The sequence below is a fragment of the Enhydra lutris genome, unplaced genomic scaffold (assembly GCF_002288905.1).
Source record: "Enhydra lutris kenyoni isolate GAN:26980312 unplaced genomic scaffold, ASM228890v2 scaffoldscaffold20, whole genome shotgun sequence".
NCBI classification, from domain to species: domain Eukaryota; kingdom Metazoa; phylum Chordata; class Mammalia; order Carnivora; family Mustelidae; genus Enhydra; species Enhydra lutris.
This window is the reverse complement of record NW_019154104.1, coordinates 14,594,775-14,666,863: the sequence shown is the minus strand read 5'-3', so window position 1 is coordinate 14,666,863 and position 72,089 is coordinate 14,594,775. Positions and strand designations below refer to the sequence as shown.

The window sequence follows — 72,089 nt, the reverse complement described above, 5'->3', positions numbered from 1 at the left end:
TTTGTTGCCAGAGTAGAGTCAGTGAAACTTCCTGGTACACTGGATATGTGGAGGTGAGCTGGGGTAGGGGCCCAAGTAGAGGACTAGTTAGGGGTTTGTACATCTGAGTCAGACCAAAGAGATGGGAAATCCTAGGGGAGATAAAAGTTTAGGAGGCAAAAGAAATCCGAAGCTCTGTTCCAACCTTTGGATTTGAGAAGCCTCTTAGGTATCGAAGTGGAAATGTTGAGTGGGCAATTGGAGATGGGGAACTGGAATTCTGAGTGGGTGGTGAACTGGAAATCATCGTCCTATAGATGGTAAGATGTGTAGCCAAGAGGCTAGATGGGATCACTCAAAATATTAAGGCAGGGGCCAGCCTGGAGTGAGAGGCAGAGAGAGAAAGGAGGAAGGAAGGAGGGATCTCAGGCTATTCCAACTACTGGAACAAAATATATCAGACAGGGCTTCCATTTTTCTGACTGGCACACAGTTGACTTTTTATGTTGATATAAAATAAGTATTTTATATTACCATTTTGGATTTTAATAGTATTACAAGGGCATAATCATTTGCAAATAATGAGCTATTGCTGATGTTACCTCTGAAAGTCTACCTGGAGGCAAGGCGAAGAGCCAGGGAGCAGTTGCTAAGTTCATGGCTTTGAGCCCTCTTTATACTGCTCTTTCTCATTGTTTCATTTCATGAATATATTCCCTCCTGATTAAAGAAACTAGCACCAGCAAGGAGAGCTTTTTTGAATCCCACCCACTTCACAACTCAGAGCTCTGCGTGTTGCAAGCTGTTCTATTTTTTGTAGTTTAATTCAGCACATATGCACTAAAGACCTATGGTGTGTCTTGCTCTATGCTAGACAGATTAAAACACGCAAAATAAGCATACAGATTCAGCTTGTGAATCAGGGAACTTTTAATATCCTAAGGGAAGAAAGGCTTACTTGCACTAATACCTGGTGAACATGAAAACAAAATGAAAAGAATAGTAGTTCCTGGAAATTTCTTAATAGAGTTTTCCTTTTGGGTATCTTGCTGTATTAACACTTCTGGGAGGAAGGAGCTAAAATATTACCTGGACCCTCGGTTCCCTCCTGTCCTCGTCTTAACGCACAGTTCTGATGTCTATTGAGATGTGTGTTTCCAAGGGGTTGGAGTGAAGAGCAAGTGACTTGACTCAAGTCACGTGGTTTGCTAGAGGACAAGAACTCACCTCCAGGTCTGTCCACCTGCCACTAAATAAATAGGTCCTTATGGAAATGATTCTAAATAAGAGCTCTTCAGAGTACAGCTCAAACCCACATGAAGGGTGAAGTAAAGTAATTATGAAATTACATACAGAAATAATAAAAATTCACTGTTAAAAGATGAACTAAGCAAGCTTTAGGAACTTACTAGCCTTATTGGAAGGGTAGGGACAGGGCTTCAGAAGAAGCAGTAATAATAGGTATTTGGGTTAGGGTTTTGGATTGAGCCTCTTTGTTTGATGCTAAAGCAGACTCCAAGGATCACACTTGGAGTAGCACTGACCTCAGCTGTCTGGGACTCAGCCTCTTCTGTTGGAATATGAAACCCTAATTTTACAGCGGATGCTATGGCGTCGGCTTTGAAAACAATAGTAACATCTAGAAAGCCCTTTAGAATTTATAAACACTTTCACATTCAAATTCTTATTAGTCCTATAAACCTATCCTGTGAGGTCTGTTAATTGAGCAAACATCATAATCTCCATTATTATAGGTGAGGACACTGACTCAGGGAGGTTAACTGACTTATTCAGTTTCTTAAGAGGCCAGTATAGTGGGCACCACATCCAACCCTGGACCTTAGGTCTCCTGACCCTAACATCTCTATCCTATATGCTCTATCCCATATTCCAGGCGCAAGGCAAGTCATGGTGGTGATGCATGATTTTAATGCCTTTATGGAAGCTATAGCCTAGTTGGCAGGGGTGGGGGGGAGAGGGTAAAAATTGCAATTAAACATATTAACTGATTTACTCATTCATTAGTTCAGTCCGGAAATGTTTGATTGGTTATTAGTATTCTAGTTGTAGGCAAATAAAGATAAAGATTCCATGTGTGCACTAAAGTCCTTAGAGTCAAGTTGAGGCTAAGAAGAAAGCAAATGGAGTGCAACGGAGTGTCGGGAGTCACCAGAAATCTCTGCAGGGCACAGCAGGTTCACAAACAAGAATGGAGATGGTGGGAACTAAATTAAGGCTCAAGTAGAGGATTATGTGAATATAGGGAAAGAAATCATTAAGGTCCTTCCACAATAAATGTTCTATCTTACTAGTTTTAAAATGTAACGCTACCCACTGTAATGTTGTAATGTTGTATCTGTTCTCATCCACTTAAGTATGAAAAGTTACTCTAAACTGGGCAAGCAGATCACTAATACAGAAATACAGTTCTGAATATTGGGCTTGATGGTGTCCTGGACTCTCTTGTCCATCTTGGAAGCTTAATTTATCTCTCTCCCCATCTCTTGATTTTTCGGTCTCTCCCTATCTACTCTAATGATGTGTAGAAACTGAGTTTGGGAACAGACAGTACATGAGCTTTTTACTTGGGGCATTTTTGTTCACCATTAAAAAAAAAGGTTAAACTTTTTACTTAGAACCAATACCATATTTCAGTGAAGCAGGTTTCTTCACCCCCTTCACCCCTTCACCCCATTCCTTAAGTCTGAGGAAGAGCTTGTGAGACGTCAAGAGCATATGCAGGGATCATTTTGTAACACAGATGACAGCCTTTCCCATATTCCTGGATTCTATATCCATTTTAGAGGCTCCATTTTTATTCTTGGCCAAACTGTGATTCAGAACTGAGCCATTGATTATCCTGAAAGAATCCCTCCCTTCTTCCCATGGACATATAGAATAGCAATCAGTGAAATGTTTTTGTATTTGCCGTAGGAGGGACAGAAAGGAGATCTACCTCATAGATCTAACACAAAAACCTTGAAAATCCTCAGTAGGTATTTGTTCTCCAGACTTTTCTGTTACCCACCCTACTTGGAATGGTTTAACTCTTTTCCTGGAATTGCAACCAGACTCCCATGAGGGTTGCCGCCTCTTCCTGTCTCTCTCCACTATTTTCCCTCAGAAATTTAAAATGTTTGCGGTTATACAAAGTAGTTCATTCAGGTCTTCTTCTCGGGCCTCACCTGTACACACAGAAAACAATGTCCGTTCGCAAGTAGGACCCGCTCTCCCAAAGAGAAAGGTCCGCGGTTTGAGTTATATCAGTGTGTCTTTGGAGGGCATCAAACACAACTCCAAGCAGTTTAGAAACTTGTCTTTGAAACAAGCACACTCCTCAAGGTGAATTCTGACCAGTGGAATTCCATCTTACTGCATTTGATGGTTTTAAAAGTCTGACTTTACATTTAGACAGGGTTATTTGGACACAGTGGGATTAAAAAAAAAAAAGGTTGCATCAAAATATGCTATTTCAGGTCAAATTATTGTATTATTTGTTCTCAATGGCAGGCATAATTGTAAATCGTTCTGCACACCCAGCAAGTAGAGACATAGGTAACAGAACTATGTAGTTACTGAGGATAAAACCCAACACAGCTGATGAAAGATGAAAATAAAGCTGGGACATGATTTTGAACTACTAGCAATACTACTTTGTACCTTACATTAGAAATCAAACAAGCGTGTGTAGGTAACTATGGCTGACATATTATGAAAGTGTCTATGCACTAGAGTTTGTGTTGGCTTCAGTGAAACTATGGCTTCCATGGGTTTAAAAAATACTTATTTTATTTGCAAAGTGACAACCATAAATTTTGCTATGTTTGATTGTTTCAACCAGTGATTTCTGGAATGTAAGTGATGTGTCATACTTGTGTGAATTTTAAAACAGGCTATTTTGAAATAGGTAAATTACTCAGTAAAAAACTAGGACACCCAAATTGATGGGTCTCCTCAAAACACCCTCTTAACACCTCTTATTATCCAGGACTCTGTATATACTGGAACTTATTCTTTAAATCTCATACTTAGGCCAGTTATGTTTCCTACTTTAAAAATTTACCTATGAAAAAAAAACAAAAACCAAAACAGCCCACTTGAGTATTATCAAAACTTTGTTCTGCAGAAATCATTTGATGCCTTATGAGGCCATTTGAGTATTTTTAGAGTCTTCTTACACCATAAAATTCAATGTTAAAAGTATAATTACTTAAAAAAAAATCAGTGGCAACAAGGGTTTTTCTTTTCCTATATGAATGGGATTTTTTTTCCCTCCTTCTAAAACCTCCCAGCTGCCCTTTGTGAAGTTCCTACAATAATGATTAACATTATTAAACCAGAGACTAAAAATCTTGGTACGGACGGACCCATGGGGGACACGTTACTATAATTATTTTAAAATAAAATAATAAAAGGGGCGTCCCAGAGGGGGCCAAAGTCTGACACATCCTCACAATTTATTTCTTTTTGTCAAAGTCACCCAGAAAAGTTCCTAGGAGTGACTAGGATTGTGTGAGAACCAGGTGCTCTCAAGTGTCTTACCTTTGTGGTTTGCCTGCCTGGGTTTCCAAGTCCTTGGTTGGACATTAATGTTCCCACAGGGATATAATATTGAATATAACTCTTGAGATTTCTTCCAGTAGAGGCTGAGGCCATTTCTAAACACACACACACACACACACACACACACTCACTCTCTCTCTCCCCCTTCTCCCCTAGCCACTCACTCTCCTCCTCTCCCTCTCTCTTTTCCATTTTTCTCTATATAGATTGGATGGAACATTTGTTTCCCACATGATCTCTAGAAGACTGGTATAGTTCCCCCCAGTGGACTTGGAGTAAACCATGCTCATTTCCTGACTATCCTGTACTTTACAGATATTGGCACTGTGCCACTGTGTTTGGAGTGGAGAGGGGGTTTGCCCCTGTTACTAATAGAGATCTCTACTGATCTATCTGCTATTTGATTTATCAGGCTCATTCTATGAACACCTTATTGTCACTTATGGTACCCTGTCAATTCGGCAAAACTCCAGAAAACTCATAGGCAACAATGCAGTTATAACTGCTCTATGACTAACAAAATATGCCAAGTCTATGAATGAATATGGGATAAGTTTTTTAGAGCAGAACCACAAACTCATATGTATTTTTACCTCAGTTCCTGCCACTACAGGCTTTACTTCAGCCCACAACATACATACACGTGTGCACCTCTTTTCCTTGTTGTAATTGGCAGAAAGCCACACGATGCCCTTTGCCCCTACTGGAAAGGCATGAGACTAAGTCCCGTACCTTCCTCCCACCCCCAGATCAGTTTTGTCTTGCTGACCTCTCCCCAACCCTAGCTTGCTGTTCTGTTTTTCTACTTTCCCTAAATGCAACTTACTTTAAGCATGTATTAATTTGATTACCATTCCTACAGTTAAAGAATAGATTACCCATTTGTCAGTCTGAGCCACTTTCTTCTCTTTCAAATGTCTACTTATGACGTACATCCAGACTGCACGCCCTTTTTATTTTTTTTAAAGAAGCAAAACAAAAAAAAAATTAAGAAAATGCAAAATTTCTTTTTAAAGAAAATGCAAAATTTGGTTTTAATTTTGGCTATCACCAAAAGGGGAATCAATAAGCCAGAAAAGCAAAAAAAAAAAAAAAAAGTGTCCCCTTATTGCTCTGTCTGTGCCTCCTCAGCGTGTGCATCTGGTTGTTCATCTCTGAAAGTGTGTGCAATACTTTTTTTCTTTAAAAAAATATTTTTGTTCTTTTCTCCCTTTTTCTTTGGGAATAAGTGCTTTTTGTATTATATCTATATATATATATCAATATGTTTCTTTGAATTGCTAGATCTTTAACTTTAGATTTGGTTTTATCCAAAATTATGAGAAAAAAGTGATGAATTGTTTTCTGCAATTTTTCCCCACTCCCTCTTTAAATGTGGAACAACTTCAGCGGCAGAATCTCCACATCCACATCTTTCGAATTAGCGCCTTCTCTCTGGGAATCCCATGCAGCAGGGGTGGCGGGGGGAAGACAGATGAAGTCATTCAGACAGCACCCTTGTTCTCTAGGATAGTGATTAGAAACCCAGCAAGTGGGCTCCTCATACAGGCTTGCCTTTCCATCACCTCTGCAAGTCTCTAACCCCCTTCCCTCACTGACTCTAGATGGGGCTGTGTGGCTGCTGGTGAAGTTGTTCAACTTGAATGCATAAATCTAGTCTCCTTGTTTTTGCTTTTAATCTTTTGGTCATTATTATTAGTATTATTTTATGTATTTTGGCTACTTTGAGTAGGAAAGAAGTGTAACTGTTTTTATTATTTGAAACTCTAATTTAATGACACTGTAATGATTTTTGGAGTAATTGCATGTTGAAGAAGTTGCAGCTTAGGGTGTGTGAGATTGTGTTAGAGTTCTGTTCTTTATTTCTGTAGATGGGCATGTGTAGGCTCATTTGTTTTTGTATATTGCCCATCCCTTCCTTACAGCCAGAAGCTCTAATGCAGCTAGATCACTCCGTGCCGCCCTTACATGGACATGGCGACTCACTTACACATTCACCCTCATCATCATCATCTCTTGTGTAGTACACTCATAAATACGACCCTCCCCTCTTGGCACCTTCCATACCCCCCTTTCTTCAGCATTGTTCAAATTTATGTGCTGTCATCCATCCCCTTAAGGAAATCTAAAACTTGTCAAAAAGACAAAAATATTTAAAAATTAAATATATATCTGAGAACCTCTATCAGTGCAGAAGTTCATTCAAAACCCTCCAGAGTCATAGATTTTTTTTTTGAAAGGCAAATTATAAAAAAGTAAACAGGTTTTTTTTTATTAATTTTTTAAATCCTCGCAATTGGAATTATTTCAAATTCAGAATCAATGCCCTCCCAAGCCCCTCAAAGTAAAACTTTGTTGAAGTGCAGATTTTTTTTTTCTTTTCATGTTATGTGGTGTGGATGTATGTGTTGTTGCCTCCCTGTATCATCCTCTGTTGTAAATTATTAGATTTGAAAAATTAGACATTTTGCTCAAAAGATTTTTAAGAAGTGACGACAAAAAAGCAAGTTACAAGAATGTGGCAATTCTATTTGTCCAAGAGCATTCTTACACAACTTTCTTTTGTAAATTTTTCTTTCATGCCAAAAAACATGCGGGCAATTTGTTGATGTAAGTTGACTATAAATTAATACGGTATGCTTTTTTCACTTAAGTTATTTTATGGAAATGGTTTCTTTCTTTGTTTTCCAAAAACAGCCTCTATTTTTTATTTGCTTTTACTTTATTTTCCCCCCCTGTCATTATACTGTGAATGCCTGGTCAATGTTATTTGCTCTCCTTTCCTCTAGCTTACTTTGGCCCTATGTTGGTTTTATTTTCTACTATATGATTTGAAGACAGTACGAAATATTTTATTTCATTTGTGTCCCTCTGCTTAATTTTCACTGTTATGTTCTGTGCTGAATTGCTTCTAATGATCAATGTGAACTCTACTTTTGGTAGAAGGGGGTGGGTGAGTTGTTCTTACCATCCAAAGGAAGCCTCGCCTCTTTGCCTGAACCAACCTTAAAGCCTTGAAAGTAACGGTAGGCTTTACAGTGGGATAGTAAAATGCTCTCAGCTTATGGGAGGCCCCGACCCCCTACAAGAAAGTGAGTTAACTCCAAGTATTATCAGTGGTAATACATCCTCATTTAACTCCTCAGAAAACATTTAGGGACATCAGTCCTTTATTGTGTTTTCCTTCAGCAAAGGGAAATTAAGATACTCTCAAGTGACTATGGTAGTTTGGCTATCCAGGATTATGCCATCACCAGCAACGCAGACTACGGAATCAATTTTATTGAGAATGAAGGCATGGAGAATCCCCTCTGTTTAGAGTGTTGTCCTCTGATGATGCCTTCCACTGTATAGAATTAAGTACTGGTGAAAGCACACATATATACACAGAAGGTACACAATTCTCTCTCCCCCCCAACTCCCTACCTGCCTCTCTCTTTCCCTCCTGCTCTCTCTCCCTGCCTCTCCCTCTTTCCCTGCCTCCATTCCTATCTCTCTCCCTCATTCCCTCTCTCCTTCATCTTCCCTCTCCCTTCTTCTCCTTCCTTCCCTGCCCCCTTCTGCCTCCTTTTACCTCTCTCTCTCCTTCTCCCTCACCGTCTCCTTCCCTCATCCTCCCTCTCCCACCCCCACCCTGCCTATCTCCCAATCTCTCTGCCTTTCTAACCTCTTCCTCCTCCTCCCACCTTCCTCCCTATGTCCCAATCTCTCTCTGCCTCCCCTCCCCTTTTCCCTTTTTATTAATAGTTGCTATTTCTCTCCTGGATTTAATCAGGTAAACTTTAAAAGGATTCTACCAAGAAGAAACATGATGATTATCACATCTAAAGTTTTATTTAGGAAACCTTTCAGGTCGGTAGGTACTGCCATTTTGTGTGACCTTAGCAGTGAGAACATCCCAACCTTAAAGGTATTTGGGTTAATGTTGCCTTATGCACTTTGGGAACACAGGATCAGTAAGAAGTGCTATACAATTTTTAAATAAAGAGATTACTTGTTTCACTTTAATTTCAGGTATTGTGTTATCAGAAACTATTATAGAAATAGACTATACAGTGGTTAACAGATACATTTCCAACCCAGAAGCTTTTGTGAACGGGCTTTCTCTCAGTTCATATGACTTTTATATTGTTTCATGTGCTGGATGATATTTTGGGTTTAAAACCAAGAACTTCCTAAGTGGGATGTTATTTTGTTTAATAGAATTTATTTTTGTTGTGGAAGCTATCCATAGGTCAACTTAATAAAAGGGTAATCTTTTTTTTTTTTTTAAACAGGCTCTTAGAATTCTTATAAATCAGTCTTCCAAGTCTGCATTTGAAATAGCCTCACTGAAAAGAAGTTTAAAAAAATAAAAATAAAAAAAATTAAATAAAATAGCCTCAATAACGTAGAACCTATATTATTATACTCGTACCTTAGCATGAGGCTACTCCGTTAAAAAAAAAGAAAAAAAAGTCAGAAGGATGCAATCAATGGTTTCAGTATCTACAGGTCCAAAATGTTAGTAGAAATAATACTGGTAATAGCATTTTGGAGTAACACTGGGTTTTGTGCTAAATACTTAATATGCATTAAAATTAACATTAACGTGCATTATTATTATTATTCACACTGGTGGTTTGAGATAGAATAAGTTGTCATTGCCATTCTTCAGAGAGTTTAAGAACTCTCACCAAATTCATAGCTAGTAAGCTACGGAGCTGGGATGCCAGCCTGAGTATGAGGGACTCCAGTGGCAAATCTCTCACTCAATAGGTCAATGAAAAACTCCACTTGACATTCCTTATTTTACAACACAGAATGATATCCAGAGGCTTCTCATCTTTCCCGGGCATATGTTGAAAAACAGAATCCATAGCCTTTCAGAATCAAATCCATTTCAGACAAACTAGGGGGGGGAAGAAGTCCTACTTAGAGAGTCTCATCTTATTAAAAAGCCCCTTCGAGACCCTTGAGTTTCTCTGGAGTCTGCTCCCTGGGATTCTGCCATGTTTGTCTGCGGCTATTTTTTCTGAAGGTGGACAGGGACTGCAAGCTTCAGGAGATTTTTGTGCTACATGCACATGCTGCTTTGGCACCAAATAATGAGGTGAATATCATTCACCAACTAATGTAGCAGGGGGAAGCATGATTTTTCCTTATTAGGTGAATTTCTCAGCAGAGAACTAGAAAAATGCAAATAAGAGGTGAAGTAAGGAACCTAAATAGACATAAAAGAAATTCGAGGAACTGGAGCATGGTGTCCTCTCTCAGTCTGGCTCTTTGGTGTAATTGGTTTGGTATTTTTGTGACTTCTTAGACTCAAATATCTCCAGAGAGTCAAAGGTTGGAGCCACATTGAAATTTCATGCTGCTCCTGTGTTTTTTTTTTTTTTTTTAGATGACCCACTGCATCCACCATCACCTGCAACATTCTCACAGTTCAGAAAAGTTCTATTAAATTTTTAATACACTGTCTTTTTCGATGGCAGAGAGCCCCTTTTGCTGGGTATCAGCCCTAGACACATGAATTATATATCTATAAATACACTCATAAAGCAAAAAAGCAGGGCAGCCTTCGGGGCTAAAATAGACCTTTTATATCCCTAGTGATCTCTCTAGTTTAAAGAAAAGCACAACCCTGTCAAAAAGGGGTATATGTTCCTGATTTAAAATGCTAACGTTAAGGAATATAGGTAGTTCTTATTCCAAGCCAAAGAAGAATTCAGGGAATGGAATAGGAAATTAGGGTGTGGATGGCCTGCAGTGCAGGGTTTCTGCCTGTAACCCCCTATGATTTTAGGCTTGTTGCTTCAGTGAATACTTTTATAAGCATAGACATCTGGTAGATCCCTGACTCCATAGTCTTTGGGCACTGAAAAAAAAGTATCATCCGCTGTTCCAGCATTTCTGAGGGAATCATTCTAGATTAAAACAAATAAACATGAAATCTTAAATAGCTCTCTATAACCCAAGTTATTTCTCTTAAGGATCTAATCATGGGAGAAATGTATCCTTCATCTCCTCATATCAAAGGATGTGTGCCCTTGGAAATCCCCAGGACACTATAATCATCCTAAATCTTAAAGATGGAATTTGATATTAAAATTGATTACACACACCAACTCACACACCTGTCCCAGGAACCTTGTGCATTTATACATCTCTAGAATTTTCCGTCTCATTTTCACTGTAATTCCCCTTTGTAACAATTCCCATGGCCCAGCTGACTTCACTTTAAACTGAAGACTTTCTTTAGTATCTTAAGACACCAGGAAAGGGAGTAGACTATGAACGCTTTTCTCCCTTTTCACTGATGAACCTACCACCAGAATTGGGGCTCACTCTTCCCTGGCAAGGGGGTTCATTTATTATTTTTTTTCTCATCACTGCTGCCAGGATTATTAACAAAAATGGCAAAGAAAACTGAATCTTAGTAATTTAGACAGGTCCTTTTATTTAAACTCTGAAATAGCGGTGTGCCCATTATTTTAAAGTAAGGTCTTATCATGTCACTTAAGGGCTCACCAACCTTTTAGAAGCTTTTATGAACTGGTGAGCTTTACGTCTCTCCACTTCATTATGAAAATGATGGTTTCTACTCATTTTCTTTTAATCCAAGAGAGGTTAAAAGGTGTTGAATTGGGAAGTGAATAGCAAAGGAAAGGGGGGGCAATTCAACTGCAGATTGAACAGTTTGTGGATTTTGTAGACTTTTGACAACAAAGACACTGCAGAAGCTTTAGCTAGGATTGGAAGAAGGGGGGGGGAACGGAGGCAAATCTAAGACACCAGTTGGGTGTCCCAGATGGTACACTAAAATTGCAAATGAATGCCACTGTGTAATTATGAAGGCGGTAATCTTAATCTCACTTGAGGGACACCAGCACCCTAGTTAACGATTTGCCTTTATATTTAAATGTTTTGTACCAGGCTTTTGACTTTTAGCAGAATGATATTCCTTGTCCTTTATCCCAGCTCCCTCTCTGCTTAATATACATGGGGCAGATTTTTATCATTGTCCTAAGGAACAGAGGACTCTCAGTATTTGTGCCAGAAAAGAACACACAAGCTAAACTTTTATTCTAGGTGAGATGGGTTAAAAAAAAAAAAAAAAAAAAAAAAAGTCCTGTCTTGTTCTCTGAAGGAAAGTGAAATCGTCCCTGAGTAATCTCTAGGGAACCTTCAAACACATATCATAGGCCTTCTCTTCTCATAGCCCTTCTTGTCCTTAAACACGGCCTTTTTCCATGGGTCACCTTAAATATTAACAATTGCCACACACCCTTTCCCCCCGCCCCCAGAAGAATAAGGTGAAAAGTAAACTCAGGGTTAGTTTTACGACTGGCTTACCTTTAGGGAACTCTGTGCTCCAAATTCCATTTATAAAAACTAGCAAAAGTTTTATATTATTCATTAAATATGCTGCAAGATATATGAATTATATATGTTCACAATGTAAAACAAAACAAAACCAAACCTCACAGTGGTCCAGTAAAGCAAGTCTGAAGCTTTGACAAATCTGCGAAGATCATTTCACTCAGTAGCTTGAAACTCTTGAGCCCTAGAAGAAAGCAGCTTAGGGTTAGCACATAGCCCAAAATACCATCTTGAAATTCTCAAGTTCATTTGTTATTTCCCTACATATGGTAACATTACCAGGTAGGACAGAGATGACCGCTTGCCTTCCAAAGATACATTATGTCCATTACTGCCACCCTCCCCAACTCCATTTCTCTCTGCATAACACAATGTTACTGGCTAATTCTGGAGTAAAGCGTCTGACATGGGAACAAACGGCTCTTCTCAGGTGCTCTGAAGGTACGCAACAGCCTTCCTCCTGGCACACCCTTCTCTTAGCACAGCTGCAATCGGGGCCGGTTAGACTCAGCAGTTCCAACTGAGGCACAGGAAATGTTTTTAAAGATATAAAGTATTGGGGCACCTGGATGGCTCAGTGGGTTAAGCCTCTGCCTTTGGCTTGGGTCATGGTCCCGGGGTTCTGGGTTCAAGCCCCACGTCAGGCTCTCTGCTCGGCGGGTAGCCTGCTTCCCTTCCTCTCTCTCTCTGCCTGCTTCTCTGCCTACTTGTAATTTCTGTCAAACAACTAAATAAATAAATCTTTAAAAAAAAAGATATAAAGTATGGAAAGCTGAGCAGGAGAGTTCTCATTTGTGAGTCAGTCTTTGTAGGAAGAACCTGGAAAGACCATGCAAGCTCAAAGGCTGGTCCACCTGGAACTTAGCAGTTGTGAGACACGAGTCTGACTTTGTTACCCATAAGGGGCACTTCAGCAAGTGCTGAACATCTATCTGACAATAGATGTTCGAACACCAACCATCCCATCAAGGCAGTTACTGTGGAGGGCAGAACACACAAGAGCATCACACCTGGCTGAGTGCTTAATGACCCAGCTCAGTAATCATATCCTGTTAGCAACTCACCTGTCTGACAGACTGGGACTGGAAAACATCATTCCGTCCCTGCTAGAGGATTTTTCTTTAAAACAGCTGGAATACATTTTTGGAATAAATTCAATGAGGAGATAACTGTGACTTCTGGAGATTCTTTCTCTGTTTGAAAAATAACACTGTAAAGAGACCTCAATTATCTTGCTTACGTACATGAGTAATAAACGTGGCCCTACAATTAGGTGAGTAATACCTACCACAGAATATTTGTGGTACCCATGATTCGCAACACACTATGATTTACTGAACCACTTTGAACTTTCCTTCCTGGCCTAGTCCACATGTTTATAAGTGCAATAACTCGAGTCTGCGGGTAAACCAATTTATTTTTCACACTCTAGATAAGAATCGCTGATTTTAATTTTTTTAAGATTCTATTTATTTATTTGAGAGAGAGAACAAGAAGGGGCAGAGGACGTGGGAGAGGGAAGCAGACTCCCTGCTGAGCCGCGCGCAGAGCCCGAAAGGGGCTTGATCTGAGGACCCTGAGATTATAACCCGAGCCGAAGCCAGACGCTTAACTGAGACACCCAGGTGGCACAAGAATTGCCAATTTTAAAACCTTCCTTGGCTATCTCTACGTTTCTGAATCTAAATTTTCCACAAGGCATGGGTATCTAGTCTGGGTATTTTTAAAAATAGTATCCAGCTCAGCGTATATTGCATAGAGCATCAAAGCAATGCCTGAACATAATATGAGATCAGTGCCAGGTGAGTTGTCATTTAATGGGGAATTTTTGGAAAGGTGTAGTCCAAAAGGGTTTGTTAGATGAACAGTTCAATTTCAACCTCTACTAGGTTCCCCCTCACTTAGCATACAGTAAATGAAGACTGAAATTGATAAATGTTAATAAAAGTAGCTTAAAGTACTAAAGACAGTCTTTTTTGTTCACTGATCTTGATCTCTGGGACATGGAGAAATGCATCACGCTCATCCTCACAGGACAAGTAAGTAGAAACCCAAGAAAATAATAATAAAGAAATGCTAGGGCTCCCGGATTAACCACATGCATGAACGCACGCACACCCACAATTCTGATAGTCCGTTTTTGCCAACAGTAACATGGAATGTCATTATCTTGTGAGCAGATCCTGGAAACAGCGTACTTGAACTCTAGCTAAATAATTACTTGAGAGTATCTTTAACACCTAGGGATTTCAGATTTTGGTGGCAAGAGGCATATAATGGGCTATAAGCCAGTTTAGAATGATCAGGCTACAACAAGAAAGGATCCATATGCAGACCGAGGTCATTCTGTTGTAATTTCTGATGCCTAACCTATGAAATACAGTCACTGAGAATGACGAGGAATTGTGTCTATCTACAAATATACTAATTGTGTTTTTCTTTTTCTTTTTAATCCCAGGAGGTGAATTAGTTGTCCCTCTTCTTGTAGAAGACCCTTTAGCTACCCCTCCTATTGCTACTCGTGCACCTTCCATTACACTCCCCCCTACCTTCCGCCCCCTCCTCACCATTATTGAGACCACCAAAGATTCCCTGTCCATGACCTCTGAGGCGGGGTTACCTTGCTTGTCGGACCAAGGCAGCGATGGTTGTGATGATGATGGCTTGGTGATATCTGGGTATGGCTCAGGGGAAACCTTTGACTCTAACCTGCCCCCTACTGATGATGAAGATTTTTACACCACCTTCTCCTTGGTAACAGATAAGAGTCTTTCCACTTCAATCTTCGAAGGTGGCTACAAAGCATATGCGCCCAAGTGGGAATCCAAGGACTTTAGACCTAACAAAGTCTCCGAAACTAGTAGGACTACTACCACATCTTTGTCCCCTGAGCTGATCCGCTTCACAGCTTCCTCCTCGTCTGGGATGGTGCCCAAATTGCCAGCTGGCAAAATGAATAACCGTGATCTCAAACCCCAGCCTGATATAGTCTTGCCTCCGTTGCCCACTGCCTATGAGCTAGACAGCACCAAACTGAAGAGCCCACTAATTACTTCCCCCATGTTCCGTAATGTGCCCACAGCAAACCCCACAGAGCCGGGAGTCAGACGGGTTCCGGGGGCCTCAGAGGTGATCCGGGAGTCGAGCAGTACAACAGGGATGGTCGTCGGCATTGTGGCTGCTGCTGCCCTCTGCATCTTGATCCTCCTGTATGCCATGTACAAGTACAGGAACAGGGACGAGGGGTCCTATCAAGTGGACGAGACGCGGAACTACATCAGCAACTCGGCCCAGAGCAACGGCACGCTCATCAAGGAGAAGCAGCAGAGCTCGAAGAGCGGCCACAAGAAACAGAAAAACAAGGACAAGGAGTATTACGTGTAAAAATGACACCGCTCACAGTCACGTGAATTTATGACACAGAATTATTTCTATATACATCTATAAATACTTGGAAAATGAATTTCACAGATGTCAGAACTGTGATTACTATGAGATGGGGTGTACCATGACTACGGTGGGGAAAACCATTTTTAAAAAGGACGCACACAAAGATGTACCTACCTATAAAATTCAGCCATGGCTGCTTTGATTCAGTCATTGCTCGGAGACAGAACATTCTCTCTGCCCTGCTGTATCATAAAGCACACACTCTGCGCTCTGGAGCAAGCCGATGGCTCCCCCACTTTCGCGGACTTGGAAGCTTCCTTCTCTTGAGGACTTTTCACCCAAGGTAGAAGACTTCATGGCTTACTTGTTCTATAACTCCAAGTGAGTCTGTAATGATGTTTGTGAAGCTTGACTGTAACGATGTTTTTTTTCTTTTGGTTTAATTATGTAAAAAACAAAAACAAAAAAATGAAAAAAATTAAAAACGAAAACAAACAAAAAAACCCACCCTTATCTGGTTTTGGCCAGTGTACGTGTAACTTTTCAAGATCTGAGGGGAAAAAAAAATGGCTTTTGGGTTTTTGTTTATTTTTTGAGAATGACTGGACATAAGAAGAAGAAAAAACAAAACAAAACAAAAAAACTCAGAAAACGAAAGTAAGAGAGACTATTGCCATATGAACTTAAAAGCTACCATGGTGTTCACTCTACATATCAGGTTGTGGTATTTCTAGAATCTGTTGTTTGTTTCCTATATGATGCTTTGCTGAACACATAGCAAAATCACATGATGGATGATGGCATTGATTTGTAAAGCTGGTCCCTCAGGATCTAATTTCAGATTTTGCCACCCAAACCCTGACCAGATGGGTTTAGGGCTGGTTTTATCAGAGCTACTGGCTTTACTTAACAATATTGTTCCTGTTCATTAGCCCAGCCGAATCGTGGTAAAGGAGAGAGCCCCACAAAACAGAGCCTTTCCCAGGGAAGGGGAAGAGGGGGTGGGCTGGATATGTGACTGACTGAAATGCATGCACATAATAAAAGACAAGACAATACTAAAAGTCTGTTAAAGAATCAAAACAGACAGTAGGGGAGTTCAACGTGTGATGGATCCACAAAAGGTCACACAAGCCAAACGTGGTGACAGAGTGCAAAAGACATAGTTCTTCCCCCGCCCCCCAACATGATGTTTTTCATAGTGGTTTAATTTTGTAGCCTGACACTTACAGATAACTCTGTCCTTCCATTCGCTCACGTCTCCCTTCACCCATCTTTTCTAAAAACAAATAAATAAATAATAAATGAACAAAGCTGCTGTGACACACACACAAAAAGGAATTTAATAGTATAATATATATATAAATAAATATATATACAGATATATTTATCATGGTATGTTTGATGGGATGACTGAAACAGGAAAACTGTTCAAGTCTTGAAGTGGAATGAGACTGTTGTTTTAAAAGAAAATAACAAAACAACAAAAAAGTAAACCTTAAAATGTGAAGAAAGTGTGAGTTTTAGTTTTGTCACAGTTAACTGTGTCAAAGAGAATAAACAATCTTCTCAGATTTTGTTTACATATTTTACTACATTTTTGCTGGTATAAATTCCTTAGCCACCTATGTACATAACCGCTTTAAGAACTGTCTGTTCTTTTCTATGGGTTTGTTTCGGTTCGTTTGGTTTATATTCCAGTTGTCTGTCTTTCTTTTTGAAAAGAGGAAACAATGTACAGAAAAACAAACTGGTTGTGTGGCCAAAGAAAATCCCAAAAGCAAGAGACAAAACAAGACACACATGCACACAGAAATGAAGTATGTCTTCTGGAGGGTCAGATATATACGATTTCTTTTGTACAGATGAAAACCAATAAGCTGTTTAGATTTAGAAATCTACTCTTGCTGGTCTTTGTAAGTTGCATGAATACTTGATTTCGAGAAATATCTTAAAGACACGGGGCAAAAAGCGCAATCGAAACGATGGTAGCCTTGATGGATGTATATGGAAAGAGATGTTCCTCATTATCTGATATTTCAGTGTGTTATGAGTTTCAGATTTTTTTGTTGTCATTAAAAAAGACAGGATTATAAAGAGATATCAAAGCACGACTTTAGATAACTTAAATGGCCCAACCTATATGAAGTTGATTATATCTCGATGTCTGTAAAAGATTGCTGTTTTTGGAGTCTTGAGGTCTTGTGAACTGATTTCCTGATTTCTTTCTTAAATTTTTTTTTGAGTAAAAATACATTTGTTATATTCCTTTCAGTGTAAGTTTCTATTTGGACAATTTTATGGGAACATGTGCACTCTGTATGTGAGCTTCTATCATATTCCTGTTGTTTTATGAGCAGACTCTTAAGGAATTTATTTTATGATGTTGTGAAGTTACTGCTTTTTCTTTTTTCCTTTCTCTTTTATTTTATATTTGCATTTTGGTTCAAGGATATGCTTAGCAATAAAATGTTCTTCCCCAAACCTTGTATGATGATGCATTTTTATTTTCTAAACATTTAGTAAGAGATCTTACACTAGAGCTAAACATGTCATATCTTATTAAAAGTAAGCTAGGACCACGTGAAATAAAATGTTCTAACCAGTTACTAATTCCTTCTATACATTTATTAGAAGTGGCATATTTATGGACTACACAACTGTTGTCTGTCAACTGAGGCATTATTATTTGGATTGCTATGATAGGTTGAGCTGGAGAACACTTCTGAACAGGTAAGATGACAGAACATTGTATTCTGGGAAGTATTATTGGATACTATACTTTTTCTTTTTAAATGTCTGGTAACTTATAAGCATATGCTACAAGTCAACGAACTTCTAACGGTTTGGCAGAACCTTGCTTATATAATGTCTTAAGCCCTGGAAAGCTTTAGATGCCTTCTCTCCAGGTTTCCTGGCATATCGACAATTTCTTTTTTAAATTATTAAGTCCAAAGACAAAATATAAATGAATGCTTACATCTTTACAGCTTCTTTCTAGATTTTTGGATTATAAAATTCTGCAAATATTCACTACAGCTGGCACCTTTCTCATATCTCAGGTGTCCTTGACTTACCAGTTCCCTACACACATGCTTACTTTGCCAACTGGATAATCCATCATGAGACTCCACATTTTTCACCATGATCCTGACATGTCAGTTAACTGAATTAGTGTACTCTATCCATACATAGGTTACCAGTTTTCAAAGAGAAAAGCAAATTTAGTTAACCCTGTTCCTTCGGATTTCATTAGTGGAATGGTTATGCTCTTGACTCTCATGGGCATGGGGGGAAAAAGGCTCAATGATGTCAAATTATGGAAAGTTCCTTTTTCCTGCCTGTCTCAGATAATTTATATAAACTAAAGCAACATTCATCAATCTCCATATTGTGCCAGGTACTGTGCTAAATGATTTGGATCTGCTAGTGTGTTTAGTCCCTGAGTGGTAGATAGTTTTTTCCTTATCTTAAAGATAAACAAAGACACAAAGAGCTTAATGACAATTTGGCAAATACACTCCTAATCATGTTATAAGTCAGGCCTTGCTGAGATAGACATCAGAGGGGTTTCGTGGAATGGGGAGAGGTACTGAGACCCAACAGGATTGGGCTGGAACCCCAGCTAGACTCTCACCATGCATGGGCAAATTCCACAGTCTCTCCAAAATTTGTCTTCCTCATCTGAAAAAAAGGACACCTCAATGACCTTGCCTTGCAAGGTAGTTTGGGGGAAAAGTGAAATAAAATGTTTTAATTGTGACTGATACAGAGTAGGGGGGTCAAAAAAGTTATGCTCCTTTATTTCAAGTCCTTTGCTATTCTGTATACAAGAGCTGCCTTCTAGAATTAGAAATCTTGCACTAAATTCCACATTAATAAAAAGATTTAGTAACATATTGTCAAACAATGTTAGCAAGTCAAGACTAGTTGTAATAGACAAAACCAGTCTTTTTCTAGTCATATATTTGATTGTAAGCATGACTGCAACTAGTAAGTATGTGGCATTGAAATATGGTAGTGCCCATCTGTCTGACAGCACATTTTAATCAAGTGGCCAGGAGTTGGGATATATAAAGGGAGTCTAGATTAGAGAAAACTTACCAGAGAAGATTCCAAATAATGGTTAATGTGGTAGATTCATCAAAATCTAAGTAGCATTTGTTCAGATACATTGGTTAAAGTTCATCAACAGAAATACTTTTTCACTGTTGTTCTATGAGGAAATGTTGAGACTACACCATCCCTTTTCAATATGTTTAACTCTGGCCATAGGCTTAGGAATCTGAAAAGTTTAGTTCAGATTCTTGGATCTGAATCCTTGGCCTATCCTTTACTAGCTGTGAAACCTGGAGTAAGGTGTGCAGTAACCCCAGCTTCATCTGTGAAATTGGAATGATACTGTCCTCCCCTTAGTGCTATTCTATTAACTAAATGAGCTGATGTGAATCTAAGTGCCCGTTATAAACACAGTGCCTGGCCCATAACCCTCAAACAGTGATGGCTAATTGTGCCTTTCTAATCATTGGGTATTGTCCTAGAAAAAAATAAGCCAAAAAATTCCTTCTAAAAGTTTAGAAAGGGTATATATTGGAGAGCCTAAGAGCAATCACTTCACTCTGTCACCTAAAGTCATAATTGTTTTTATTCCCCTACAGTTGAAATCATATTGATTCTTTGAGCTCTTCTTGAATATTCCACCAGATATATGCATAACCCTATAAAACCCATTACTTCAATCAACTCCCCTTCAGTATCAGGTGCATAAGAAAGATTCAAATAGTAGCCTGTTCATACCTCAAAGGACAGTCTTCAATCCCTTCCAAATTACAGTCATCATTGCCTTAGACACGTTTTCAAAACTCTGTATTGGGTTTCCCGCCATACAATTTCTAAATGTCACTATTCAGTATATATAATCCAAAAACCACTTTAAGCATTTACTCTTCTGATAATTCAACCAACACTTACTGAACACTTCTGCGCCATCCAATCTACTATTGGCTGTTGTTACTTTGTTTCAATGAAGACAGACAATGGATACAAACCTTTAGTCTGTAGATCCCTACAGGCTAAAGTTCTCCTCACCCTATTCAAGATGAAGTTTGAGCTTTCTCCAAAGATATCCAAGCCCTGCACTTGTCCCAGTTCAATTAAAATCTTGATAATTCTGCTTGAAATTGGTTTTATTATTAATGTACTTATTGGACATTGACTAACTGATTTCTATATCTTACATCGAGAGACTTAAGGCATATACAACATACTAATAGAATACAAATGATACTACAGCAACTTTTCTGACACCAACAAAATTAGGTGTCAGAAAAGTACAAACTACGTTCTTTGGGGGTTCAGAAGAAATTACTTATGGGAGGGCTTCAGAGAGGAGGTGATATGTTAGGTAAAACTTGGAAACTTGATAAGCAGAGATCAGAGCTACATGCCATTTCAAGCAAAGCACTGAAGTGGAAGCAAGCAGGATCATTGTCATAATTTGGATGGATCCCAGATCATGGATAAAGTGTATTAAGGTCGGTCTGATGCAAGTTTTTTGAAATTTTGTTAATGAAAGGCAAGAATAATGAGAGGATGTCGAGAAGTTCCCAAGGTCAAGGGCCAGCTATTGAGTACAGAGGCCACAAGCATGTTTGAAGAGAAAGGTAATAACCAATGCATTTGCAGAGAACCTGAAGGATGATTCGAGAGCTCAAGTTTGCATATAGACATATTACTCTGAACGAAGGAAGGGAAGAGTATCCTTTTGATACAACAACAAAGGAGAGAGTGGGATAAACAAAACTAACATACTGCAGTGGAGGTGACAGAAGTAGAGACAGGTATAGTCAGCCTCAAGGTTGAAGAGAAGGTCAAAGTCACTGAGCAGGGAGACTCTGAGCACATGGCAGAAGTCTGCTGATGATCCCGTTAGGAAGACAGCCAATAAAAGCATCAGTCAGAGGTCAGTTGTCATTCTCTGGTATTAAAAGTCATACTTTATATTTTTGCTACATTTCCTTTTTATGTCCTGCCTTGAAGTCTAAACTTGTGTTTCCAAATTTAGAGTTCTTTCAATTATGTAATGCTTTCTCTAGAGAAGCAAGCCATTTTATACTTTTTTTTTTTTTCCCCAGAAGCATTTGGAGTGGAAGCTAAGACAGAAGATGATAGGCTGCTGCATGTACCCTACTCAGGCTGCCACAACAAAGTATTATAAACTGGGCAGCTTACCCAACAGAAATTTCTCTCTCACAGTTCTGGAGACCGGGAGTCCCAGATCAAGATCTGGTAGGGTTTGTTTTCTTATGAGGGTTTTCTTGGCTTGTAGACAGCAGCATTCTAAATCTGTCCTTTAGTCTATGTATGTGCTGTGTGCAAGGGGGCGGGGGAGAAAGAGATCTTCCTCTTCCTATAAGCCACAGCCCTGTTGGATCAGGATCCTACCTTAACGACCTCATTTAACTTTACCTCCTAAAGAGCATTTCTCTAAATACAGTCATATGGCGGGGGAGGAGGGGTTGGCTTCAACATACGAATTTGAGGCGACACAATTCAGTCCATCACAGATGTGTATGGTATCAGAAATTAGCAAGGTGAAAATTTCAAGAGCTCAGAGGAGTAAAGGAACCCAGAAGCAACTCTAGCCTTGGAGTACTTAGATAGGCAAGGTCGAAGTGCAGATAAATCTAGGAGAGACTAAACCACAGAGCAGGAGAGAATCACAGGACTAAGTGCGGGGACTGAGAAGCAGTGCTAGAGTTGTCACAGGAGAGAGGAATAGCTATAGGGAACCCAGGATTAGGTATGGAGGTATATTAAGTGAATAGTGTGAGCTTCAAGAGGCTGTGAATTTTTGCAGTGGCTATTAGGTCCATGGGTTCTCTAGTCAGAACCCCATGGCTTGTATTCTGGTGCTATAACTTCAGATAAATTATTTGGTCTACCTGAGACTCACCCTTCACACCTATGAAAGAAAATTATAATTACTTATCTTATAAATTTGTCAGGAAAGATTGAATAAATTCATATAAAATGCTTAACATATGCCTGGCACATAGTAAACCTTAATAAATGCCAGTCATTATTACAGTTCGGCCTTGTTATCTGACTCAAGCACGATCAAAATTAGTGACTACCTCCATGGCTATCCAGCACCAAAAAGGGCATAAAAACAGAAGCAGGCTCCCCGCTGAGCAGAGAGCCCGATGTGGGGCTCGATCCCAGGACTCTGGGATCGTGACCTGAGCCGAAGGCAGAGGCTTTAACCCACTGAGCCATCCAGGCGCCCCCGTGTAAGCTCCCTGTTTGTAATGTTCTCCTCATTTCCTTCACACTGATGGATGAAATGGGAAGGAGGTTGAATAAGCTCACTTTATTTTTTAGATGACACATATTAAATTGACAGATGCACTCTTAGGAGGTTCTAGTCCATTTCAGGAAAGTGTTGATATGAGGTCTTTAAGGGTCAACAGTCCTATTAGAGAGTGGAAGACCACCGGGGAATCAGGAGGAAAAGAAAAATGAGGGAAATGTCTGGATTCAATAGGAAATTGGAGGTGCTAAGAGCATTTTAAGAGAAACACTTGCTTTTTGACCAGCTGTGTGTTTTTGTTCAAAGGGACAAGAAACTTAGTACTTTCAATGAAGTGTAAGAGAACTGCAGACCCATCTCCACAACGTTTTTTTCTCTTTTACATAATCTCACCATCCCGCAAGAGCTCTCGAGTGCGTATTTTCACACGGGAACTGGTCATACAGGATGTTAATGCAGAACTGGGTCAGGTTGCGGGGTTTCACGTGTGCAGAGCCAGGAAGTGTCTCCTCTGGGTAGAAGGTGTGTGGACTGCCCGGTGTGTTCCCTCCGTGCCTCTGGGAAGCTTGCGCAATCCTGAGAACTGAGGATCTCTTCCTTAGATAACCAGGCTGCTGGGGACCTAGACATTGTGTCTGGCTTTATTTTTATGTTATTAAACATGGGTTTTTTCTAGCTTCACTTAACACGTCTGGAGTACGAAGCTATTTCAGTCAGGCAGAGCTCGGCCTCTCTTAGAAACATTGAGGATGGATTTCCTTGTTGGTACCTGTTACTCATGAGAGGCAAAAAACTGATAATTTGGCTGCTGGCAAAATTCCACTGCAAGGGCTAATAGAGAGTTCTGGAAAGATGCCCACAGCAGCCAGATTGCGTGAAGTACTTAAACTACTCTTTAAGATCAGTTCTGCAGTTGGGAACTTGAAATCAGCCACAGTTTCTATCCTACTCTTCTCTGTGTTTCTCATGTCTTCTGTCACTTCCCCCAAATGTTATCCCAAAGTGGATTCTCTCTCTGTGTGTCTCTCGCACATAGACATGCTTATGTGAAAATGTCACAGTACTTTAGAATTTAACACTTTCACAAGCGTTATCCCTTGCCTTATACAAATATTAATGATATGATATTACATATGTTAGTGGTATTCATGGCTCAGAAGAAACACTAAAGGAATCACAGTGTGGACTATCTCCTAAGTTGCACTATAGACCATGGCAGGAGTGGAGAGCTAGGTATCACAGACATGAGCTGTGTTACTCAGTGTCTTCCTGACCTTGAGCCCATACCTTAAATTCTCTGCAATGTAGTTTCTTTACCTTTAAACCAGTGCTTCTAAACTGAGGGCAATTTTGCCCCTGGGAGATATTTGGCAATGTCTGGAGACATTTTTGATTGTCACAACTAGGGAGACGCTATTGGCCTCTAGTGGGTAGAGGCCAGGGATACTGTTAAACCTTCTGAGTATACAGGACAGCACCCCTAAGAGAGAATTATCCAACCTAAAATGTCAATTATAATGAGGTTGAGATATCCAGCTTCAAGATGTAAATAGTGTCTATCCCATTCATCACAGGAATAGAACGGAGCTCAAATATATAAGAAAACATAAAGTGGTCTTCCATGTCTGATGTTAATACTATTTGACACTGGGCATATAGACACTATAACGGAATCTAGAGAAGAGAATGGATTTATTCTCCTGGATTAAAATCCACAAATGAAACTATCAGATTAAAATATATTCAATACCTCCACTAAATCTTGTTCCATAATTGTGGTTTTAAGCCAACTCTCTAAACATAGGAGAAACAAGGAAAAAATATTAATCTTAGAAGAAACCTACCATTCAGTGACTAATATAGATAAAGGAAATTGGAATCCATGCAACTAATAGACTTTTCTATTAGCATACAGTTATAACACATCTTTCCTAATAGAAGCGAGCTTAAAATAATAAGTTGTTTGGATCACATTAATTAACATTGAGCTCTATTAGATTTGCACCTGAGGTTGGGTTCATTTTACCAGTACTGATGAATATCAAACTTAACAATATCTAGCCACATTATATTAGAATAAAATGTGTTTTACGTGGAAGGCAAATTTTAGACTAGACTCTTAATAATGATCTTTTATATTAACTCAGATAACTAGAGATAGTAAAAAATGAATCAAATTTCAAGAAGCCAGACTACAACATCAGCTATAATAGTAATGAGAATTAATCCTTTTTGTAGCTTTTATTGTGCAGTGGCCTCATATGTATATATAACTCTGGAGTTTACAAGTGATTTTTACAGATAAATTGTTTCTTTCCTTATTTTTGCAATGCAGTCCTCTTAAAATTTTAGCTTGAGATCCAGGGACAAGATCTGAATTTCTTCACAGAATTTTATTTACGTGAGTATTTTTATTGGGAAGGACCATGAAATCTTTTATCAAAATTACAATAAGGTTCATTATAAAAAAAAAATTTTTTTTTGAGAGATCCCCTTAGGATAAAGGCTTATCTTCTACTAAATGCTCATTTTCACCGAAGTCCTCCTTAAATCATACTGTATTTCTTCAATAGCAATATATTAGCAGATCATCTCTAGAGGTACTAATTGATCAATAATCTTAAAATTCTTACTTGACACAGACACACTTTTTTTTTTTAATTTAAAGATGCAGATCGGAAGCTCCTCCATATAGCTAAATTGAATAATTATGCAAATGCATCACAATATTATTTAATTGGACCTTTTAGAATGAAAATAACCCAGGTGTGCAAAACTCTTTGCAATCTGGAACAACCATTCTAACATATGTCTGCCAAGTCACAACATCTTTCATGTTAAAACGCAGAAGAAAACAGCTCTGGCTACCCTCGCAAGGAAATATACATGAGAGAGCATGTAATTACAGTACATACAAATTCCCACGTTGCTTGTTACGGAATTCCCACCGTATAAGAACAACGATATAGATAGACTGGAACTCCAGAGAGTTGGTAGTTAAATAAACAGAACTGTCCCACACCCACCAATAGTAGTCACAAATGCCATTAGTTCTTAAGAAATACAACCAAGGAAACACAGAAATCCAACATTTCTTACTACTTTTGAGATTTAACGTACCACTGGAAACACAAACTCCTACAGATGCTGACGTTCCACCCAGAGCCCGTTCTCCTTATTTTCTCATTTCTATCTCTAACAGCTTTCTCTCATCTGATAAGAGATTTCCAAGTACCGCCCTTATAACTGCTAAATGAGTTACCTGCCGTAAGATGCCTCATCGGATTCTCCCGGAGGGCCCAGTTCTCTTAACCTTTCCATTTCTTGAACCAGCAATTTAACTGAAGAGTATTTGCTTCTCAGCTTCTCAGCTAAAGACACAACATTTTCCATGAAATATCACTGTTGAAAATGTGTATTGCTCAAAATATAGCCAAATGTCTATACTTCTTTATGTTCCAGTAAAGACTCTAACATGCAACATAACATAAAAGAAGCTAAATATTTGGACAAGAGTGTTCCAAATTAATACTAAATAACTGAAAATTATAAATTCAAAATCAAGACCAGAAAAGTTTGCATTCATTCTCAGCCATAGTTCACCACAATTTGTAGTAGGCAGATTCAGAAACCCTTTTCTTTGGCACGTTTCTCTTTTCATACCCTGTCTTCTTCAGGGGACAAATATCATGTTAGCTTTCCCCAAACCCTGAGAACACTTTGTAGAGTCCCTTTCAAAAGCAAGAATGTTCTTTTTGGTTCCATGCCCAGAGTGACAAAAGAGGAAGCCAGGTCCTTCTTCAAAACCTGCCATATGCAATTATCACCCCGTGGACTTTGAAATCGAGGCTCCAGAACTGTTTCATTTTGAAATATTTTCCTGTGTACCATGACTCATTTCCTTTTAATGATATTAGAGTAAATATTTATATTTTTCTCAGAATAGTTTTTTTTAACTTTGAAAAAATTCAACATCTGAAGAATTGAATTTTGATTTTTTTTTTTAGAATTTATTTATTTATTTGTCAGAGAGAGAGTATAAATGGGGGCAGGGGCAGTAGGCAGAGAGAGAAGCAGACTCCCTGCTCAAGGGAGCCCAACCTTGGGGTGGGGGAGGGGGGGGTTCGATTCCAGGATGTTGGAATCATGACCTGAGCCAAAGGCAGATGCTTAACCGGCTGAGCCACCCAAGTGTTCCTGAATTTTGATTTCTCCTTGCACATTCTTTAGGCCTCTGTTCCAGGATTTATGGTTACCTTTGCTCGGGGGGAGCCCCTTTTTGGCAGAGCCTTTGCTTCTAGGGGTTAGAAATATAATGTGTAAGATAAATTGAATAGCTACACACCAGATGATACAACCGATGGACTAAATGGAAGAAATTTGTGGCAATTAATATAATTATTCAAACTGGAGCGTGGCCGTTGCTTTAGGGTTCATATTTTTCTTTGTACGCAACATAGATGGGGATTCAGTGTAAGCATAGGTAATTAGAATTTCAACACTAAACCACATCCCTGCAAAGGGCAAGTGAGTTTTGTTGTTGATGATCATAAGAGTTACACAAGAAATTGGATAGTGATGACAGGGGAGCATCACCCTATCAGACTTGGCCACTGTTAGGAGGATGCATTTCAAATCCTGCCATACGTGGAATAGCCTCGCTTCTTTGTGGACAGTTATTTAAAACTACATAGTAGGGGCGCCTGGGTGGCTCAGTGGGTTAAAGCCTCTGCCTTCAGCTCAGATCATGATCCCAGGGTCCTGGGATCGAGCCCCTCATCGGGCTCTCTGCTCAGCAGTGAGCCTGCTTCCCCCCTCTTTCTCTGTCTGCCTCTCTGCCTGCTTGTCATCTCTGTCAAATAAATAAATAAAATCTTTAAAAATAAATAAAATAAAACTACATAGTAAATTTCAATCAGAACTCAGTACTCTGCAATTGATTTCCAAGTTCTCAGAATTCTGCGTTATTAGGGTAGAATGCTTTCTAGTAAGATCTTTCTAATATTGTGAACAAATACAGTTATTCTTCTCAATGGAGTTCAACTGGGTGCTATGGACGGTTCAAAGAATTTGGACTGAAGTGGTTCTGTGCGCTGAAAGAAGCCCCCTGGTAAGCAGCAAAGAGGCTACACACAATCCATGGCTCTTGCTTTAATAGCCCATGCATGGCCCACTTTGCCTTCCCAGTGTTTGCTCTCTTGGAGCAACCAGCTCCATGTTTAAGACCAGGCAGTCAGGCCTGAGAGTTTCCACGTTGAAACACTTGCCAGTTGACATTGGATACACTTCTAGGTTGTTAAACCCAAGAGCCCTTCTTGAGCTAGAAAATGGTAGATTTTTATTGTTAAGCCTGGCTTGGAAGAAAGTTCCACCCACTATTCTGGACAAGAGAGAGAACTAGCCCAAAAGACAGAAAGCTATGTGTGGTCCTGCCTAACTATGCTTCCTAAAATCTACGTAGCAGCATTATAATATGAGCTACCCAACAGACGAAGAGCTGCTCAGAGCTGCTTAGAGCTGCTTAGAGCTTTAGAATATAGGTAGAGAATTATTGCCATGCAGTCTCAAAACTCCTCAGGCTGAGAGCTCCAGAAAATGTCATATATCTGAACATTAGCACAGTACAAAAGAGAGATGTAGAGTTTTCCAAAGCAATAAAGGTCCGTTGTGCCCAACACTTTTTTCTAAAAGCTGGAGTTGCTTGATTGAAAATTTGTCAGGGTTTATGTAGCAATTAAAAAAAAAAAAAAATCCCTGACCCATTGGCTCCTACGTTGTTTCTTTTGGCCTATTGTTCTTGTGCTGATTTCCGCAGTGGGCCCTTCCAGTGGCTGGTCTGCACAGGGGGCATCAGCTTTCAAACCTTAATCCTTAAATTACATGCCTCCTCTCTGTCTTTGTTCAGTGTCCCATGCATCCAAGATAATACTCTTAGCATCCTATCCTAGGATATTGTCTTCTCACTGCAAGAAACACAAATTATTTCCCCATCCTAGGACTCACTAAGAAAGGAGTGTTGTGAAGTGGTTACGTAATTGACTTTTATTCTTAAGAGAAAAGGCAACGTAAGACGTGCGTTTCCATTATGTAAGGACATAGTGTTAAGGGAGTGGTAACCACAGTCAATTAAAAATGTTTGTGAAATGATCTTACTCACTTTGGAGCAGTTTTGAGCTCTATTAGCAATAACACTTCACTTCCTTAAGTCATTGGTTCTCTCCAAAGATCATCTTCTCCAGTCCTTACATTTTACAGGCAATAATTCTCTGGGGCACAGAAAATGTAAGTCACTTGAAGTCAGAAAATCAGTAAGTAAGAGTGCCTCCACACCTTGCTCCCTAGTGTTGTATCTCCCCTAGGAAGGTCAAGAGAGCTTACTTTCTCGAAGTTTTGCTTGTTAGTAGGATGTATAACCAGGGGTGGGGAAAGACCCAGCAGCATCAGATTTTACTCATCTTCCTGGTTTCTCTGGAAGCATGTTAGCTCTTCCCATCTTTTTCCCTCTCATGGCTTTATTCTCTGGGCCACTAATAGTGAATACCATTGCTTTACAAAGTTATTCTTTTCACCACTAATAGTTCCTTGATGTCACTTTCTGTAAAAGTATCACACCCGAGTTATTCTCTAGAGACTTTTGCATAGTTAAGTCCTTGCTTTTAGGTTCTTTTTTTTTTTTTTTTTTAAAGAAATGTCCTAGGGACTGTGGGTTAATCAAAGCTCTTCAAATATGAAGGCTATTTAGAAGCTAAAATGCACATTCTTCAGCACTTAAGCTCTGCATGCAGTATCTTTGTGTCTTGATTTATACCCATTAGCCAGATCTGCAGGGTACATTGGGAAATGCCTATTTTGCAGTAATTATTTAGTGGGTATTTATCATGTGCTATGGCCGCATAACTGTAACTCCTCGTTCACTGTCTTTACCCATCTGGTCAACACTGCCCACAAACTTAAGTAGCAGTGACCAAGGACAATCGTCTGCTGTGTGTTCCTGTCCTGTCCAAATCTTGGCTGTTTGCAGTAAGACTGAAAAGAAGAAAACCCAGGGCTGGTTCAGAGTACTTCCAAATGCTATTCATAACTAGAAAGGTAATCTCATCGGGTTCTTGCATGTGGCTTTGCAGGTCTTGCATTGCTTGACTCCAGAGGATACTATTTATATAGACCGTGAGAGGAACCCCATCCCCTAGAGTTGTACCAATGGGTGCATCAAAACAGTAGGTTCTCTTGTTTTTTGTTAAATATTTTCAAGGAAACATGACACCACCCTCATCTGCAAGGAAAATTTAGGAAGAGCCAAAACACAGATAAAAACAGAACTGGTATAAGGACAAAATGACTTCTCTAAGTCGTTATGATACTGCTTCAGTCCTAGTCCTTAAGCCAGCATGTATTTCCATTGCCTTGTGCCTTGCCTACTTGCCCTTTAGAGTAGGAGAGAGGGGTGATGACCTGCCACTACCAAAAACTCTGCTTAATCATCTAACACAGATTTTCCTAGTTAGTTGTTTATAAGGGCTAATAATATTTTGTACTAAATAATGTATAGTAAAAAAAAAAAAAAAAAAATCAGCTTTATTGTTTTCAGCATGAGGGACCCACATGAGCCCAGCCTTAAGCCATGTGATTTTGTAAAGACAATACTTGGTACTTACTGAGTTTTAAGTTTCAACCTATAATACTATCCATCTATCTGAAAAAAACAAATACGACCTTTTAGCAAATGGCATTGGGGGAAACATTACTATAGATTAATACTACAAAACAGGAGTAAAATTAATGAGCAAATGTTCTAATGGAGTCACTGCCTGTGAGCCCATTAAACTTCTGCATAAAGACAGGGACCGCGAGTGGGTCTCAGGGTTTCGGCATGCTGACTTTCTTAATTAAATGTGGTACAATTGCTAAAAGTAAACCTTTTCGTGTTTCTCAAATCTTTTAAGATACCTCATATGGTCATCACATGTAGTGTGAAAACTTAAAAATCAAGGAACATATCCATCCAAGACAGCACAAGCAAAATAGATCATGATGTTTACTAATACCATGAAGAAAGAGTATGGAAGCCCACATTGAAAAAAGGTGACCTCATCTAGAGGTGTTATTAAAAGTGATCAGGTGGTCACTGGCACTGCTGTTTCCAGAACTGCTTATCACGCTTTCTCTCTCTCTAACCCTCCTGTGAAGCCAGGCTGGCATCTTACCCTTGTCGGGGCACCATGTTGCTCTGATAGACATGGTAGGCTCTGTGGTTCTCAAAGGACACAGTAGGAAGCCAATTCTGGTGTCTTCTGGTCTGCCTGGGGCTGTGCTAGTAACATCCGTGCCTGTTCAATGAGTACAGAGAAAGCCACTTTTATTCATACTCTAGAATGATTAGTGGAGCCTTCCGGTTTGAGGTTAAAATGGAGAAGAAAATAATAGGGTATGAAAAAAGAACAATGTGATGATCTTCCCCAACAATTGATTTATGGTGCTTTAAGAAAAATTTCTATAGAGTCAATGATGGATTAGGGTATTGTATGAAAGAAAATGATGTGGGACAGAGATATTCAGAGAGCACTTACACTTTAACAAATCAGGCAAATAACAAAGGAATCAAATCATTTAGACTACTTTTTGATAGGTACTTATTAGGTAACTGACGTATCTGCTGTGCTACTCATAGAACATTCAGAGCATTTATTGTGTGGTCCTACAGTCCATGTATTAGAAACTGTTAGGGAGCTTTTGATGTGCCAGTGAGAGCGTTTACTACTCTTTTAACATTTCTGGAAATACATGTATATGTTTGTGTTTTTTTTTAAGATTTTGTTTATTTGAGTGAGAGAATGAGAGAAGGGGAGAGAGAGAGAGAGCATGAGAGGGGTAAGAGTCAGAGGGAGAAGGAGACTCCCCGCTGAGCAGGGAGCCCAATGTGAGACTTGATCCTGGGACTCCAGGATCATGACCTGAGCTGAACGCAGTCGCTTAATCAACTGAGCCACCCAGGCGCCCCTCTGTGTATGTATTTTAAAAAATGCTTGTATATGGAATGTCTCCTTTGATTGATTCAGTATCCAATGAAGTTTATCTCCATTTTATAAACAAGAGTTTATGGCTTACTCAAGGTCACAGGGGGTGGATCACAGCTGGGACTTAGTTCAGGTTTTTTCACTAAAGTTCAACCTGATTTTGCATTAAAACCCCTTGGGGAACAAATGCAGATATCCAGACATGCCTGTCATCCCATCCCCACTGGCCCCAGTAAAGTGATTTAGTAGGTCTGGCTTAAGTGACCTGAGATTGTGAAAAAACAGAACAAACAAATGAACAAACAAAACCCAAAAATCAACAAGAAGAAGAAGCCCCCATAGCCCCTCTGAATACCTCATTGTGCAATAATAATTTCAAAGTCATAAGAGCTTGAAATAAATCTGTAGAGATCCTAGGATCTCCTGTAGAAGTTGTTTTTGTGCCTAAAGAGTAGCTTGTTTGTAATTTTCCATGCTCACTGAGAACCAAATATTAACATTCTATTTCAGGATTGCATTATTGTTTAATGTAAAAACATGTAAGATTGGGTCCATTCATGACTTTTCAACTTTTTAGGTATAAAACTTTGGGCAAATTAACTTCTTTCAGCCCAAGTACTAATAGGTAAGATATAATTGTAATGATTCACTGAAATAAAATACATCAAGCATTCAAAATGATGTCTGGCCAAGAATAAGTTCTCAATAATACTTTAGAACATCTCCTTCCAGAACTAGGTTTCTGGTTAATTAGTGGTTTAACTATATGATTACAATTCATATTTTCTTTCTCTTTCCTCATATTTTCAAGGAGGTCACTATGGTCATCATTTGATCATATGTGTTTGTCCCTAAGCATCTATCTTTACTAATCTACTGGCTCATATGCATTGAGTTTTTGGAATGACTAGGGAATTTCTTGTAGCTCCTTCTAATCTATAACAGTTTCATTTACCAAAAAAAACTAAGAATAATCTCATGATATGTGCCATCCATGCAGACATCTCTGCAGTCTTCTGCTCCTCAAGGCTCAGGTCAGACACAGTCAAAGCATGTAGTCATAGTACAGCATCTTGACATCAAGTGCATGAGTCTTGGGCCAGTTTTTCTTCTTGTTTGCATAGTATTTGTTCCCACTGATTATGAAAATGCCTTAGTGGTAATGATTTATGAGCACTGTATGTTCCCTGCAATGAAAATAGATTTTAGGGAAAAGAGGGTGTTTTCGAGATACAGTGAGTTGTAGTGTCATGTGTTTTCAAGTTCAGCTGTTTCTCATGAACAACTTATACGCTTTAAGGGGCCTGTGGAGAGGAAGTAATAGGTTGGAAGGCCCAGCTGCTACCACCCAAAGAAACTCTAGAACAAAAAAAAAAAAACAAAAAACCAGAATTCTGGTCATATGGGCACCTGGGTAGTGTAGTCAGTTAAGCATCTGACTGTTGGTTTCAGCTAAGGTCATGATCTTGTGGTCATAGCATCGGGTCCCACATCAGCTTCATGCTTGGTGTGTGTCTGCTTGAGATTCTCTCTCCCTCTCTCAAAACTCTTTAAAAAAAAGAATTCTGATCATAATGACAGAGTAGATGAGCTTTTGTGGACAACAGAAGCAAAATAAACCTTCTTGAATAATTTATTACCTTATAAACACAATCGTAAAGCGTCAGGGTACCAGTTTAGGAGAAAGGCCCAAGTGCTGTCAGATTCTGCTATCAGTGGCTGCACTGCCAGAGGAGGCAAAGATAACCCAGTACGTTTTTACTACGCTGGTCACCATTCCTCCTGCTGATAATTTGTTTGGCTCCTTCCTTGCTATTGCCTAAAGACAAGCATCAAAGTTGGCAGCTCTAGGTCTGAATATTCCATTTATTTTATCTTTAGCTTTCACAACTGCAAAGCAAAGCCCGAGTTTTTAATAAACATCGCAGCACTGGTTTATTAAAGGGAGAATGAGTTAGATAGTGGTGTATTTTTTCAGAAGGCTTTTTCAGCCAGCCATGGCTGAGAAGGTCCAATTTGCACTGGAACTGCTGACTAGAACTCAAGGAAATCCCATCTGGATTGGAGAAGAGTAAAAGAAAACAAAACCCAATAGAGAATGCAATGCCTCGTTAGTTTATGAAACATTTACTCAGTGCCTGCACTCAGGAATGATGTCACTGAGTGAAATCATTCAGCAGTGATTTCTTGAGCTCTTACTATATGTCCAGCTCTGCTCTAAGTATAGTGGAGAACAAGACAAAGTCTCTGTTCTCGTAGAGCTTACCTACCAATGAGGGAGGGCTGAACATAAATGAATGGGCAAGAGTCTGCTATGGAGAGAATCAAGATCAGTTAGGGAGCAGGTTGCTACTTTAGTAGGGGCTGCTTTTAGAGGCCTCTCTGAAGAATAAAATTAGAGGAGAGACCCAAATCAGTGGAGGCAAAGAGCAAGGAAAAGTGTTCCTGCAGGAAAAGCTAGAGAAGCATAGCCAGAGGCGGAGACATCCTGGGACTGAGTTGCTGTGAGAGATCAGTAGATGAGACGGGAGTGGTGACAGGCGGCCAGCTGATCACAGGGCACTTTAACTGTGGGTCAGGGTACAGAGTTTGGGTTTGGGGAAACCTTTTTTTTTTTTTAATATTTTATTATTTTTTTTTTATTTATTTGACAGAGATCACAAGTAGGCAGAGAGGCAGACAGAGAGAGAGAGAGAAGGAAGAAGGCTTCCTGCTGAGCAGAGAGCCCAATTCGGGGCTCAATCCCAGGACTCTGGGATCATGACCTGAGCTGAAGGCAGAGGCTTTAACCCACTGAGCCACCCAGGCTCCCCTGGGGAAACCTTTAAAGATCTTAAGCAAGAAACTGATTGATCTGATTTATATTGTATACTTTTTTTTTTTTTTAATGAGAAGTGGGCGGGTCAGAGGGAGAAGCAGACTCCCTGCTGAGCAGGAAGCCCGATATGGGACTCTATCCTGGGACTCCAGGATCATGACCTGAGCTGAAGGCAGTCGCTTAACCAACTGAGCCACCCAGGCATCCCTATGTTGTATACTTTTGAAAGAGCACTTCGGCTCATTATGGAGAATGGGTTTTAGGAAGTGAATAGTGAAGGTGGGAAGATAGGTTGGGAGGTTACTACAGAGTTCAAGCAGGAATCAAGGTGGTTTATGCTAGGACCTGGATAATGGCATTGGGAAAAGTAGACATGTAAGGAATTTGTTGCCAGAGTAGAGTCAGTGAAACTTCCTGGTACACTGGATATGTGGAGGTGAGCTGGGGTAGGGGCCCAAGTAGAGGACTAGTTAGGGGTTTGTACATCTGAGTCAGACCAAAGAGATGGGAAATCCTAGGGGAGATAAAAGTTTAGGAGGCAAAAGAAATCCGAAGCTCTGTTCCAACCTTTGGATTTGAGAAGCCTCTTAGGTATCGAAGTGGAAATGTTGAGTGGGCAATTGGAGATGGGGAACTGGAATTCTGAGTGGGTGGTGAACTGGAAATCATCGTCCTATAGATGGTAAGATGTGTAGCCAAGAGGCTAGATGGGATCACTCAAAATATTAAGGCAGGGGCCAGCCTGGAGTGAGAGGCAGAGAGAGAAAGGAGGAAGGAAGGAGGGATCTCAGGCTATTCCAACTACTGGAACAAAATATATCAGACAGGGCTTCCATTTTTCTGACTGGCACACAGTTGACTTTTTATGTTGATATAAAATAAGTATTTTATATTACCATTTTGGATTTTAATAGTATTACAAGGGCATAATCATTTGCAAATAATGAGCTATTGCTGATGTTACCTCTGAAAGTCTACCTGGAGGCAAGGCGAAGAGCCAGGGAGCAGTTGCTAAGTTCATGGCTTTGAGCCCTCTTTATACTGCTCTTTCTCATTGTTTCATTTCATGAATATATTCCCTCCTGATTAAAGAAACTAGCACCAGCAAGGAGAGCTTTTTTGAATCCCACCCACTTCACAACTCAGAGCTCTGCGTGTTGCAAGCTGTTCTATTTTTTGTAGTTTAATTCAGCACATATGCACTAAAGACCTATGGTGTGTCTTGCTCTATGCTAGACAGATTAAAACACGCAAAATAAGCATACAGATTCAGCTTGTGAATCAGGGAACTTTTAATATCCTAAGGGAAGAAAGGCTTACTTGCACTAATACCTGGTGAACATGAAAACAAAATGAAAAGAATAGTAGTTCCTGGAAATTTCTTAATAGAGTTTTCCTTTTGGGTATCTTGCTGTATTAACACTTCTGGGAGGAAGGAGCTAAAATATTACCTGGACCCTCGGTTCCCTCCTGTCCTCGTCTTAACGCACAGTTCTGATGTCTATTGAGATGTGTGTTTCCAAGGGGTTGGAGTGAAGAGCAAGTGACTTGACTCAAGTCACGTGGTTTGCTAGAGGACAAGAACTCACCTCCAGGTCTGTCCACCTGCCACTAAATAAATAGGTCCTTATGGAAATGATTCTAAATAAGAGCTCTTCAGAGTACAGCTCAAACCCACATGAAGGGTGAAGTAAAGTAATTATGAAATTACATACAGAAATAATAAAAATTCACTGTTAAAAGATGAACTAAGCAAGCTTTAGGAACTTACTAGCCTTATTGGAAGGGTAGGGACAGGGCTTCAGAAGAAGCAGTAATAATAGGTATTTGGGTTAGGGTTTTGGATTGAGCCTCTTTGTTTGATGCTAAAGCAGACTCCAAGGATCACACTTGGAGTAGCACTGACCTCAGCTGTCTGGGACTCAGCCTCTTCTGTTGGAATATGAAACCCTAATTTTACAGCGGATGCTATGGCGTCGGCTTTGAAAACAATAGTAACATCTAGAAAGCCCTTTAGAATTTATAAACACTTTCACATTCAAATTCTTATTAGTCCTATAAACCTATCCTGTGAGGTCTGTTAATTGAGCAAACATCATAATCTCCATTATTATAGGTGAGGACACTGACTCAGGGAGGTTAACTGACTTATTCAGTTTCTTAAGAGGCCAGTATAGTGGGCACCACATCCAACCCTGGACCTTAGGTCTCCTGACCCTAACATCTCTATCCTATATGCTCTATCCCATATTCCAGGCGCAAGGCAAGTCATGGTGGTGATGCATGATTTTAATGCCTTTATGGAAGCTATAGCCTAGTTGGCAGGGGTGGGGGGGAGAGGGTAAAAATTGCAATTAAACATATTAACTGATTTACTCATTCATTAGTTCAGTCCGGAAATGTTTGATTGGTTATTAGTATTCTAGTTGTAGGCAAATAAAGATAAAGATTCCATGTGTGCACTAAAGTCCTTAGAGTCAAGTTGAGGCTAAGAAGAAAGCAAATGGAGTGCAACGGAGTGTCGGGAGTCACCAGAAATCTCTGCAGGGCACAGCAGGTTCACAAACAAGAATGGAGATGGTGGGAACTAAATTAAGGCTCAAGTAGAGGATTATGTGAATATAGGGAAAGAAATCATTAAGGTCCTTCCACAATAAATGTTCTATCTTACTAGTTTTAAAATGTAACGCTACCCACTGTAATGTTGTAATGTTGTATCTGTTCTCATCCACTTAAGTATGAAAAGTTACTCTAAACTGGGCAAGCAGATCACTAATACAGAAATACAGTTCTGAATATTGGGCTTGATGGTGTCCTGGACTCTCTTGTCCATCTTGGAAGCTTAATTTATCTCTCTCCCCATCTCTTGATTTTTCGGTCTCTCCCTATCTACTCTAATGATGTGTAGAAACTGAGTTTGGGAACAGACAGTACATGAGCTTTTTACTTGGGGCATTTTTGTTCACCATTAAAAAAAAAGGTTAAACTTTTTACTTAGAACCAATACCATATTTCAGTGAAGCAGGTTTCTTCACCCCCTTCACCCCTTCACCCCATTCCTTAAGTCTGAGGAAGAGCTTGTGAGACGTCAAGAGCATATGCAGGGATCATTTTGTAACACAGATGACAGCCTTTCCCATATTCCTGGATTCTATATCCATTTTAGAGGCTCCATTTTTATTCTTGGCCAAACTGTGATTCAGAACTGAGCCATTGATTATCCTGAAAGAATCCCTCCCTTCTTCCCATGGACATATAGAATAGCAATCAGTGAAATGTTTTTGTATTTGCCGTAGGAGGGACAGAAAGGAGATCTACCTCATAGATCTAACACAAAAACCTTGAAAATCCTCAGTAGGTATTTGTTCTCCAGACTTTTCTGTTACCCACCCTACTTGGAATGGTTTAACTCTTTTCCTGGAATTGCAACCAGACTCCCATGAGGGTTGCCGCCTCTTCCTGTCTCTCTCCACTATTTTCCCTCAGAAATTTAAAATGTTTGCGGTTATACAAAGTAGTTCATTCAGGTCTTCTTCTCGGGCCTCACCTGTACACACAGAAAACAATGTCCGTTCGCAAGTAGGACCCGCTCTCCCAAAGAGAAAGGTCCGCGGTTTGAGTTATATCAGTGTGTCTTTGGAGGGCATCAAACACAACTCCAAGCAGTTTAGAAACTTGTCTTTGAAACAAGCACACTCCTCAAGGTGAATTCTGACCAGTGGAATTCCATCTTACTGCATTTGATGGTTTTAAAAGTCTGACTTTACATTTAGACAGGGTTATTTGGACACAGTGGGATTAAAAAAAAAAAAGGTTGCATCAAAATATGCTATTTCAGGTCAAATTATTGTATTATTTGTTCTCAATGGCAGGCATAATTGTAAATCGTTCTGCACACCCAGCAAGTAGAGACATAGGTAACAGAACTATGTAGTTACTGAGGATAAAACCCAACACAGCTGATGAAAGATGAAAATAAAGCTGGGACATGATTTTGAACTACTAGCAATACTACTTTGTACCTTACATTAGAAATCAAACAAGCGTGTGTAGGTAACTATGGCTGACATATTATGAAAGTGTCTATGCACTAGAGTTTGTGTTGGCTTCAGTGAAACTATGGCTTCCATGGGTTTAAAAAATACTTATTTTATTTGCAAAGTGACAACCATAAATTTTGCTATGTTTGATTGTTTCAACCAGTGATTTCTGGAATGTAAGTGATGTGTCATACTTGTGTGAATTTTAAAACAGGCTATTTTGAAATAGGTAAATTACTCAGTAAAAAACTAGGACACCCAAATTGATGGGTCTCCTCAAAACACCCTCTTAACACCTCTTATTATCCAGGACTCTGTATATACTGGAACTTATTCTTTAAATCTCATACTTAGGCCAGTTATGTTTCCTACTTTAAAAATTTACCTATGAAAAAAAAACAAAAACCAAAACAGCCCACTTGAGTATTATCAAAACTTTGTTCTGCAGAAATCATTTGATGCCTTATGAGGCCATTTGAGTATTTTTAGAGTCTTCTTACACCATAAAATTCAATGTTAAAAGTATAATTACTTAAAAAAAAATCAGTGGCAACAAGGGTTTTTCTTTTCCTATATGAATGGGATTTTTTTTCCCTCCTTCTAAAACCTCCCAGCTGCCCTTTGTGAAGTTCCTACAATAATGATTAACATTATTAAACCAGAGACTAAAAATCTTGGTACGGACGGACCCATGGGGGACACGTTACTATAATTATTTTAAAATAAAATAATAAAAGGGGCGTCCCAGAGGGGGCCAAAGTCTGACACATCCTCACAATTTATTTCTTTTTGTCAAAGTCACCCAGAAAAGTTCCTAGGAGTGACTAGGATTGTGTGAGAACCAGGTGCTCTCAAGTGTCTTACCTTTGTGGTTTGCCTGCCTGGGTTTCCAAGTCCTTGGTTGGACATTAATGTTCCCACAGGGATATAATATTGAATATAACTCTTGAGATTTCTTCCAGTAGAGGCTGAGGCCATTTCTAAACACACACACACACACACACACACACACTCACTCTCTCTCTCCCCCTTCTCCCCTAGCCACTCACTCTCCTCCTCTCCCTCTCTCTTTTCCATTTTTCTCTATATAGATTGGATGGAACATTTGTTTCCCACATGATCTCTAGAAGACTGGTATAGTTCCCCCCAGTGGACTTGGAGTAAACCATGCTCATTTCCTGACTATCCTGTACTTTACAGATATTGGCACTGTGCCACTGTGTTTGGAGTGGAGAGGGGGTTTGCCCCTGTTACTAATAGAGATCTCTACTGATCTATCTGCTATTTGATTTATCAGGCTCATTCTATGAACACCTTATTGTCACTTATGGTACCCTGTCAATTCGGCAAAACTCCAGAAAACTCATAGGCAACAATGCAGTTATAACTGCTCTATGACTAACAAAATATGCCAAGTCTATGAATGAATATGGGATAAGTTTTTTAGAGCAGAACCACAAACTCATATGTATTTTTACCTCAGTTCCTGCCACTACAGGCTTTACTTCAGCCCACAACATACATACACGTGTGCACCTCTTTTCCTTGTTGTAATTGGCAGAAAGCCACACGATGCCCTTTGCCCCTACTGGAAAGGCATGAGACTAAGTCCCGTACCTTCCTCCCACCCCCAGATCAGTTTTGTCTTGCTGACCTCTCCCCAACCCTAGCTTGCTGTTCTGTTTTTCTACTTTCCCTAAATGCAACTTACTTTAAGCATGTATTAATTTGATTACCATTCCTACAGTTAAAGAATAGATTACCCATTTGTCAGTCTGAGCCACTTTCTTCTCTTTCAAATGTCTACTTATGACGTACATCCAGACTGCACGCCCTTTTTATTTTTTTTAAAGAAGCAAAACAAAAAAAAAATTAAGAAAATGCAAAATTTCTTTTTAAAGAAAATGCAAAATTTGGTTTTAATTTTGGCTATCACCAAAAGGGGAATCAATAAGCCAGAAAAGCAAAAAAAAAAAAAAAAAGTGTCCCCTTATTGCTCTGTCTGTGCCTCCTCAGCGTGTGCATCTGGTTGTTCATCTCTGAAAGTGTGTGCAATACTTTTTTTCTTTAAAAAAATATTTTTGTTCTTTTCTCCCTTTTTCTTTGGGAATAAGTGCTTTTTGTATTATATCTATATATATATATCAATATGTTTCTTTGAATTGCTAGATCTTTAACTTTAGATTTGGTTTTATCCAAAATTATGAGAAAAAAGTGATGAATTGTTTTCTGCAATTTTTCCCCACTCCCTCTTTAAATGTGGAACAACTTCAGCGGCAGAATCTCCACATCCACATCTTTCGAATTAGCGCCTTCTCTCTGGGAATCCCATGCAGCAGGGGTGGCGGGGGGAAGACAGATGAAGTCATTCAGACAGCACCCTTGTTCTCTAGGATAGTGATTAGAAACCCAGCAAGTGGGCTCCTCATACAGGCTTGCCTTTCCATCACCTCTGCAAGTCTCTAACCCCCTTCCCTCACTGACTCTAGATGGGGCTGTGTGGCTGCTGGTGAAGTTGTTCAACTTGAATGCATAAATCTAGTCTCCTTGTTTTTGCTTTTAATCTTTTGGTCATTATTATTAGTATTATTTTATGTATTTTGGCTACTTTGAGTAGGAAAGAAGTGTAACTGTTTTTATTATTTGAAACTCTAATTTAATGACACTGTAATGATTTTTGGAGTAATTGCATGTTGAAGAAGTTGCAGCTTAGGGTGTGTGAGATTGTGTTAGAGTTCTGTTCTTTATTTCTGTAGATGGGCATGTGTAGGCTCATTTGTTTTTGTATATTGCCCATCCCTTCCTTACAGCCAGAAGCTCTAATGCAGCTAGATCACTCCGTGCCGCCCTTACATGGACATGGCGACTCACTTACACATTCACCCTCATCATCATCATCTCTTGTGTAGTACACTCATAAATACGACCCTCCCCTCTTGGCACCTTCCATACCCCCCTTTCTTCAGCATTGTTCAAATTTATGTGCTGTCATCCATCCCCTTAAGGAAATCTAAAACTTGTCAAAAAGACAAAAATATTTAAAAATTAAATATATATCTGAGAACCTCTATCAGTGCAGAAGTTCATTCAAAACCCTCCAGAGTCATAGATTTTTTTTTTGAAAGGCAAATTATAAAAAAGTAAACAGGTTTTTTTTTATTAATTTTTTAAATCCTCGCAATTGGAATTATTTCAAATTCAGAATCAATGCCCTCCCAAGCCCCTCAAAGTAAAACTTTGTTGAAGTGCAGATTTTTTTTTTCTTTTCATGTTATGTGGTGTGGATGTATGTGTTGTTGCCTCCCTGTATCATCCTCTGTTGTAAATTATTAGATTTGAAAAATTAGACATTTTGCTCAAAAGATTTTTAAGAAGTGACGACAAAAAAGCAAGTTACAAGAATGTGGCAATTCTATTTGTCCAAGAGCATTCTTACACAACTTTCTTTTGTAAATTTTTCTTTCATGCCAAAAAACATGCGGGCAATTTGTTGATGTAAGTTGACTATAAATTAATACGGTATGCTTTTTTCACTTAAGTTATTTTATGGAAATGGTTTCTTTCTTTGTTTTCCAAAAACAGCCTCTATTTTTTATTTGCTTTTACTTTATTTTCCCCCCCTGTCATTATACTGTGAATGCCTGGTCAATGTTATTTGCTCTCCTTTCCTCTAGCTTACTTTGGCCCTATGTTGGTTTTATTTTCTACTATATGATTTGAAGACAGTACGAAATATTTTATTTCATTTGTGTCCCTCTGCTTAATTTTCACTGTTATGTTCTGTGCTGAATTGCTTCTAATGATCAATGTGAACTCTACTTTTGGTAGAAGGGGGTGGGTGAGTTGTTCTTACCATCCAAAGGAAGCCTCGCCTCTTTGCCTGAACCAACCTTAAAGCCTTGAAAGTAACGGTAGGCTTTACAGTGGGATAGTAAAATGCTCTCAGCTTATGGGAGGCCCCGACCCCCTACAAGAAAGTGAGTTAACTCCAAGTATTATCAGTGGTAATACATCCTCATTTAACTCCTCAGAAAACATTTAGGGACATCAGTCCTTTATTGTGTTTTCCTTCAGCAAAGGGAAATTAAGATACTCTCAAGTGACTATGGTAGTTTGGCTATCCAGGATTATGCCATCACCAGCAACGCAGACTACGGAATCAATTTTATTGAGAATGAAGGCATGGAGAATCCCCTCTGTTTAGAGTGTTGTCCTCTGATGATGCCTTCCACTGTATAGAATTAAGTACTGGTGAAAGCACACATATATACACAGAAGGTACACAATTCTCTCTCCCCCCCAACTCCCTACCTGCCTCTCTCTTTCCCTCCTGCTCTCTCTCCCTGCCTCTCCCTCTTTCCCTGCCTCCATTCCTATCTCTCTCCCTCATTCCCTCTCTCCTTCATCTTCCCTCTCCCTTCTTCTCCTTCCTTCCCTGCCCCCTTCTGCCTCCTTTTACCTCTCTCTCTCCTTCTCCCTCACCGTCTCCTTCCCTCATCCTCCCTCTCCCACCCCCACCCTGCCTATCTCCCAATCTCTCTGCCTTTCTAACCTCTTCCTCCTCCTCCCACCTTCCTCCCTATGTCCCAATCTCTCTCTGCCTCCCCTCCCCTTTTCCCTTTTTATTAATAGTTGCTATTTCTCTCCTGGATTTAATCAGGTAAACTTTAAAAGGATTCTACCAAGAAGAAACATGATGATTATCACATCTAAAGTTTTATTTAGGAAACCTTTCAGGTCGGTAGGTACTGCCATTTTGTGTGACCTTAGCAGTGAGAACATCCCAACCTTAAAGGTATTTGGGTTAATGTTGCCTTATGCACTTTGGGAACACAGGATCAGTAAGAAGTGCTATACAATTTTTAAATAAAGAGATTACTTGTTTCACTTTAATTTCAGGTATTGTGTTATCAGAAACTATTATAGAAATAGACTATACAGTGGTTAACAGATACATTTCCAACCCAGAAGCTTTTGTGAACGGGCTTTCTCTCAGTTCATATGACTTTTATATTGTTTCATGTGCTGGATGATATTTTGGGTTTAAAACCAAGAACTTCCTAAGTGGGATGTTATTTTGTTTAATAGAATTTATTTTTGTTGTGGAAGCTATCCATAGGTCAACTTAATAAAAGGGTAATCTTTTTTTTTTTTTTAAACAGGCTCTTAGAATTCTTATAAATCAGTCTTCCAAGTCTGCATTTGAAATAGCCTCACTGAAAAGAAGTTTAAAAAAATAAAAATAAAAAAAATTAAATAAAATAGCCTCAATAACGTAGAACCTATATTATTATACTCGTACCTTAGCATGAGGCTACTCCGTTAAAAAAAAAGAAAAAAAAGTCAGAAGGATGCAATCAATGGTTTCAGTATCTACAGGTCCAAAATGTTAGTAGAAATAATACTGGTAATAGCATTTTGGAGTAACACTGGGTTTTGTGCTAAATACTTAATATGCATTAAAATTAACATTAACGTGCATTATTATTATTATTCACACTGGTGGTTTGAGATAGAATAAGTTGTCATTGCCATTCTTCAGAGAGTTTAAGAACTCTCACCAAATTCATAGCTAGTAAGCTACGGAGCTGGGATGCCAGCCTGAGTATGAGGGACTCCAGTGGCAAATCTCTCACTCAATAGGTCAATGAAAAACTCCACTTGACATTCCTTATTTTACAACACAGAATGATATCCAGAGGCTTCTCATCTTTCCCGGGCATATGTTGAAAAACAGAATCCATAGCCTTTCAGAATCAAATCCATTTCAGACAAACTAGGGGGGGAAGAAGTCCTACTTAGAGAGTCTCATCTTATTAAAAAGCCCCTTCGAGACCCTTGAGTTTCTCTGGAGTCTGCTCCCTGGGATTCTGCCATGTTTGTCTGCGGCTATTTTTTCTGAAGGTGGACAGGGACTGCAAGCTTCAGGAGATTTTTGTGCTACATGCACATGCTGCTTTGGCACCAAATAATGAGGTGAATATCATTCACCAACTAATGTAGCAGGGGGAAGCATGATTTTTCCTTATTAGGTGAATTTCTCAGCAGAGAACTAGAAAAATGCAAATAAGAGGTGAAGTAAGGAACCTAAATAGACATAAAAGAAATTCGAGGAACTGGAGCATGGTGTCCTCTCTCAGTCTGGCTCTTTGGTGTAATTGGTTTGGTATTTTTGTGACTTCTTAGACTCAAATATCTCCAGAGAGTCAAAGGTTGGAGCCACATTGAAATTTCATGCTGCTCCTGTGTTTTTTTTTTTTTTTTTAGATGACCCACTGCATCCACCATCACCTGCAACATTCTCACAGTTCAGAAAAGTTCTATTAAATTTTTAATACACTGTCTTTTTCGATGGCAGAGAGCCCCTTTTGCTGGGTATCAGCCCTAGACACATGAATTATATATCTATAAATACACTCATAAAGCAAAAAAGCAGGGCAGCCTTCGGGGCTAAAATAGACCTTTTATATCCCTAGTGATCTCTCTAGTTTAAAGAAAAGCACAACCCTGTCAAAAAGGGGTATATGTTCCTGATTTAAAATGCTAACGTTAAGGAATATAGGTAGTTCTTATTCCAAGCCAAAGAAGAATTCAGGGAATGGAATAGGAAATTAGGGTGTGGATGGCCTGCAGTGCAGGGTTTCTGCCTGTAACCCCCTATGATTTTAGGCTTGTTGCTTCAGTGAATACTTTTATAAGCATAGACATCTGGTAGATCCCTGACTCCATAGTCTTTGGGCACTGAAAAAAAAGTATCATCCGCTGTTCCAGCATTTCTGAGGGAATCATTCTAGATTAAAACAAATAAACATGAAATCTTAAATAGCTCTCTATAACCCAAGTTATTTCTCTTAAGGATCTAATCATGGGAGAAATGTATCCTTCATCTCCTCATATCAAAGGATGTGTGCCCTTGGAAATCCCCAGGACACTATAATCATCCTAAATCTTAAAGATGGAATTTGATATTAAAATTGATTACACACACCAACTCACACACCTGTCCCAGGAACCTTGTGCATTTATACATCTCTAGAATTTTCCGTCTCATTTTCACTGTAATTCCCCTTTGTAACAATTCCCATGGCCCAGCTGACTTCACTTTAAACTGAAGACTTTCTTTAGTATCTTAAGACACCAGGAAAGGGAGTAGACTATGAACGCTTTTCTCCCTTTTCACTGATGAACCTACCACCAGAATTGGGGCTCACTCTTCCCTGGCAAGGGGGTTCATTTATTATTTTTTTTCTCATCACTGCTGCCAGGATTATTAACAAAAATGGCAAAGAAAACTGAATCTTAGTAATTTAGACAGGTCCTTTTATTTAAACTCTGAAATAGCGGTGTGCCCATTATTTTAAAGTAAGGTCTTATCATGTCACTTAAGGGCTCACCAACCTTTTAGAAGCTTTTATGAACTGGTGAGCTTTACGTCTCTCCACTTCATTATGAAAATGATGGTTTCTACTCATTTTCTTTTAATCCAAGAGAGGTTAAAAGGTGTTGAATTGGGAAGTGAATAGCAAAGGAAAGGGGGGGCAATTCAACTGCAGATTGAACAGTTTGTGGATTTTGTAGACTTTTGACAACAAAGACACTGCAGAAGCTTTAGCTAGGATTGGAAGAAGGGGGGGGGAACGGAGGCAAATCTAAGACACCAGTTGGGTGTCCCAGATGGTACACTAAAATTGCAAATGAATGCCACTGTGTAATTATGAAGGCGGTAATCTTAATCTCACTTGAGGGACACCAGCACCCTAGTTAACGATTTGCCTTTATATTTAAATGTTTTGTACCAGGCTTTTGACTTTTAGCAGAATGATATTCCTTGTCCTTTATCCCAGCTCCCTCTCTGCTTAATATACATGGGGCAGATTTTTATCATTGTCCTAAGGAACAGAGGACTCTCAGTATTTGTGCCAGAAAAGAACACACAAGCTAAACTTTTATTCTAGGTGAGATGGGTTAAAAAAAAAAAAAAAAAAAAAAAAAGTCCTGTCTTGTTCTCTGAAGGAAAGTGAAATCGTCCCTGAGTAATCTCTAGGGAACCTTCAAACACATATCATAGGCCTTCTCTTCTCATAGCCCTTCTTGTCCTTAAACACGGCCTTTTTCCATGGGTCACCTTAAATATTAACAATTGCCACACACCCTTTCCCCCCGCCCCCAGAAGAATAAGGTGAAAAGTAAACTCAGGGTTAGTTTTACGACTGGCTTACCTTTAGGGAACTCTGTGCTCCAAATTCCATTTATAAAAACTAGCAAAAGTTTTATATTATTCATTAAATATGCTGCAAGATATATGAATTATATATGTTCACAATGTAAAACAAAACAAAACCAAACCTCACAGTGGTCCAGTAAAGCAAGTCTGAAGCTTTGACAAATCTGCGAAGATCATTTCACTCAGTAGCTTGAAACTCTTGAGCCCTAGAAGAAAGCAGCTTAGGGTTAGCACATAGCCCAAAATACCATCTTGAAATTCTCAAGTTCATTTGTTATTTCCCTACATATGGTAACATTACCAGGTAGGACAGAGATGACCGCTTGCCTTCCAAAGATACATTATGTCCATTACTGCCACCCTCCCCAACTCCATTTCTCTCTGCATAACACAATGTTACTGGCTAATTCTGGAGTAAAGCGTCTGACATGGGAACAAACGGCTCTTCTCAGGTGCTCTGAAGGTACGCAACAGCCTTCCTCCTGGCACACCCTTCTCTTAGCACAGCTGCAATCGGGGCCGGTTAGACTCAGCAGTTCCAACTGAGGCACAGGAAATGTTTTTAAAGATATAAAGTATTGGGGCACCTGGATGGCTCAGTGGGTTAAGCCTCTGCCTTTGGCTTGGGTCATGGTCCCGGGGTTCTGGGTTCAAGCCCCACGTCAGGCTCTCTGCTCGGCGGGTAGCCTGCTTCCCTTCCTCTCTCTCTCTGCCTGCTTCTCTGCCTACTTGTAATTTCTGTCAAACAACTAAATAAATAAATCTTTAAAAAAAAAGATATAAAGTATGGAAAGCTGAGCAGGAGAGTTCTCATTTGTGAGTCAGTCTTTGTAGGAAGAACCTGGAAAGACCATGCAAGCTCAAAGGCTGGTCCACCTGGAACTTAGCAGTTGTGAGACACGAGTCTGACTTTGTTACCCATAAGGGGCACTTCAGCAAGTGCTGAACATCTATCTGACAATAGATGTTCGAACACCAACCATCCCATCAAGGCAGTTACTGTGGAGGGCAGAACACACAAGAGCATCACACCTGGCTGAGTGCTTAATGACCCAGCTCAGTAATCATATCCTGTTAGCAACTCACCTGTCTGACAGACTGGGACTGGAAAACATCATTCCGTCCCTGCTAGAGGATTTTTCTTTAAAACAGCTGGAATACATTTTTGGAATAAATTCAATGAGGAGATAACTGTGACTTCTGGAGATTCTTTCTCTGTTTGAAAAATAACACTGTAAAGAGACCTCAATTATCTTGCTTACGTACATGAGTAATAAACGTGGCCCTACAATTAGGTGAGTAATACCTACCACAGAATATTTGTGGTACCCATGATTCGCAACACACTATGATTTACTGAACCACTTTGAACTTTCCTTCCTGGCCTAGTCCACATGTTTATAAGTGCAATAACTCGAGTCTGCGGGTAAACCAATTTATTTTTCACACTCTAGATAAGAATCGCTGATTTTAATTTTTTTAAGATTCTATTTATTTATTTGAGAGAGAGAACAAGAAGGGGCAGAGGACGTGGGAGAGGGAAGCAGACTCCCTGCTGAGCCGCGCGCAGAGCCCGAAAGGGGCTTGATCTGAGGACCCTGAGATTATAACCCGAGCCGAAGCCAGACGCTTAACTGAGACACCCAGGTGGCACAAGAATTGCCAATTTTAAAACCTTCCTTGGCTATCTCTACGTTTCTGAATCTAAATTTTCCACAAGGCATGGGTATCTAGTCTGGGTATTTTTAAAAATAGTATCCAGCTCAGCGTATATTGCATAGAGCATCAAAGCAATGCCTGAACATAATATGAGATCAGTGCCAGGTGAGTTGTCATTTAATGGGGAATTTTTGGAAAGGTGTAGTCCAAAAGGGTTTGTTAGATGAACAGTTCAATTTCAACCTCTACTAGGTTCCCCCTCACTTAGCATACAGTAAATGAAGACTGAAATTGATAAATGTTAATAAAAGTAGCTTAAAGTACTAAAGACAGTCTTTTTTGTTCACTGATCTTGATCTCTGGGACATGGAGAAATGCATCACGCTCATCCTCACAGGACAAGTAAGTAGAAACCCAAGAAAATAATAATAAAGAAATGCTAGGGCTCCCGGATTAACCACATGCATGAACGCACGCACACCCACAATTCTGATAGTCCGTTTTTGCCAACAGTAACATGGAATGTCATTATCTTGTGAGCAGATCCTGGAAACAGCGTACTTGAACTCTAGCTAAATAATTACTTGAGAGTATCTTTAACACCTAGGGATTTCAGATTTTGGTGGCAAGAGGCATATAATGGGCTATAAGCCAGTTTAGAATGATCAGGCTACAACAAGAAAGGATCCATATGCAGACCGAGGTCATTCTGTTGTAATTTCTGATGCCTAACCTATGAAATACAGTCACTGAGAATGACGAGGAATTGTGTCTATCTACAAATATACTAATTGTGTTTTTCTTTTTCTTTTTAATCCCAGGAGGTGAATTAGTTGTCCCTCTTCTTGTAGAAGACCCTTTAGCTACCCCTCCTATTGCTACTCGTGCACCTTCCATTACACTCCCCCCTACCTTCCGCCCCCTCCTCACCATTATTGAGACCACCAAAGATTCCCTGTCCATGACCTCTGAGGCGGGGTTACCTTGCTTGTCGGACCAAGGCAGCGATGGTTGTGATGATGATGGCTTGGTGATATCTGGGTATGGCTCAGGGGAAACCTTTGACTCTAACCTGCCCCCTACTGATGATGAAGATTTTTACACCACCTTCTCCTTGGTAACAGATAAGAGTCTTTCCACTTCAATCTTCGAAGGTGGCTACAAAGCATATGCGCCCAAGTGGGAATCCAAGGACTTTAGACCTAACAAAGTCTCCGAAACTAGTAGGACTACTACCACATCTTTGTCCCCTGAGCTGATCCGCTTCACAGCTTCCTCCTCGTCTGGGATGGTGCCCAAATTGCCAGCTGGCAAAATGAATAACCGTGATCTCAAACCCCAGCCTGATATAGTCTTGCCTCCGTTGCCCACTGCCTATGAGCTAGACAGCACCAAACTGAAGAGCCCACTAATTACTTCCCCCATGTTCCGTAATGTGCCCACAGCAAACCCCACAGAGCCGGGAGTCAGACGGGTTCCGGGGGCCTCAGAGGTGATCCGGGAGTCGAGCAGTACAACAGGGATGGTCGTCGGCATTGTGGCTGCTGCTGCCCTCTGCATCTTGATCCTCCTGTATGCCATGTACAAGTACAGGAACAGGGACGAGGGGTCCTATCAAGTGGACGAGACGCGGAACTACATCAGCAACTCGGCCCAGAGCAACGGCACGCTCATCAAGGAGAAGCAGCAGAGCTCGAAGAGCGGCCACAAGAAACAGAAAAACAAGGACAAGGAGTATTACGTGTAAAAATGACACCGCTCACAGTCACGTGAATTTATGACACAGAATTATTTCTATATACATCTATAAATACTTGGAAAATGAATTTCACAGATGTCAGAACTGTGATTACTATGAGATGGGGTGTACCATGACTACGGTGGGGAAAACCATTTTTAAAAAGGACGCACACAAAGATGTACCTACCTATAAAATTCAGCCATGGCTGCTTTGATTCAGTCATTGCTCGGAGACAGAACATTCTCTCTGCCCTGCTGTATCATAAAGCACACACTCTGCGCTCTGGAGCAAGCCGATGGCTCCCCCACTTTCGCGGACTTGGAAGCTTCCTTCTCTTGAGGACTTTTCACCCAAGGTAGAAGACTTCATGGCTTACTTGTTCTATAACTCCAAGTGAGTCTGTAATGATGTTTGTGAAGCTTGACTGTAACGATGTTTTTTTTCTTTTGGTTTAATTATGTAAAAAACAAAAACAAAAAAATGAAAAAAATTAAAAACGAAAACAAACAAAAAAACCCACCCTTATCTGGTTTTGGCCAGTGTACGTGTAACTTTTCAAGATCTGAGGGGAAAAAAAAATGGCTTTTGGGTTTTTGTTTATTTTTTGAGAATGACTGGACATAAGAAGAAGAAAAAACAAAACAAAACAAAAAAACTCAGAAAACGAAAGTAAGAGAGACTATTGCCATATGAACTTAAAAGCTACCATGGTGTTCACTCTACATATCAGGTTGTGGTATTTCTAGAATCTGTTGTTTGTTTCCTATATGATGCTTTGCTGAACACATAGCAAAATCACATGATGGATGATGGCATTGATTTGTAAAGCTGGTCCCTCAGGATCTAATTTCAGATTTTGCCACCCAAACCCTGACCAGATGGGTTTAGGGCTGGTTTTATCAGAGCTACTGGCTTTACTTAACAATATTGTTCCTGTTCATTAGCCCAGCCGAATCGTGGTAAAGGAGAGAGCCCCACAAAACAGAGCCTTTCCCAGGGAAGGGGAAGAGGGGGTGGGCTGGATATGTGACTGACTGAAATGCATGCACATAATAAAAGACAAGACAATACTAAAAGTCTGTTAAAGAATCAAAACAGACAGTAGGGGAGTTCAACGTGTGATGGATCCACAAAAGGTCACACAAGCCAAACGTGGTGACAGAGTGCAAAAGACATAGTTCTTCCCCCGCCCCCCAACATGATGTTTTTCATAGTGGTTTAATTTTGTAGCCTGACACTTACAGATAACTCTGTCCTTCCATTCGCTCACGTCTCCCTTCACCCATCTTTTCTAAAAACAAATAAATAAATAATAAATGAACAAAGCTGCTGTGACACACACACAAAAAGGAATTTAATAGTATAATATATATATAAATAAATATATATACAGATATATTTATCATGGTATGTTTGATGGGATGACTGAAACAGGAAAACTGTTCAAGTCTTGAAGTGGAATGAGACTGTTGTTTTAAAAGAAAATAACAAAACAACAAAAAAGTAAACCTTAAAATGTGAAGAAAGTGTGAGTTTTAGTTTTGTCACAGTTAACTGTGTCAAAGAGAATAAACAATCTTCTCAGATTTTGTTTACATATTTTACTACATTTTTGCTGGTATAAATTCCTTAGCCACCTATGTACATAACCGCTTTAAGAACTGTCTGTTCTTTTCTATGGGTTTGTTTCGGTTCGTTTGGTTTATATTCCAGTTGTCTGTCTTTCTTTTTGAAAAGAGGAAACAATGTACAGAAAAACAAACTGGTTGTGTGGCCAAAGAAAATCCCAAAAGCAAGAGACAAAACAAGACACACATGCACACAGAAATGAAGTATGTCTTCTGGAGGGTCAGATATATACGATTTCTTTTGTACAGATGAAAACCAATAAGCTGTTTAGATTTAGAAATCTACTCTTGCTGGTCTTTGTAAGTTGCATGAATACTTGATTTCGAGAAATATCTTAAAGACACGGGGCAAAAAGCGCAATCGAAACGATGGTAGCCTTGATGGATGTATATGGAAAGAGATGTTCCTCATTATCTGATATTTCAGTGTGTTATGAGTTTCAGATTTTTTTGTTGTCATTAAAAAAGACAGGATTATAAAGAGATATCAAAGCACGACTTTAGATAACTTAAATGGCCCAACCTATATGAAGTTGATTATATCTCGATGTCTGTAAAAGATTGCTGTTTTTGGAGTCTTGAGGTCTTGTGAACTGATTTCCTGATTTCTTTCTTAAATTTTTTTTTGAGTAAAAATACATTTGTTATATTCCTTTCAGTGTAAGTTTCTATTTGGACAATTTTATGGGAACATGTGCACTCTGTATGTGAGCTTCTATCATATTCCTGTTGTTTTATGAGCAGACTCTTAAGGAATTTATTTTATGATGTTGTGAAGTTACTGCTTTTTCTTTTTTCCTTTCTCTTTTATTTTATATTTGCATTTTGGTTCAAGGATATGCTTAGCAATAAAATGTTCTTCCCCAAACCTTGTATGATGATGCATTTTTATTTTCTAAACATTTAGTAAGAGATCTTACACTAGAGCTAAACATGTCATATCTTATTAAAAGTAAGCTAGGACCACGTGAAATAAAATGTTCTAACCAGTTACTAATTCCTTCTATACATTTATTAGAAGTGGCATATTTATGGACTACACAACTGTTGTCTGTCAACTGAGGCATTATTATTTGGATTGCTATGATAGGTTGAGCTGGAGAACACTTCTGAACAGGTAAGATGACAGAACATTGTATTCTGGGAAGTATTATTGGATACTATACTTTTTCTTTTTAAATGTCTGGTAACTTATAAGCATATGCTACAAGTCAACGAACTTCTAACGGTTTGGCAGAACCTTGCTTATATAATGTCTTAAGCCCTGGAAAGCTTTAGATGCCTTCTCTCCAGGTTTCCTGGCATATCGACAATTTCTTTTTTAAATTATTAAGTCCAAAGACAAAATATAAATGAATGCTTACATCTTTACAGCTTCTTTCTAGATTTTTGGATTATAAAATTCTGCAAATATTCACTACAGCTGGCACCTTTCTCATATCTCAGGTGTCCTTGACTTACCAGTTCCCTACACACATGCTTACTTTGCCAACTGGATAATCCATCATGAGACTCCACATTTTTCACCATGATCCTGACATGTCAGTTAACTGAATTAGTGTACTCTATCCATACATAGGTTACCAGTTTTCAAAGAGAAAAGCAAATTTAGTTAACCCTGTTCCTTCGGATTTCATTAGTGGAATGGTTATGCTCTTGACTCTCATGGGCATGGGGGGAAAAAGGCTCAATGATGTCAAATTATGGAAAGTTCCTTTTTCCTGCCTGTCTCAGATAATTTATATAAACTAAAGCAACATTCATCAATCTCCATATTGTGCCAGGTACTGTGCTAAATGATTTGGATCTGCTAGTGTGTTTAGTCCCTGAGTGGTAGATAGTTTTTTCCTTATCTTAAAGATAAACAAAGACACAAAGAGCTTAATGACAATTTGGCAAATACACTCCTAATCATGTTATAAGTCAGGCCTTGCTGAGATAGACATCAGAGGGGTTTCGTGGAATGGGGAGAGGTACTGAGACCCAACAGGATTGGGCTGGAACCCCAGCTAGACTCTCACCATGCATGGGCAAATTCCACAGTCTCTCCAAAATTTGTCTTCCTCATCTGAAAAAAAGGACACCTCAATGACCTTGCCTTGCAAGGTAGTTTGGGGGAAAAGTGAAATAAAATGTTTTAATTGTGACTGATACAGAGTAGGGGGGTCAAAAAAGTTATGCTCCTTTATTTCAAGTCCTTTGCTATTCTGTATACAAGAGCTGCCTTCTAGAATTAGAAATCTTGCACTAAATTCCACATTAATAAAAAGATTTAGTAACATATTGTCAAACAATGTTAGCAAGTCAAGACTAGTTGTAATAGACAAAACCAGTCTTTTTCTAGTCATATATTTGATTGTAAGCATGACTGCAACTAGTAAGTATGTGGCATTGAAATATGGTAGTGCCCATCTGTCTGACAGCACATTTTAATCAAGTGGCCAGGAGTTGGGATATATAAAGGGAGTCTAGATTAGAGAAAACTTACCAGAGAAGATTCCAAATAATGGTTAATGTGGTAGATTCATCAAAATCTAAGTAGCATTTGTTCAGATACATTGGTTAAAGTTCATCAACAGAAATACTTTTTCACTGTTGTTCTATGAGGAAATGTTGAGACTACACCATCCCTTTTCAATATGTTTAACTCTGGCCATAGGCTTAGGAATCTGAAAAGTTTAGTTCAGATTCTTGGATCTGAATCCTTGGCCTATCCTTTACTAGCTGTGAAACCTGGAGTAAGGTGTGCAGTAACCCCAGCTTCATCTGTGAAATTGGAATGATACTGTCCTCCCCTTAGTGCTATTCTATTAACTAAATGAGCTGATGTGAATCTAAGTGCCCGTTATAAACACAGTGCCTGGCCCATAACCCTCAAACAGTGATGGCTAATTGTGCCTTTCTAATCATTGGGTATTGTCCTAGAAAAAAATAAGCCAAAAAATTCCTTCTAAAAGTTTAGAAAGGGTATATATTGGAGAGCCTAAGAGCAATCACTTCACTCTGTCACCTAAAGTCATAATTGTTTTTATTCCCCTACAGTTGAAATCATATTGATTCTTTGAGCTCTTCTTGAATATTCCACCAGATATATGCATAACCCTATAAAACCCATTACTTCAATCAACTCCCCTTCAGTATCAGGTGCATAAGAAAGATTCAAATAGTAGCCTGTTCATACCTCAAAGGACAGTCTTCAATCCCTTCCAAATTACAGTCATCATTGCCTTAGACACGTTTTCAAAACTCTGTATTGGGTTTCCCGCCATACAATTTCTAAATGTCACTATTCAGTATATATAATCCAAAAACCACTTTAAGCATTTACTCTTCTGATAATTCAACCAACACTTACTGAACACTTCTGCGCCATCCAATCTACTATTGGCTGTTGTTACTTTGTTTCAATGAAGACAGACAATGGATACAAACCTTTAGTCTGTAGATCCCTACAGGCTAAAGTTCTCCTCACCCTATTCAAGATGAAGTTTGAGCTTTCTCCAAAGATATCCAAGCCCTGCACTTGTCCCAGTTCAATTAAAATCTTGATAATTCTGCTTGAAATTGGTTTTATTATTAATGTACTTATTGGACATTGACTAACTGATTTCTATATCTTACATCGAGAGACTTAAGGCATATACAACATACTAATAGAATACAAATGATACTACAGCAACTTTTCTGACACCAACAAAATTAGGTGTCAGAAAAGTACAAACTACGTTCTTTGGGGGTTCAGAAGAAATTACTTATGGGAGGGCTTCAGAGAGGAGGTGATATGTTAGGTAAAACTTGGAAACTTGATAAGCAGAGATCAGAGCTACATGCCATTTCAAGCAAAGCACTGAAGTGGAAGCAAGCAGGATCATTGTCATAATTTGGATGGATCCCAGATCATGGATAAAGTGTATTAAGGTCGGTCTGATGCAAGTTTTTTGAAATTTTGTTAATGAAAGGCAAGAATAATGAGAGGATGTCGAGAAGTTCCCAAGGTCAAGGGCCAGCTATTGAGTACAGAGGCCACAAGCATGTTTGAAGAGAAAGGTAATAACCAATGCATTTGCAGAGAACCTGAAGGATGATTCGAGAGCTCAAGTTTGCATATAGACATATTACTCTGAACGAAGGAAGGGAAGAGTATCCTTTTGATACAACAACAAAGGAGAGAGTGGGATAAACAAAACTAACATACTGCAGTGGAGGTGACAGAAGTAGAGACAGGTATAGTCAGCCTCAAGGTTGAAGAGAAGGTCAAAGTCACTGAGCAGGGAGACTCTGAGCACATGGCAGAAGTCTGCTGATGATCCCGTTAGGAAGACAGCCAATAAAAGCATCAGTCAGAGGTCAGTTGTCATTCTCTGGTATTAAAAGTCATACTTTATATTTTTGCTACATTTCCTTTTTATGTCCTGCCTTGAAGTCTAAACTTGTGTTTCCAAATTTAGAGTTCTTTCAATTATGTAATGCTTTCTCTAGAGAAGCAAGCCATTTTATACTTTTTTTTTTTTTCCCCAGAAGCATTTGGAGTGGAAGCTAAGACAGAAGATGATAGGCTGCTGCATGTACCCTACTCAGGCTGCCACAACAAAGTATTATAAACTGGGCAGCTTACCCAACAGAAATTTCTCTCTCACAGTTCTGGAGACCGGGAGTCCCAGATCAAGATCTGGTAGGGTTTGTTTTCTTATGAGGGTTTTCTTGGCTTGTAGACAGCAGCATTCTAAATCTGTCCTTTAGTCTATGTATGTGCTGTGTGCAAGGGGGCGGGGGAGAAAGAGATCTTCCTCTTCCTATAAGCCACAGCCCTGTTGGATCAGGATCCTACCTTAACGACCTCATTTAACTTTACCTCCTAAAGAGCATTTCTCTAAATACAGTCATATGGCGGGGGAGGAGGGGTTGGCTTCAACATACGAATTTGAGGCGACACAATTCAGTCCATCACAGATGTGTATGGTATCAGAAATTAGCAAGGTGAAAATTTCAAGAGCTCAGAGGAGTAAAGGAACCCAGAAGCAACTCTAGCCTTGGAGTACTTAGATAGGCAAGGTCGAAGTGCAGATAAATCTAGGAGAGACTAAACCACAGAGCAGGAGAGAATCACAGGACTAAGTGCGGGGACTGAGAAGCAGTGCTAGAGTTGTCACAGGAGAGAGGAATAGCTATAGGGAACCCAGGATTAGGTATGGAGGTATATTAAGTGAATAGTGTGAGCTTCAAGAGGCTGTGAATTTTTGCAGTGGCTATTAGGTCCATGGGTTCTCTAGTCAGAACCCCATGGCTTGTATTCTGGTGCTATAACTTCAGATAAATTATTTGGTCTACCTGAGACTCACCCTTCACACCTATGAAAGAAAATTATAATTACTTATCTTATAAATTTGTCAGGAAAGATTGAATAAATTCATATAAAATGCTTAACATATGCCTGGCACATAGTAAACCTTAATAAATGCCAGTCATTATTACAGTTCGGCCTTGTTATCTGACTCAAGCACGATCAAAATTAGTGACTACCTCCATGGCTATCCAGCACCAAAAAGGGCATAAAAACAGAGAAATCAGGCAACCACCCTGTATTTCCCTAAGTCTTTCATTTTCCAAGAAAGTGCAAAATGCAGTTGCCTGCCCGTTAGCAAAGGAGAAATCAGGCAACCACCCTGTATTTCCCTAAGTCTTTCATTTTCCAAGAAAGTGCAAAATGCAGTTGCCTGCCCGTTAGCAAAGCTTTCCCTTCAAAGCCAGGTATTGTCTGCTTCCAGGCTGCAGCTTGGATCCCACCCACGCCGGCTCACACCCTGAGACACCACTCCTCTCCTGCGTCTCTAGCTCTCAGCTTTCCTGTGGCGGCTGGTCAAACACTGGGAAGCCACGACGCCTTCAGGAAACCTTGTTTTCCTTTACTGATATGCATTATTTTGGTTTTGTTTTTAATTTGGCTTTTTATCGTGATCAAGAATGGCATAATAAACCCCCATTTATCTATCGTCTGACTTCAAGCGGTATTAATATTTTGCTGTTCTTGTTTTATCTATGCCCATCTTCCCATGAAGGAATATTTTTTAAGACTATACAATGTTAAACAAAAAAAGGGCATTGAAAGAGTAGTTATTATTGGGTCTCTTGACCTCAGTCTTGTTCTTCATGTGCTTCAGAGTACCTAAAACTAGCATTCTTTCTGATGGACAATTAATGGCACGATTTCAGTTCTTTACTCAGTGACAACATAAAGAGCAGATTAACTGCTAAGTAGACTCTTCATCGTTTAGTGAGATTGCCTGAAAACCGAAAGGACTTTTCCACCTTACGTGTATTTCAATTCAACTGTGCTCAATCACTTTCTGAGATGAATAAAAATGTCTACAGATTATATACAGCTGCTCTGTCTTTTGTGAAATGTGACATCTTGGAATAGAATCTATGTTCTCCTTGAAGGGAGTGGGTGACGGAGAACACCCCATTGGCACCTGTGGAAGCCAAGAAATACTCACGTTTACTTCTAGAACTGTCATCGCAAATCTACTAGCATATTTCCCTAGGGTTATATTCACGTCTTTGCAATAAGTATAACTATATTGAATTTGCATGCGTCTATACGGAAGAGATAGTTCATTAAGCACATCTTCAAGTTATGATTCTATTACTGTTACACTGTCTATTGATAATGGTGATTTTCTCTCCTTGGCTCTCACTCACCTGCCATTTCTGACCTACGATTTTCATCATAAAAGTATCATGAAAGAGAGAGAGTCCGAGAGAAAGTTATTTATAGACTATTTGAAAGTACATTCTTCTCTATAGCAAAGTCATAGTAAGCGTTAGGGAAAATGATTAGAACTGCCACAGGCTTTGCTTCTCAGTTTCATGGGGAAGAATGAAAAGTAGAACACTAGGTTTCAATAAGTAAATAATTTTCCTGTATCTACTCTGTGCTAGCAGATTGCCCCATTTCCTTATTTTATTTGAAGAGGGAGAACCCAGAAGAGCACATAAATATTCTTCTTAAAACAGCAGCAACATGAAGGTCATCTAGGTTTGTGTGAAAAGAAAATCAAGCAGGTGAGGAGTGGTGGGGTGGAAGGTTACTTAAAGTAAGGGTGCTATTAAAACCAAAAAACTATAGTTTTAGTGTTATGGTGTTTTCAATGTTCATACATCACCCAGGAACAAGTGCTTATGTGCATGCATGGGTATGAGTAGCCAGACCTGTTCTGATGTCAAAGTTGGAGCGGGAAACTAGGATAGTTACTCTTCATAATCCAAACAAGAAGGAAGGAAAAGTGGGCAGGCAGAGGAGAGCAGAGGCAGAAGAGTTGCACTTAAGCTCCTATTTGTAATTGTTCAGAAGATCGCTTCTCGGCCTTTTGGCTAAGATCAAGTGTAATTGTTCAGAAGATAGGTCCAGAATTAGAGCATCTAAAATAATGAGGGCTCTCTCTCTTCTCTCCCTTTCTGCTCCCCCTTCATTCCAGAAAGTGTTTCATGTTAGTAAGTTCTGCCTTTACACACAGCCACACCCTCCCCATACATCCTGCACTTCTTTTGTACAAAAAGAAAAAAAAAATTGGTGCTTATACTTTTACAAATTGTAAAGTGTTTTCGTTACTATGATAGTTTTTTGCGCTAGTCTTGATGTACCTTTTCCTTCTTCTCTTTTAAATTAAAATTAAATTTAAATTTAAAACCTCCTTAAACACGGATATTATGAACATAATTTCCTTAAAATATATTGTAAAACCACAAGTCAGATGTCTATGTAGTTGGACAGAACTTCCGTGACTTCCTCACTTGTCAGATGACAAGCTGCAATTTCGTAACATATATATGTGCTAGAGAAATAGCTCTTTTGTTTTGATGAAGTCTAATTTTTCTCACTTTACTGAGATACCCTGACATATAGCATTGTAGAAGTTTAAGGTATGCAATGTGCTGATCTGATGCATGTATTTATCGCAGAATGATTACTAGAATATGTTAACACATTCATTACCCCGCATATTTTCTGTGTGTAGAGAGAACACATAAGATTTACTTTCTTGCCAATTTTCAACTATCTAATACAGTATTAACTCAAGTCATCATGCTCTACGTTAGATCGCCAGAACATATTCACATAAGATTAAATTTACACCATTTAGACCAACATTTTCCCACTTCTGCCACCACCATTCCTGGCTACCACCAATCTGCTGTTTCTAGGAGTCAGAATTTCTAGATTCCACGTATGCGATCACACAATATTTGTCTTTTTCTGTACGACTTACCTCACTTTGCATAATGCCCTCAAAGTTACGGAGGTATGTGATGTGAGGTGGTTATCGGACGATAGATCCAGAATTAGAGCATCTAAAAGTAATGAAGTCCTGAGGATTCACAAGATGGCAGCTGAGTAGGACCCTAGACTCCTCTCATTCCATAAAACACAACTAGAGAACTATCGAATTATCCTAATACCCCAAAAATCAGACCTGAAGACACATCAAACTCCACAACTAAAGGGAGAGAAGAGGCCACATTGAAGAAGACTGTATTCTAAATATAATCTTCTAGTTTTTATCCACTTTTAGCTCAATAAAACCAGCTCTCCACCTTTCCTACTTGCTAGACCAAAGGGATTAGAAAGTGATTCTCTATTTTGCCAGAAACTAGACCATGTAAACTGCACATTCCAGCTACACAGATTTCTGGACTTTTGATTGTATCTAGGGAGGATATTCTGCAAATATTAAGCCAGTGCATTTCATGATGTCTCTTTAAAGAAAATAATCAAGTCCTCTCCCCTTCCCTGAGGTTTTTTCAATTCCCTGATGATTATAATATTGAGCATTTTGTCATGTACTTGTTGGCCACATGTCTTTGAAAAAATGTCTATGCAGGTCCTTTGAGTATTTTCCACATTACATTTTTTACATTAAAATTTTTACATTCAGATTTTTTTGCTATTGATTTAGAAGAATTCCTTATTAATTTTGGAACCCTTAGGAATTAGTTTGCAAATATTTTCTCCCACTCAGTAGGTTGACTTTTCATTTGGTTGATTGATTATTTATTTATTTATTGCTGTGTAGAGATTTTTAGTTTGTATAATCCCACCTGTTGATTCTTGCTTTTGTTGCTTGCACTTTGGGTGTCATATTCAGAAAAGCATCGTCATTACAAACGCCAAGGAGTTTTTCTCCTAGGTTTTATTCTAGGAGTATTCTGGCTTCAGGTCTTACATTTAAATCTTTAATCCATTTCAAATTAATATTTGTAAGTGGTATAAGACAGGGGTCCAACTGCATTCTTTGGTATGTGACTATCCAGTTATCCTGGCATCATTTACTGAAGAAACTATCCTTTCCCTAATGTGTGTTTTTGGCTCTTTTGTCAAAAATTAGCTGAACACGTGTGTATATTTATAGGCTCTCTCTTGTTCTGTTGGTCTGTGTGTCTGTTTTTATGTCAGTGCCATACTGTTTTGATTACGATAACTTGGAAGATTAGTTTGAAATCAAGAAGAGTGAAACCTCCAGCTTTGTTCTTTTTCAAGATCACTTGGCTTCATAGTCTTTTGTCATTTCATTTGAAGTTTAGGATTGTTTTATCTTATTTCTGTGAAAAATGACAATTCTGATATGGATTGTATTGAATCTATAAATGGCTTTGAGTAGTATAGACATTTTAGCAATATCAAACTCTTCTGATACATGGAGTATCTTTCCATTTATCTGTGTCTTCTGTTTCTTTCATCAATATCTTATGGTTTGGTGCATATCTTTCACCTCCTTGGTTACATTTACTCCTAAGTATTTTATTCTTTTTGGCTATTGTAAATGGAATTGTTTTCTTCATTTCTTTTAGAGATAGATTACTATTAATATATAGAAACAGAACTGACTTTTAGATGTTGATTTTGTAGCTTAAAACATTACTCTGTTCATTTATTCTAACAATTTTTTGATGGAATCTTTAGAGTTTTCTATGTATAAGATCATGTCATTTGCAAACAAGGACCATTTTACTTCTCCTTTTCTGATTTGGATGACTTTTATTTCTCTTTCTTGCCTAATTGTGCTGGCTAGGATTTCCATTACTATGTTAAAACGGAATGCTGAGAGTAGGTACTTTTGTCTTTTTTTCTGATCTTACAGGAAAAAAATTTAACCTTTTATTATTGAATATGATGTTAACTATGGGCTTGTCATGTATGACCATTCATATGTTGTGGTATATTCCTTCTACACCCACTTTGTTAATACATGAGGATATAATGTATGATGATATCATGAAAGGATGTTGAATTTTGTCAAATGTTTTTTCTGTATCTATATGATTTTTGTTCCCCATTTTATTAATGCAGTGTATCTCATTTATTGATTTGTACATGTTGAAACATCCTTGAAAACCAGGGTTAAATCTCAGTTGATCTTTGGCTGTTTTCTTGTTCTTCTGTTCTTTATTCTTCTCTTGCTGTCTTCCTTTGTGAACTGATGTTTTGTTTTTATTTATTTTTTTTTTCCCCGTAGTGGTATGCTTTGATTCACTTCTGTTTATCTTTTGTGTAACTACTACAATTTTTTTTGTTTGTTTGTTTCATAGTTACAAGACTTACATAGAACATCTTATAGCTAAAAGTCTATTTTAAGCTGATAACAATTTAGCTTTAATCACATACAAAACCATCTTTAAAAAAAAAAAAAAAAAGAGGGGGCACCTGGGTGGCTCAGTGGGTTAAGCCTCTTGCCTTCGGTTCAGGTCATGATCCCAGGGTCCTGGGATCGAGCCCCGTATCGGGCACTCTGCTCAGCAGGGAGCCTGCTTCCCCCTCTCTCTCTGCCTGCCTCTCTGCCTACTTGTGATCTCTGTCTGTTAAATAAATAAATTTTAAAAAAAGAGAGATTTTATTTATTTATTTGACAGAGAGAAAGAGAGAGAGAGAGATCACAAGTAGGCAGAGAGGCAGGCAGAGAGAGAGGGGGAAGCAGGCTCCCTGCTGAGCAGAGTGCCCGATACGGGGCTCGATCCCAGGACCCTGGGATCATGACCTGAACCGAAGGCAAGAGGCTTAACCCACTGAGCCACTCAGGCACCCCACAAAACTACTCTTTTAATCCCATTTCATGTTTTTGATGTCATAATTTACATCTTTTTATAGAAACAAATTGTTATATAAACAATTATTTCAAATTATTTTTAATAATTTTACTATTTAACCTTTATATTAGAATGAAGAAATTAACATATCACCATGTTACAGTATTAGAGTATTTTAAATTTGACCACATCCTTACCTTTGTAAGTGTTTTATGTTTTGGAAGGTTTTTATGTCACTAATTAGCATTTTCTATCTCAAGCTTGAAGAACTTTCAGTGCTTCTTGAAAGGAAGGTCTAGTGGTGGTAAAATCTCTCAACTTTGTTTTTTTCTGTGTGTGTTTTTTTGTTTTTTCTGGGAAGGTCTTTTTCTCTCCATTTATAAAGGACAATTTTGCCAAGTGAAAACTTTTTAGCTGGCATGTTTTTTTCCTTCAGCCCTCTGACTCTATTACTCCAATTTCTCCTGGCCTGCAAGGTTTCTGCTAAAAAACCCTCACTGATTCTGAGGGTTCCCTTGTATATAAAGAATATTTTTTTCTCTGGTGGCTTTTAAAATTCTTTTTCTTTGGTTTTAGACCTTTATTATTTCTTAAAGAGGATCTTTGGGTTGAAACTTTCCAGGGACCTACGAGCTTCATGATCTTGGACACCCAAATCTTACTCTAGATTTGGGAAGTTCTTAGCCATTATTTCCTTAAATAATCTTTCTGCTCCCTTTTCACGCTCTTCTCCTCTCAGATTCCAATATGTGCATTGTTGCTTTTAATGATATCCTATAATTCACAGAAGCTTTCTTCGTTCTTTTTTTTCCTTTTTACTCTTCCGACTGAATAATTTCACATCCTCCCTTTTCAAGTTCACATTCTTCCTCTTCTTTGGTCAAGTCTGCTACTGCAGCTTTCTACTGAATTCTTTAGTCATTGTATCTTCAACTCTAGGGTTACTTCTTTTTTTTTAATTGTCAAATTTCTCATTTTGTTCATGTATGGTTTTTCTAATTTTATTTAGCTGTGTATCTCTGTTGTCACCACTGAATTTCTCTGAGTCTTATTCTGAACTCTGTATCAGACACTGCATAAATCATTTCTTTAGCATCAGTTATTAGAGCTTTATTAGTTTTCTTTGGTGGTGGTACGTTTACCTGATTCTTCAAGACCCTTGTGTTCTTACATAGGTAGCCACACAATTGAGGAAGCAGTTTCCTCTTCCAGGTTTTCTCAGCATTTGAGTGGGGGCTGCTGACTTGTTTTCCTGCTATGGCTTCAGCTGTAGATGTGCTGCCCAGCTGTCTAGCATCTCTGGCCTTACTCCCTGGTTTGGTGGGGCTGGAAACCATACTTGGCAGTTGAGAAGGGCCAATGACTTGTTTCCCTGCATGTGTGGGTCTCTAGAGTAGTTGGGACAAACTGACAGCTGGGGACCCAAAGTGAGCAGATCTGGTGATTGAGCCCTCTAGCCAGAGCCAGCAGTGGAGAACTACTAGATGGGCTCTCCACTCATGCTCCACAGCCAAGAGGAACATGGGTGGCCAACATCCACAAGCTTACTGCTGTGAGACATTGCCCCCTTCCCCTTTTCTAGCTGATTCCTGCAAGGATCCATGTGAGGCAGTCCCTAAGTGAGCCTTCCCGAAAGTGTCCCAGCACAGTGGAGAAGATGTGTGTCTACCTTAGGTTCTCTTTTTCCCACTGGAAACACTGTAGACCCAGTGTGACCCCCTCAGCATGGTGCTGCACTGGACTGAGGTAGGGGTGATGCAGTCAAAGTGAAACCACTCTTCTTAGCCTTCTGTGGTAGATTTTTTTTCCAGTTTTTATGGTCCAAATGGGATACTTCAGGCTCACCTGTGGGTTCTGAGATCTTCAAAAATGTGTCTTTTCTATGGATAGTTGCTAGTTGCTCCTTCTGTGAGGGGGAACTGAAGGCAAGAACCACCTGTTTCCCCATTCCTGACATCACTTCAGGTAATAGCTTTTATAACTAGACAGGGTAATGTTATGTAGCAATTGCTGGCAAGCATGTGTTATTAAGAACACCAGGTATAGATAAGTTAACAGTCTGTGAAAAAAAAAAAAAAATGAAGTTGGACCACTCCTTGATCATAGGTAACACTGAAAGCAGTAATTCTTATATTTTTCAATTTAAGGATTTTGCAGGCCAGCCCCACACAGACATGTGATTTCGATACTTCCATCACATATATCTGTCGAGATGGGACTATGAAGTTATTTAAGTCAACTTTGAAAAGCTCTGGGAAAAAAAAAAAGAGAGAGAGATTCTAGAAAACTATACCCTCACCAAAAAGCCATCTGCATGTACACCAGCTAGGGAAAATTCCTACAGCCCAAGCCAGTCAAACAATGCTCAGATGAAAGAGGGTTTTTAAGGGCCTCAGTTAACAAGGCCTGCAGTTACCCCAGCCAGTGGGCATTCAAGTGTTGGCTTTGGCAGGCAGGTGCTGGATGACACATACAAGAGCCTGGAGAGGCTGTTTCCCCTTACATCACCTCCAAGTTTGGATTTTCAATTTATTTTTTAAAAGCAGACACACAGTAAACATCGGAATGTGAGTTTTATGCTAAATAGATTTTGGTTTCAGAGCAGTTATCTCTTGCTGCCAGAATAGCCCTAAGGATTAAGAGGTTTATTGGGATCAAATGCCTGGGAGATTTATTATAGTGCAGACTGTTTACTTGTTCCCATTAAAATGCCGATTATGCTTATTTCTTTGCCTCTCTCTCCTCCACCTCCTTTATTCCCTTCTCCAAAGCCCATCCTCCTTTATTTTCCAACTTTAAGATGAATCTACTTAGACTTTTATTCTTTATTAAAATTGAGTCCTTGGAAGCTCTCTGACTTTATAGGGGCCTGGGAGTGGCAATGGCATCTATGTATCTCATTAAGGTCTTGGGAACACTGAGTCCCTGGTTAGCAACCTGGGGTGGGGGTGGGGGGGCCCCAGGACCATCTCTGCGGACTGCAGAAAAGGGTGCACATTTGGAATTTTTTGTTGTGAGCGATCACAAATACCCTTGCTATAATTATCTACAATTTAGAGCTATGTAAAAGCAAAGATAATTTGCCACTAGGTATAGGCTTTACTTGGACAAAAACGGACATTATCTATTTTATAGCCAAATTCTATGTTAAACATTCAACAGAGCAGATGAGTTTGCATACAATATATCAGCTCTCAAGAAAACAGACATAAGACCACAGAAAATATGATCATTTAAATAAGAAAGCTACAGCCCAGGAAATAATCCTTCAGGGCTTGATAATGCATCCATATGTATAAGAAAGACCATCAGTAAGTCCATTAGGTGTGTCGAATGATTTTATGAAAATGATGGTGGGCCAGGTAAATATTTGATATACCATAATAAATTCATCTTGAATACTTCGTGATCTATTACAATGCCTGGCATGTATGAGATGCCCAATAAACTGTGGAAGAGACAGTAGAATACAGCTCATCTGATACTCATTGGCTGTGCCAATACATTGCTACAATTTTTCTTTTTTTTTTTTTTTCCTGATACATTTTCCCCATTTACTGCTTGGAAAGATCTAGACCAGCCATTGTCCAACTTTAGTATGTACAAGAATGACCTGGAGGGCTCTTTACAATGCAGATTGCTGGGCCCTGCTCCTCAAGTTTCTGATTCAAGAGGTCTGGGGAGAGGTCTGAGAAGCTGCATTTCTGACATGCAAAAATGATGCTGGAATGCTGGTGCATGAACACATTTTGAGAACTACTGTGGCCTACAATGTGATGTAAGAGTAATTATACACTTGAGGACAAAGAAGCACTCAACTCTGCTAATAGAGAAAACATGGTTTCCATCTATTCGACAGATCCAGAGCAGTTACTGTCTGCTGCTAAGGTTTCTACCACAGTTGCAAGACCAAAGGGTCCTCATGCTTTCTGTCTGACCGTGGCAGCCAAGATTCAATAGGGAAATATGGGAGAAAAACACGGTGACCCAGGAAAAAAGCATACGGAGCATTTTTGCAACTCAGAGATAACTCTGTAAATCATAGAGACCTATGGTCTTTAGAAGAATCCAAAATTTAAATTTACATGAGAAGCATTGGAAAATCCTTCCCCTGCCCACTTGCCTTCTGATTGATTCCACTTTCTAAAGCTTAAAGGTTAAAACTAATTAAATTAAAAGAAAAAAAGAAAGAGCACTTGATTAGAAGGCTTTAGTTGCTTGACAGGTTAGGTGCCTTCCTACTTAAAAAATTCTTTGAGTCTGATTGATTATTTCAATCCCTGTTGATAGGGTAAAGCCAAGGAAGCTGACTCACTCTAAGCAAATACTGGAAGAGAACAACACAAAAGTACTGTGCATTGAGCACTCACTGTCAGGCTCTCTGGTAACCTCTTTATATACCTTATTTCATTCACTCTTCATAAGGGTGCTGATCTCATGTTACTGAGCAAAGTCAGGTGTAGAGAGTTTAAGTGACTTGCCCATGGCCATGCTTCTTACTGGGAAGACAGCTTGATCCTTTCCTGATAACCCAAGAATCTGAAATACGTAAGTCAAGTTCCAGATAGGCCATGGTAGGGGAACCAGGATTAACAGCAATATTAACAGCGCCAACCGTTATTACAGCAATTAGAGTAGTCGTTCTAAGAAGTCCTAGGATAAAGGTATCCCTATCCTCATTTTAGGTCTGAGAAAACCTAGGGAACGTAAGCAGCCTGCCTGAAGCTATATAGTTAGCAAGAGATCAACTAAGGTTTATAGATTCTAAGCCCACGTTGTTTATGTATCACCACCAGACCCTAATATCAAGCAGTCCCTTTCCTAGACTCTTTAGGAACAATCCACAACACAAAACTTCATCGGTTTCCCACGGACAGCAGATGAGTGCTGTGGTAACCACCTTATACACAAGGTCAAACTTTGATGTGCAAGTCCACAGCTTTACTGGGTAAGGGCGTATTTATTTTTATAAATGCTTTTATTTGTATCAAAGTAATATATACACATAGCTTAATAGGACAAATGACTGCTTTACAACCAGTAACAGCAGCCCTGCTCCCACGTTTCCTCCCCTCTCCACTCTGTCCTGGTTGCCAGAGGCACCCACTTCAACACTTCACTCTTTGACAGGGTATTTGTGTCTGCATTACTAAATACAGCACACAACTAACTTCTGATTCACAGATTTAAAACATTATTCACTGACTTCCTAATGTGCAACTGTAGGATCTTTTTTCTTTCTTACACATATTCTTTCTCTTCTTTACTCTTTCAAGGTAGCTATACATTTTGATTAAATATTATTTGGCATTTTCATGATTAGGACTACAAAAATATTCTCTAAGTTGTGTATGACTACTTTTCATTTTGGTATAATGTTTACCTTCTTTTAGAATAGTAACCCTTAATCCTTTTCATATACTTGGTTTCATTTGGACCTAAAGCTAAATCATCTCCCTTCCATTAATAGCCTTTAAAGGTGATTTTCCAGATGAGGTTTTATATCACCAACTCTGCCCAATAATCTACTAGTTTTGGTTTTGATGTTGTTGTTTGGTTTGGTTTTACTTGTTTGTAAATCTTGGGGACATTCCTGTCAGAGCGCTCTATTTTCTTGCTCCAGCCTGAGCTAGCTGCACTTTTAGCTACCTTCAAAGCCTATCACCCTTTGTTATCAACTTGCTAGTTTTCTCATTCTGTTGTGTGGTGGGTTTTCTATTTGCTGGGTTCCCTGTCTTTCTCCTACCTACTTTATTTCCTTGTCAAGTAAAGCACATCACCTAGTAGCTTCCTGCAAAAGGATGTATGGTATGTAATCTTGGAGATTCTGCATCCCTGAAAAAGTTTATATTCAAATTATTGATGGTTTTGTTAGAGTATGAAAATCTAGGCAGGAAATCCTTTTCCCTAAGAATTATATTCCCCCATGGTCTTCCAACTTCCTACATTGCTGTTGGGTAGACCAATGCCATTTTGGTTCTCTATCCTCTGTGTGTGATCTGGTTTTTTAGAATCTTCTCTTTATCTCTGGTATTTGAAATGCCATAATGACATGCTTTGGTGGCTGCTGCTGGGTCAGCTACAAAATGAACCTGACAGTTTTGTCAGAGAGGAAAATGGAGATTATATTCTCCAGAGTTTATCGAAAGAATTCTTTCCCCCACCTTTTTGATCTGCATTCCTACAGTGCACATGCCTGTGAGTGACAAAGAGAGTTGCTACTTGTCCAAATGGTCAAGTAATTTAACAAGAAGTGAAAGCACAAATTCAACTTGAATATAATGTGCTTCCTCTTTACAGGGCCTTTTGCAAGACACAGGTCCTCCCTTCAGGGTGCCTGGAATCTAATGTGGCAGATATTTTAAGAACATAAAATTATAAAGAAAAATTTATAATCATCTTATTAGAAAAGTGTGACAGAGCTTCAAGGGAAAATGAAGCAATTTCAGATAAGAAGCTGGGAAATGCTAAGAATGAGGGGGCGTTTGGTGAGTTAGGAATGTGAGGAGAGTGGTAAAGATAGGGAAGGGAGTTAACACTTCAGAGATTCTGAAGTGAGTGGTTAGTAGTAGCAGAGGTAGAAGAAGCATTTGTTATAGGCAGGAGTAGGTGTCAGGCATAATGATGAGAAAGTGAAAGACAAAGCCAAGAATAACAAGTTGGCTGGATCCTAGCTGTCACGTGGAGAAATTTGGGGCTAAAGTCTGGCATGCTTTGGTTACAAACTCATTTTTTGGATTAATTTATTTCAATCATTTTTTCTCATTTACCAATTCATATTCACTGATCAAATACTGTGAACTGGCCTCTGTGCTGGATGCTAGGGAGCATCTGAAAGAGACATGGTTGCTGACCTCAAGCAATTTACTTGATCTACGTACTTGATCTATGAAGACATGCTGTGTCATATTTGTGTTTGTACCTACAGTCTACAAATGAAGTATGAATGAGATATATAGGGGTCTTTAGGAGACCAGAGGTTACCCGGAGTCTTCAGAGAAGGCCAAAGAGAGATGATGGCACCAAGAAGAATCAAATGAGGTATACAAGTGTGGGCACAGCATTCTAGGCAGAGGAATCCTCAACCTCAAAGGCACAGAGATGAGAGAGAACATGGCATGTTCATTCGTTTATTCATTCATGCTACAAATTTTTTTGAGTACTTATTATGTACTAGCCATAGTACTAGTCATGCTAGGGAAACTACTGATTTTTAACAGAGTATGATGGTGTCCTTCCTAGGTTGTGACCTTCATGAAAGTAGGAATTATGTCTGTCTTATTTGTTGTTGGGCCCAGTACTTAATATTTGTACAATAAATATATTTAGAAGGATGGTAATGGATGCCCGTAGGGAAGAGGAAAACTACAAGATGATAAAGAGATTCATGAGAGAGATGTTTCAAGAATCATGAATAGATTATGTTAACTGAAACTAGGAGTACGGGGAGCCTGGATGGCTCAGTTATTTAATCATCTGACTTCAGCTCAGGTCATGATCTCAGGGTCCTGGAATGGAGCCCCATGTCGGCCTCTCTGCTCAGCAGGGAGCCAGCTTCTCCCTCTTCCTCTGCCACTCCACCCCCCTGCTTGTGCTTGCTCTCTCTCTGTCAAATAAATAAATAAAATCTTTAAAAAAATCAAAACTATACGCTTGGACAAAATTGCTCAAATTTTACATTATATGTATATGAGAGCAGCAGATAAAGAACTGAAAAATGGGATTTCCAACATTTCTGAACAAAAGAAAGCACTACCATTAAAAAGAATGGGTTTCTACCATGTGAGAGGCAAGTTTTATTTATTCGTACTTGATCTATATTCTGACTGGAAACATCAAACCACTTGTGTTTGGAAAATGTTGCTAAGTGCCTCCTTCTAAAAACCTCAATGCTTCCTCTCCCATAGCTCTTGACCATTTGGTTCTACAAGACAACATCAGCAAAAAAAACCCAAAAACAAAATCAAAAACAAAAACTGCCCCTGGAATTTGGCATTTCTACTTTGCCTTTCTTTAGTCATTAAATCTTAGTTTTATCCATGGGGCGCCTGGGTGGCTCAGTGGGTTAAGGCCTCTGCCTTCCGCTCAGGTCATGATCCCAGGGTCCTGGGATGGAGCCCCGCATCGGGCTCTCTGCTCGGCGGGGAGCCTGCTTCCCTTCCTCTCTCTGTCTGCCTCTCTGCCTACCTGTGATCTCTGTCTGTCAAATAAATAAATAAAATCTTTTAAAAAAAAATGTATAAATCTTAGTTTTATCCAGATTTAGATAGAACTCAGCTCAGGCCTTGGACTCCCAGGCCTATGTACCTCATGAAATAGAAGTGAACTCCAGGCTTCTTCTCCAAGGAATAGAACCATAGTGTTAGCCACTGGACCAGTACTGCAAACAAGACCACCTTATTCCCTTTCAGTGGAGTCTTCTGACTGGGAAGGAGTGGCTACATAAGCAACAAGTAAACCACATCAAAACATTACCACCAAAGCCTTAGCAAGGGGAGAAGCATTAAGGAGGGAGAAGTTTCTTCTATCAAATGTATCAGAGAAGATCAAATAAGACCTGAAAAGTATATAAAATTCTAGGGATAAAGGAAAGACAAAGGTCTTATACTCAAGAGACTTGTGGTCTTTTAAAGGACACCACTGTCTCTACAGAGATACTTAAGTGAAGGGGGGAAATCAGAGGGTGAGACAAACCATGAGACTGTGGCCTCTGAGGAAAAAAAAAAAAAAACAACACTGAGGGTTTTAGAGGGAATGGGGGTGGAGGAATGGGTGAGCCTGGTGATGGGTATTAAGGAGGACACGTATCCCATGGAGCACTGGGTGTTATAGGCAAACAATGAATCTTGGAATGCTACATCAAAAACTAATAATGTACTGTATGTGACTAATGTAACATAATAAAAGGAAAAAAAAAAGTTCCTTTAGCATGCCTAGCACTGTGATAGTGGGTACCCAAAGTGTATTTGTAGAATGAATAAATGCATGTGTCATACATTCCCTCACTTGTGTTTCTTTGAATTGGGTTTGACAGCTAGGTGGTCACTGATGACCCAAATAAGAAAAATACCCTGTAGTAATAGAAACAGAAGTCCAACAGCAGGAACTAAGGACTGAATGAAAGGTGAGGAAGTAGAGAAAATGAACAAAGACAACTTACACTATTGTGGAAAGATCATGGTTTTAAGGAATACAAAACTGGCTTTCTTGATGGTATTTACTTGAAAATTAAAATCAGAGTGCCCCATGGTTTTATAATGAGGGAAGATTGTACATATTT

At 39.2% G+C, this 72,089-nt stretch overlaps 1 protein-coding gene and 1 pseudogene across 7 annotated transcripts in view; both read left to right on the top strand.

Moving 5' to 3' along the window:
* The window catches only part of LOC111148522 (neurexin-3-beta), a 1,534,880-nt gene extending 1,519,590 nt beyond the window's left edge, over positions 1-15,290 (top strand). For 3 of the 6 annotated variants that reach the window (XM_022505147.1, XM_022505146.1, XM_022505144.1), the window contains one exon: positions 14,987-15,288. In XM_022505147.1, coding sequence (XP_022360855.1) covers positions 14,987-15,288 — 302 coding nt within the window. Of the gene's footprint in view, positions 1-14,362 lie in introns of all 6 variants that reach the window. The other 3 variants (XM_022505141.1, XM_022505142.1, XM_022505143.1) reach the window with 3 other exon arrangements.
* A 26,593-nt stretch (positions 15,291-41,883) lies between these two features.
* LOC111148749 lies at positions 41,884-50,110 on the top strand (annotated as a pseudogene). Its single transcript, XR_002640715.1, has 2 exons — positions 41,884-41,973; positions 49,183-50,110. The product of XR_002640715.1 is annotated as a neurexin-3-beta pseudogene (transcript).
* The last annotated feature ends 21,979 nt before the right edge of the window (positions 50,111-72,089 follow it).